This window comes from Gorilla gorilla, chromosome 1, assembly GCF_029281585.2.
Source record: "Gorilla gorilla gorilla isolate KB3781 chromosome 1, NHGRI_mGorGor1-v2.1_pri, whole genome shotgun sequence".
NCBI classification, from domain to species: Eukaryota; Metazoa; Chordata; class Mammalia; order Primates; family Hominidae; genus Gorilla; species Gorilla gorilla.
The window spans coordinates 52186901-52245231 of NC_073224.2; the positions used below are offsets into that span (position 1 = coordinate 52186901).

At 43.6% G+C, this 58331-nt stretch overlaps 1 protein-coding gene, 1 long non-coding RNA gene and 2 pseudogenes across 9 annotated transcripts in view; 2 read left to right on the forward strand and 2 right to left on the reverse strand.

Moving 5' to 3' along the window:
- Positions 1-10834, reverse strand: part of LOC134759093 (uncharacterized) — an 18852-nt gene extending 8018 nt beyond the window's left edge. Inside the window, exons 1-2 of the long non-coding RNA XR_010134982.1 lie at positions 6560-10834; positions 3720-3806 (exon numbers count right to left, since the gene is read on the reverse strand). This is a non-coding gene — a long non-coding RNA (uncharacterized lncRNA). The remainder of the gene's footprint in view (positions 1-3719; positions 3807-6559) is intronic.
- A 1096-nt stretch (positions 10835-11930) lies between these two features.
- LOC115931976 (uncharacterized) lies at positions 11931-12039 on the forward strand (annotated as a pseudogene).
- Positions 12040-22096: 10057 nt separating this feature from the next.
- MDM4 (MDM4 regulator of p53) lies at positions 22097-58050 on the reverse strand. 8 transcript variants are annotated; one of them, XM_055369088.2, is made up of 12 exons: positions 57924-58050; positions 55953-56032; positions 48870-48982; positions 48035-48109; positions 43644-43777; positions 42220-42275; positions 36946-37013; positions 36133-36232; positions 31507-31667; positions 29768-29917; positions 27562-27642; positions 22097-25327 (listed from the first exon to the last, which is right to left on the reverse strand). In XM_055369088.2, exons 3-12 carry the CDS (start codon positions 48945-48947, stop codon positions 24758-24760), a joined length of 1473 nt encoding a protein of 490 aa, XP_055225063.1. In that variant the 5' UTR covers positions 48948-48982; positions 55953-56032; positions 57924-58050; the 3' UTR covers positions 22097-24757. The 8 variants fall into 8 exon arrangements, with proteins under 8 accessions (XP_055225063.1, XP_004028275.1, XP_063565350.1 ...); XM_004028226.5 differs by lacking the exon at positions 55953-56032; XM_063709280.1 differs by lacking the exon at positions 55953-56032 and having other exon boundaries at positions 57814-58050.
- Positions 44204-46052, forward strand: LOC109028263 (peflin-like; annotated as a pseudogene).
- Positions 58051-58331: the final 281 nt, after the last annotated feature.

Here is a 58331-nt window from a genome sequence, read left to right on the forward strand (position 1 = left end):
AGAGCATTCTTTCTCTCCTGCCTGTCCTTTACCTTACAAAGCTTCCCCATACTGAACAAAAACATTTTCAACTGCTCTGCAGTGGAAGGTAGGGAGGCCGGGGTGGAAGTAAAGGGTAATTAAATAATTTCTGCTGCAGCACGAAAAGCTGAACAGCATGAAGTATTATTAATACGATGTGCTCTTCCTAATGAATTAACACAGGCAATCCCTCTCTCCTGTCTGGTGTTCAGTAAATATTTGTTGAATGAATGAATGTTAACAGCTTATGATTCTGTCTTTCCTGCTCTGATGAATTATGAAGTCCATGTAGCCAAATCAGCATCAAACCCATTTTATATGCAGTCTATGTTTTGAGGCCCAGGTCAAAGTGAATAAAATATGTGTGAAAATGAAGTGATAATGTCCATTGGAGACCATTGGCTTCCTGTATTTGTAGGGGATAGGGTCTACCTGGCTTGGTATTGGTGACTTGAGAGTAGCCTTCCAGCTGCTTTTCTCTGGTTCCCAGGTAAACCAGGGTCAGGCTGTCCCTTCTAGGTGGAACTCTGTTGAGACCCCACAGGCAGCTCTGGTGAATGACCAGCATGTGCAAACTCATTGCTCTCCAGCTGACCCCAAAACCATGCAGGAAGAAGGGCAATTCCTGCAGGACTGAGTCTGCCCCCGGCTGAGCCTTGTTTTGCTCATTGCAGATATGTAAGTCTCTCCATAGTGCTGTGACTCACCTGTCTGTCCTTGGTTGGAATTCCACAGGGAAATCACATGCAGAACCTGGTCACTATCTGTACACAAAGCACATGGAGAGATTCTAGGGACAATCATTTCTAAGTAAATTATCTAAGGGCAGAAGAGTCTGCCCGGGAGCTGGCGGAGAATGGAGCAGGGACAGGAGATGGGAATAAGTGACTTGTACATTAATCACAAAGCAATCAGCAGATGACAAGGGGCCTTGGAACCACTGCGTCTCTCTAGCTGGACGAGGTGAAAGGAAAGGTCACCCTTGTCTGGGAACTCCCATCCATCTTCAAGACACACACTTACCTGGCTTGCATGTGCCTGAGCTTCCTGTTTTCCCTGTCCAGCAGAGATGCTGCCCTGGCTTGGTTCATTGTCCATTATCCGCCCTCTGGGCCATCCCAGCATCCACCTGGCCTGCCCCACCTGGCCCAGGCCACAGAGGAGGGCATGGCTTTGGCTAGTTGACCATTAGGAAGTCATTTACTGGGTGTAACCTACCTCAGTTCCTGAGACCTGTAAACTCCTCTTTCTCTGCCCTGAATCTTCCCCAGTTATCAGGGCCCAAGCAGGAGAGTGGGCGTGAACTCTCAGCGCTCTTCCACTAACTTTTTCCCTTGATCCTCCCCAGCTTCTTCCCTCTCCTGGCAACCCACCCCCTGCCCACTGTCCCCTGAACAGAGACTCCTGATGGATGGAGCTGTCTTCTTACCTCCGCTGGCCCTCCCTGGGCTGTACACTAGCCCTTGGATCAAAACCTGTTCCCAAGTTCAGATCAATTTCTTTCTGACATATTTTCACAAAAGTGGGTTTTGTCTCCCAGGTCATTTCAGTTTGAACTGGAGCAATGTCCTTGCCCAGGTGTAACCCTTGGCAGTAGATTTCGGCAGTGGTGATGAGTTTGGAGTAGAAAAAAAGAGTCCTGATTAGAATGGCTACTCCATGGCTCAGATCACAGATAGAGCGTGAGATTTGGATTTAGGCATTGGATTTATTTTATATATTTATTTATTTGTTTATTTGTTTATTTATTGAGACGGAGTTTCATGCTTTCGCCCAGGCTGGAGTGAAGTGGTGCAATCTTGGCTTACTGCAACCTCCACCACCCCTCTCCCGGCCGTCACCAGGTTCAAGTGATTCTCCTGCCTCAGCCTCCCGAGTAGCTGGGATTATTGGCACCTCCCACCACGCCTGGCTAATTTTTGTATTTTTTTCGTAGAGACGGGGGTTTGGCCATGTTGGCTGGGCTGGTCTTGAACTCCTGACCTCAGGTGATCCACCCACCTCAGCCTCCCAAAGTGCTAGGATTACAGGCGTGAGCTACCGGGCCCGGCCCCTGGCATTGGATTTAAATCCTGGCACAACAACTTCCTAGCTGTATAACCTTGGGTGAGTCATTTAACCTGTCCTAGTTTCTCATCAACAACAAGGATAAACATGTTCACCTCACAGATTTAGCTGACGAGCGGATTTAATAAAGTATATATTTTTAAATCCTGGTACAAAGTTGTAACCATTCTCCTTAGCATGGTAAGGCCAGCACTCCCAACATGGGGGAAGGGGTGAAGGTCGGGGAACTGAACTGCCCTCTGCAGCTGAATAGCACCTAGGCAGGTTATTTTAAAGGCCCTTGGCCCCCAATATCTGTGGCACCTGTGTACTCCACCCCTCTGGATTTCCACCATTGCAGGAATTCCTCTGGGTAAGCATTATAGTCTCCCTAGGGTCTCCTTTTGAAAGGTGAAAATTCTCATGAAAGTTACTAATGCTGTAATGTGAAAAGTGTAATTAAAAGATTTTATTTATTTTTGTGAGAATACAAGGTGCCCTAGAGCCCAGAAACCAGGAGGAAGCAAGGATTGCCCCAACTATGAGAGGTGAATTCAGGCCCTGAGCCAGGCACTCTCTTATCCATGATCTCATTCTACCTCATAACAACCTTCAGGGGGAGTTATTGTTAAAGAAATGTTTAAAGGTAAAATCAAGGCCCTTGTATAAATACAACCTCTTACAAACATGAAATTCAGACATGCCAATGATTTAACTCGTCGATTAATAAGGGAACTAGTAAGATGTTATGACCGCTCAAAAAAGAATCCAAAGAGCAGATGCATACAGAAGCCATCGGGAACGCTGACATTAATTTGCTTAATAGATATAAAACTGGTCAATATCCATAGGGCAATAATCAGTTGCATTTCCAATGGATATAATTTGCATTTCTATGGACAAAATCATTTGCATTGTTATCAGTTTTCTACAATTTTCAGAGTCATAAAATAGCTCAAAGACAATGAAAGAAAGGCAGGGGTAACCCATAGGCAAACAGACAGAATGCCCAATAACAACCTTCTTTTGCCATTTCAAAGTCTTGTACAACTTTTTCTAACATTATGACTATCCTCATTTCATCACAAAGCAGAAAGCATGGAGACAGGCACAGAAAGTAGAAATGAAAAGTGGAAATCTAGTCCAGAGGCACCCAAGTGCCAGTCCCATCTGAGGGCCGGGGAGTGTGTAACAAGGATGTCACATGGGGGATGAAATTAGAAAAATAAGAATGAGGTCAGTTTTTTGACAAAGCTAAATGATTTCCTTCAAAAGACTGTCCATTATTGGAGATTATATTCTTCCTACATTTGTGGCATTAAAATGTCTTTTCCATCTGGGCGTGGTGGCTCACGCCTGTAATCCCAGCACTTTGGGAGGCCGAGGTGGGCAGATCACCTGAGGTCAGGAATTTGAGACCGGCCTGGCTAACATGGCAAAACCCTGTCTCTACTAAAAATACAAAAATTAGCGAGGTGTGGTGGCACATGCCTGTAATCCCAGCTACTCGGGAGGTTGAGGCACAAGAATCACTTGAACCCTAGAGGCAGAGGTTGCAGTGAGCCGAGATCGCACCACTGCATTTCAGTCTGGACGACAAAGTGAGACTCCATCTCAAAAAAAAAAAAAAGACAATGCCTGAGCAACATTACCTGGGTCCCCTAGCCCAGCAGGGTTCTCCTTGTCTCAGCCAAAGATGGGAAGCTGACTTGGTTAGGCTGGGCATCCAGACACCGAGGCTGAATAGAAAAGAGATAAGAAAATTACAACTTACAGACTGACCCTGGGGATGCCAGAGGGTGGTCCAGATGGAGTAAACCGCAAAAATGACCTTCTCTGGTGTTAGCCTCCACATGCATTCTGTCTACTGTGTTGCATGGCTTGTGCTATGGTCTGAATACTGGTGTCTCCCCAAAATTCATATGTTGAAACTTAATTCCCAAGGTGATAGTATTAAGAGGTGGGGACTCTGGGAGATGATGAGATCATGAAGGCAGAGCCCTCATGAATGGGACTAGTGCCTTTATAAAAGAGGCTAGAGGAAGGCTGTTTGCCCTTCTGCCATGTGAGGACACATAGAGAGCACGACCCATAAAGAATGGGCTCTCACCAGACACCGAATCTGCCAGCACCTTGATCTTGGACTTCCCAGCCTCTAGAATTGTGAGCAATAAACAACTCATAAAGATATTTATGAGGCCAGGCATGGTGACTCATGCCTGTAATCCCAGCACTTTGGGAGGCCAAGGCGGGTGGATCACTTGAGGTCAGGAGTTTGAGAACAGCCTGGCCAACATGGTGAAACCCCATCTCTACTAAAAATACAAAAATTAGCTGAGTGTGGTGGTGCACACCTGTAATCCCAGTTACTAGGAGGCTGAAGCACGAGAATTGCTTGAGCCCGGGAAGTGGATGTTGCAATGAGTGGAGATTGTGCTACTGTACTCCAGCATGGGCAACAGAGTGAGACCCTGTCTCAAAAAAAGAAAAAAAAAAAAGATGTTTATGAGTTACCCAGTCTAAGATATTTTTTATGGCAGTGCAAGGGGTCTAAGGCACTTGTCAGTAGGCTTTACCTACACTGTCCTCCCTGCCTATAACGAAGAAGATCCGATCCTGAAGCTCAATAAAAACCTGGCCTAAGCTGGCATGCAGACCAAGAAAGACAGGAACAGGGCTTGGCACCATCTCCCTTCCTGAGAGTCTGCTCCAGCACCCAGGGTGCAGGGTTGTAAGCAAAGCCAGAAACGAGAGGGATTACAGACTTCACAAGCCAATGACTAACTAGTATCTGGTGAACTGAAGCAGAGATTTCCTAGCATGTGACAATATTAACATTTGCAGCCTGGGTTTTCAACTCATCCACATCAGGGGTTTGGTTGGCAAAGCCCTGTCACCTCCCCCTCATTTGACTATCTGCTGCTAAAAGTCAGAAATGATCAAAGGCCCTGCTTTTAAAGGCATAATGGGGCTCCACCAGACAGTGAGAAGCCCAGGCAGGCCCCACCCGGAAAGAACAGAGGACGCACACACACTGGAGTTTGGGGTTTCATTCTAAACAAGTGGGGCATCCCGTCATCACTCCACAGGGGAAGGAGGGTCGCGTCCAGTGGAGGATCTGCAGGCACCAGCATGTTAAGCACTGCTACCCTGTAGAACCTACTTTCTGCTGGGTTAACAGGAGAGGAAACAAGCATGGGGGAGGATACAGCTCCTGGTGGTTTTTAAAGAAGAGTGCATTTAAACTCAGTGTGTGCCTGAACAGCTGGGCTGGAAAATCGCTTGTTTAGCTCTGCAGTTTGTGTCAGGGACTCACTGGCTGAGAGAGAATAAAAGCAGCTTGATTTTGTAAACTGTCAGTATCATGAACCAAGGCAAAGACCTCTAGGGAGCAGGGACTCAAGTGACTTCTTTTTCCCATTCCTACACAGCAGAGGGAATGACAGGACCAAGTTCAAGAACAATTGCCCAGGGGTCTGAGCTGTTAGCACTACAGGCATTGATTAGGGTCTACGGTTTTCATGTTCCCGGCTCTGCCTTCAAGGAATCACAGCCCCAGAATTCCTGAATCTCAGATCCAGAAGGGACCGGAGATGGCACAGGAATCCCTGCTTTAGCTCCTGTGACAGGTCCTGGCCTCTGCGGAGCCTGGTGCCCCAGGGAATGCTTACTACTCCTCTGCCCAGCCTGCTCACTGTTTGCCAGCATAGACTGGTGGTAAATTCCATCTTGTGTGAGCTGAAACCTGTCTCCCTTTCATCAACCAGCAGAGTGGGCATGTACCACAGCACCTTAGATGAGAATGGCCCCTCAGAGATCCCATGAGTCGGACTACCCAAATTCACCTGCAAGCATTTTTCTCTGGGTCTACCTAGTGTTTTAAAACTTTTCTTTTGATCCAATATTTACAACAGAGAGATTTCCTAGAAAAATCTAGCCTTGTGGATTTTCTTGGTATATTGGAAAGGCTGGCAACCACGACCCACACTACCATCTGAAAAGACCTGGCCGGAGTTGGGTGTTGGTTATCCCATTGTTATGGGCATGGATCTCCAGTTTACTCTCACCTCCTGCACTCCCTACTCTCCCCATTCCAGTAGCTCTCCTCTGAGATCGCACTGATCTCTATAGCTTATGAGTTTGTGAGACCAGACCTTGCTCATCCTCCAAGTTTTACCAGTGACCATGTGCCAGGATCCTCCTTGGCCTATGGTTCACTCCCTTCCTTTATAATTTAACCTCTTCCCTTCCAGAGCCATACTCACCCCAAGGGATTTCCTTCCTCTTGTCCTGCTCCTATTTCCATCTTGTGGCCTTTATTGATATAAAAATAACCAAACTAACAAAGCAACTTTGTTAACTACTCCTTTCCTTGTGCCCATGCATTTAAATCAGTAGTGTTCAGCTGGGCACAGTGGCTCACACCTGTAATCCCAGCACTCTGGGAGGCTGAGGTAGGTGGATGGCTTGAGCCCAGGAGTTCGAGACCAACCTGAGCAACATAGGGACACGGTGGCGCATAGCTATAGTCCCAGCTAATCGGGAGGCTGAGGTGGGAGGATTGCTTGAACCTGGGAGGTCGAGGCTGCAGTGAGCCTAGATTGTGCCACTGCACTCCAGCCTGGTGACAGAGTGAGACCCTGTTTAAAAAAAAAAAAAGAAAAAAAAATCAGTAGTGCTCAACCAGCAACAGGACCATCTATAGTCTACGTTTAGGGACTTTTGGAAATTTTTTGTATTATGATGACTGGGGCAATTAGTGCTTGGGGTCCAAAAATGCTAAATATCATGCTATGCTAGGAGTAGTCCCATTAAAAAACAAACCAAAACCTTATTCCATTCAAAATGCCGCTAACCCTCATGGGAAAATATTGATTTAAACAGAATGCTAGCTAATTTTGTCCTACATCATTTTTCTCTATGCCTGCGTAAAATGAGAATAATGTATTTCATTCTTATACCAATTCATTTCTTTCATAGAGTTGTTGTGAGGATTGTGTGAGATTTAAAGAACAGATACTTGACACATACTAAGCAAACAACAAATGCTAGCAACGATGGCTGATTCAGAAATGGAATGGTGAGACAGGAACTGGTGTGTCTGCCCATAGACCTGAATTCTAGTTCGAGCTGGAAGAGCTAGTCTGCCATTCACAAACCACATGACCCTGGTCATGTTTCTCCCCTCTAAACAATGAAGGGTCGTACTAGATTTCCGGAGTCCTGGTCATCCCCAATATTCCATGGTTCTGTGTTCCTAATAAGACAAACAGCATACCCTTTTTTTTTGAGACACGGTCTCACTCTGTCACCCAGGCTGGAGTTCAGTGCCGTGATCTTGGCTCACTGCAACCTCTGTCTCCTGGTTTCAAGCGACTCTCCTTCCTCAGCCTCTCAAGTAGCTGGGACTATAGGCACATACCACCACACTTGGCTAGTTTTTTGTATTTTTAGTACAAATCCATGTTGGCCAGTCTGATCTCAGACTCCTGACCTCAGGTGATCCACCTGCCTCAGCCTCCCAAAGTGCTGGAATTATAGGCGTGAGCCACCGTGCCTGGCCAATACCCTTTTTCTAGTCAATATTCTTGTTGGCTTTTCTTGTCTGGGCCTGCACTCCCAGGTGCAATGGTGAAAGCTAGCCCGAGGCTGTATTTCCTTCCCCAGCAAATTAAAGAACAAAGACAAAGAACAAACCCTATGTGTATACAGGACACAGATACACATTGGTTATCATTGCGTCCCTGAAGTCTGTAATGTTTTCAGGGAGGTGGTGGTGGGTAGCCTCAACTTCCAGTCGTTTCCCTTCCTTAGATGGGGAGAGTTTTCTCCTGGAATACAGCCTTTTGTGATAGGTACCTGTTGACCACTAGGCTCTCATCATAGAGGGATTCAGGGAAACAGCTTCTGAGGCTCTACCGAGGCTCAGAAATAGATCCCTCCCCCTACTGCCTGCTGGAAGGAAGGCTTGCCCGATAGGGTAGGAGGCGGGAGGTTGTACATCAAAGGGAAAAAAAACAGCAGTTCAGTTCATTTGAATAAACCAGGAAGAAGGGAACTGCAATAGGTTATTACTGAGAGAATAATTTGTAACTAGGTTACAGATAGTCTCGAGGAGATGGAGACTAAATGGTAAAAATGGACAAAATACAAAATGGAAATAGAACTCTCTTGGTGGCTGGTGGGGAGTTGGAGCACCATTTACCCTACACTTCTACTCCATATTTTCCTTCTGGGTGTGAGAGGTATTTTTCAAATGATTTCTTCAAACACCAGGGGTAAGAATATTTCAATAGACTTAAGGGAGTTATCCTCAAGCAGATTCAACGATGTTAAGGGCAAGAGGGACCGCCTGTCCCCTTAGATTTTTATAGGTTACTGGTGCCCTCTGGTGGGAGATAAAGGTTACGTCTGTGGGGTATAGGCCCAAGATTTGATTGGTCATTCGTGTTCAGACGCTGCAATCCTCCAGCTCGATGTGCCAGCAAGAAGAGGCAGTATCAGGTGATAAGCACCTCACAGGCGTTATCTCACTGGTCCATCAGCCTGTTTCACAGATTAGGAAGCTGAGGCTTAGAAACACGAGGTGAACTACATAAGGTCACCCAGCAGGCAGCTAACTGGCAATCCTGATTCATTGCCAAGAATTCCAGGAATGCTGATGGTCAGTTTTTCAAACATAGACCAACTGTCATGCACACTCACACTCACACAAAAAGAAAAGACAAAGAAGAAAGTAGATGCAATTTTCTCCAAAATGTATGCCCTACGAAGGTAGCGGCTTTACCCAGTTTTGAGCATTGTACTTTGCTGGAGTTTAAGATTTCCCAGTTTAGGGCACTGGAAAGTTCGAGTCTCTTTACCTTGAATCAAAAGCATACCTTATTTCCCACTAGTGATTCTCTTAGAGGTTAACGATGAAAGCGAACAAGCCCTAGACTGAGAGGGGGCAAGAGCTGGTTACTAGACCAAAGGTGTGAATTGGCCATGTGATACTTGATATCACTTCTGTTGTTGTAAAGTAAGGGTGTTCAAGAAAGTGATCCTTAAGGCTATAAAAGATATTTTTTTGCACCCCTTGCCCTAAACTTAAAATAAATGCTCACTCACCTCTCCCTTCTTTTCTCCACTCTTGCAAAGTTTTCCGTGTATGTATGTGTCAGAAATATTGTAGTATCTGCCTAAGCCTAGTAAAACAAAACAAAAATCCATTCTCATCCCCATGATGCTTTCATAATCTTGTCCTTAACCATTTCCCACTGTTCCTCTTCCTCTCCCCAAACCTTCCCCCCTTAGCCTTAGACTTCAGCAGTGGTTCTCAGAATGTGGTTTCTAGGCCGGAAACATCAGCATCACCTGGGAACTTGATAGAAATGCAAATGCTTGGACCGCATGCAGACCTACGTTACTGAAACCTCTGGGTGAGGCCCAACAACCTGTCAAACACCATCAGACCTGTCAAACTGTTTGCTCAAGTTTGAGAGCCACTGTTCCAGATCAGGGTTCTTAATCTAGGGTCCACAGATGGTTCTAGGAAGTCTAAATGTTTTTTGAATTTGCATATAACATTTTGCACAAGTACATGCCCTTTTTCTGGAGACAAGTTCTCAAAGCAGTCAATTCTTGACTCCAACTACACTATCATTCTGTTTCTTTCTTTCTTTTTCTTTTTGAGACAGTTTTGCTCTTGTCACCCAGGCTGGAGTGCAATGTCTTGATTTCCACTCACTGCAACCTCCGCCTCCTGGGTTCAAGCGATTCTCCAGTCTCAGCCTCCTGAGTAGCTGGGATTACAGGTGCCCACCACCACGCCCAGCTAATTTTTGTATTTTTAGTAGAGATGGGTTTCACCATGTTGGCCAGGCTGGTCTCAAACTCCTGACCTCAGGTGATCTGCCCACCTCCGGCCTCCCAAAGTGCTGGGATTACAGGTGTGAGCCACCGCACCCGGCCTATCACTCTGTTTCATAAACAACTTCCTGCCTACATCTGCAAACTCTTCTTTCCTCCTCTTCTTTGCCTTAAAAGATACCTGGCTTTCCCTCCAAAGCATCTTGGTGGTCACTTTCCCATACCTCATGTGCTTTCAGGATAGGGTATGGGGCCTCCCCAGTACTGCACTCAGACCCCTATTCTTCCACACTTCCAAATCTCTGCATACATATATATACACATATATATATATACACACACACATATATATACACAGACATATATATATACACATATATATACCAAATCTCTGCATACACACACACACACACACACACACACACACACACACACACATATATATATTTAGATCTATACTCCCCTTTACTCCTCCTTTACTGCTGTCATCTGCTGACTTTGCTCACACTTTCCCTTGTTCATTACAGACTTTGGGTTCCTACCTCCTACCAGCTTCCTGGATGATAACAACATCACATGAATGACCCATCTAACACCACGGCCTCGTGGGACCTTAACCACTTCACGTCAAAGAATTTCACCTTCACATACTCCAGCCACTCACTCTGTTAGGCCCTGGGGGCTTGCCCTCATCTGGGATGCTCCACCGTATGCCAGTCAGCTTATGCCAAATTACGCTGTGGTAACAAACCCCCAAATCTCAATCGCTTGAATTAACAAAAGCTTGTTCCTTTGTCCATCGCAGGATAGGTACAGCTATGCTCCCTGTTCTCTTCAGTCTTGGAGACAGGCCAAAGGAGCAGCCCCCATTTTGGGACACACTAGCCTCATGTGGAGGAAAAAGAGCACTGACTTACCCACACAATGGTCCCTAAGCCTTTGCTCAGAATAGCACAGTTCATTTCCACTTGCATCCCATTGGCCAGCCCGCTGCCAGTGGTGCAGGAAGTGCAATCTTTTCCAAGGCCTGGTAGAGAAAAGCTGCGCGGGTTTTGACAGTAATACATCTACCACAGCCTTTGAAGTCCTATTAGATCTTTCTTCCTCTCTCTCTCTCTCAACATTATCGACCTGTCTTTTCAGCTCCTGGTCCTCTCCTCCTACTGTACTATTCTTCAGTTTCAATCAGCCCCCTCCTGGAAAACACAATAGATAACATTTACTGAACACTTAGTAGGTTCTATCTTGACATCTATTATCTCGTGAGTCATTGAGAGCTTAGAGAAGTTAGCCTGTCTTCACCTCATTCTGTCTTCTAGGTTAGAACCATTACTTCGCCTATGAGGAAAACAGAAAAACCAGATAGAATTGAGAGGCCAGGTCAGGGCCATAAATGTGTGACACCAATCTGCAGGTTGTGTGATGTTTCTCCTGTAGCACGCATTGGCTGGCCTCAGTGGTCCTCAACCAGAGGCCATTCTCCCACTTAAGTAATATTTACCAATGTCTGCGGACATTTTTTATTGTCATAATTAGGGGAGTGCTACTGGCATCTAGGGAGCAGAGGCCAAGAATGCTGCTAAACATCTTACAACACACAGGACAGCCCCCATCGCAGAATTCTTCAATCCACAATGTCAACGGTCCTGAGGCTGAAAAACCCTGGTCTACAAATTGGACAGTCTCAGGCAATTGCCTTGTGGAAATTTTCCTACTCTGTTCTCTCCCCTATTCTCCAGAATACCTGTTCCAGACCTGCTCCACTCTCTTCAAAGTCTTATCCCAACCACCATCTCTGCTGTATGGCTGGAGGCTCTCGGAGGCCGGCGGAAGGCGCAGCAGGGCAGACCGGCGGTGCTTGGGCATAGAAGGGGAGAGCAGTCCGACCGCGGGCGAGCGGCTCAGGGGTCCCCAGTCCGAGCCCTGCGACCCCGGGGTGGCAGTGACGCCTCGAGTCGGGCGGGCGTGGCTGGGCCGGGCTCTTGAAGAGGCAGCCAGGCACCACCATTAGTGTCTACGGCCATACCACCCTGAACACGCCAGATCTCGGAAACTAAGCAGGGTCGGGCCTGGTTAGTACTTGGATGGGAGACCGCCTGGGAATACCCGGTACTGTAGGCTTTTTGGCTCCCTCCCTCCTTTCGTCTCCGAGCTTCCCAACCGCCCCCTGACTCTGCTCCCCCTTCTCCGCCCGCCTGTGTACCCCGCGGTAGCCCGGGACCTCCTCGTGGAGGTCTGCCGCTGCAGCACCGCCAGGCAGCAGCATCCCACCTCTTCCGCCTCACTGCAGGCCCACCAGGAGCTGGCTTCAGCCCTGGCGGGGCAGACCTGGACATGACCGAAAGCGCAGGCGCGGGTTCCCTGCCATCAGGGTGTCTTCCCGTTCCCAGGATGCCCAAGCAATTCAATTCATTCATCTCTCTCTGTCCATGCTTTCAGCGACACTAAACTTTCTAGTTCTTCCCAGATGCCACTGTTTTCTCACCTTAAGACCTTGGCATGTTTCCTCCTAACTACGGCACTTTTCCCTTCCTCTCCTAACTCCTAACCTTCCTTTAATCTCAGCTCATCTCTTCCCGGAGGTTGTTCAGAAGCTCTTGGCTACATTAGGTCCCCCTTCTGTATTTCTCATAGCAGCATGTAGTCTCACAACAAAACATTCACTATGCTAATATTTACATGCTTAACCAGTTTCCCTAGACAGCAGAACAGGAACCATGTTCATCTTCATCACGGTATCCCCCAGTGCCTAGACAACACGAAATACATGATACGTACTTAATATTTACAGCTCAGGTGTCTCCTAAGCTCCACTTCCATTTGGATGTTCTCATATGCACAAACTCAACACAACCAAAACTAAACTCATCATTTTTGCCTATCTCACCACCATCATCAAAAACCTACTCTTCTATTGTCTTTTTTTTTTCCCCTTGGTCTGTCACCCAGGCTGGAGTGCAGTGGTATGATCTCGGCTCACTGCAACCTCCGCCTCCCTGAGTTCAAGCGAGTCTCCTGCCTCAGTCTCCCAAGTAGCTGGAACTACAGGCTCGCACCACCACACCCGGCTAATTTTTGTATTTTTAGTAGAGACGGGGTTTCACCATGTTGGCCAGACTGGTCTCGAACTCCTGACCTCAGGTGATCTGCCCACCTCAGCCTCCCAAAGTGCTGAGATTACAGGTGTGAGCCACCACACCCGGTCCTATATTCTTTATCTCAATGAATGGCACCACCATCCACCAGTTACCCAGTCATCCTTGACTCTCTGCTTCCCTCAAACCACATTTATTCATCTTTTTTTTTTCTAAAAACGATGGTCACTTTAAACATACATTGTTTAAAGTGCACGCATTGTCATGAAGTCTGTCTCTTCTACCTTGATTTCTCTCAAATCCTTGCACTTCTTTTGGGCTTTTGTCTCAAACATACTGGGTTTAACCACTGACTATCTGCAATTCTGAATTGCCTTTGACAGGCTATTTAACATCTCTGAGACTTAAATGCCTCATGGAATAACAGATGTCAAGTCAGCACCTACTAAGTGTTCTATTACAATAATGCATCTATTACTATTCTTGCCCAGCCCACTGCCATGACTTTAGGAGTATCAATGCAGCCCAGATTACTGCCATGGCCTCACTGTTATCCCTGCTCTAAACAGCACTCCAGTCTACTCTCACCAATGCAGCCAGAAGGATCTTTCAAAAATGCCAATGAGATGATGTCACTCTCCTGCTTAAGACCTTTGTAGCTCTCCACTACCTTCAGGATAACATTCAAACCTACTAGGTTAGCATATCACACTTTCAACACCCAGGCCCCTTCCCACTCCAGCACCATCTCTCATCACTTTTCCAAGCACATCATTTGCTCCAGGCACATCAAACACTTAAGAGTTCCCCCCAAAAGCCATTCTCTCTCCTTTAGTTCTTTCAGCTACTGTTTCCTTGGCTCATGTGGAAACCGTCTTAAGTATCTAACTCCATTGTCAGGCCATAGGCAACTTGAGAGCAGCTTCCTTACTGTTGTATTCTCAGTATCAACCAGTCTCTGGCTCATATTAACATTTAATAAGTATTTATTTGTTAAAGCAAACCAAATATGGCCTGAGAAGGACTCCGTACTTACATATTTGAGTCCCTGTGGATGAACTGTAACCTAGCTTAATAGGCAGACAAGATTGAAAACCTAACTTACGAGTATGTGCCTGTAACAACAGCTGAGTCTTGGCCAATCCCAGCAGCCATACTTCAACCACTCATACACTGCTGAGTGTTCAAACTGTGTTCAAATAAGGCAAACGCCCACCTGTAACCAATCCAGCCAGCTGTTTCTGTACTTCACTGCCTATTTCTTTACGTCACTTCCCTCTTTTTGTCTATAAACTTGTTCTGACCATGAGGCATCCCTGGAGTCTCTCTGAATCTGCTGTGATTCTGGAGACTGCCCAATTCGTGAATCGTTCATTGCTCTATTAAACTCCTCTAAATTTAATTCGGCTGAAGTTTTTAACAAATTGATTGAATGTAATCCTTTATTTTAAAGAGGATTAATCAAATAAATTCAGGGCTGGGGATGTACATCACAAGGTTAACCCTGTATGCCCAAACCTATAATGACTTGAATTTTTCCTAATAGCAATAACTCTTTTCATATCTTTATATGATGGACTTGTGTAACTCCAGCAAAAACAAACAAAAAACCCCCAAACCCTCAAAACAAACACTGATGTGAAATTTACCTACTAACAATTGTGCCAGGCAAAAGCAACATTTTGGGAGGCTGAGCTAGGAGGATCGCTTGAGCCCAGGAGTTCTAGACAAACATGAGCAACACAGTAAGACCACACCTCCTCACAAAAAAAAGTATTTTAAATTAGCCAGGTGTAGTGGCATGAGCTTGTGGTCCCAACTACTCAGGAGGCTGAGGAGGACGATCACTTGAGCCTAAAAGGCTGAGGCTGCGGTAAGTTGTGATTGCATCACTGCACTCCAGCCTGGGGGACAAAGCGAGACCCTATTTCCAAAAAAAACTGCAATACTCTGTAAGCTTAGTTACCAGTTTCAGCTTGCCTTCTTCCTCTAGTATCAAGAATACATTCAACAAAAATGATACATCTACAGCACCAGGAACTCAAGGTGAGCAGGATGGAAAACCCCAGGAAACACGTTTTGCCGTTGAAATTGCATTAGAGTACCTTATACGGGTCACATACAAAATGTGAAAAGGCTTAAGTAGACAAAGAAGCTGGCCCCATTTTTGTTTCTAATGCTCCTTGTTTTGTTTTCATTTAAAAAGTGTTACCCTGGAGGCCCAGTATGGTGGCTCCTGCCTGTAAACCCAGCACTCTGGGAGGCTGAGGTGGGTGATTACTTGGGCCCAGGAGTTCAAGACCAGCCTGGGCAACATGGCAAAACGCCATCTCTTCAAAAACACAAAAAATTCAGCCAGACGTGGTGTACATGCCTGTGGTCTCAGCTACTCGGGGGGCTGAGATGGCTGGATCGCTTCAGCCAGGAGGTCAAGGCTGCCGTGAACCTCTCGCCACTGCACTTCAGCCTGGGTGACAGAACAAGACCCTGTATCAAAAAAAAAAGTTACGATGGTATGTCCAGTATCACCCCACCCCATCCCCAAGGCCTCCTCAGATATATATTATACATCTCTAAAGGATATCATTTATATGGCAGCCTATGAACAGTGCCCCAAGAATTATACAGTTCACAGCAATCTGCACCAATTATATGGTAATCCTGCCCCCACCCAAGCTCAGGACAACTAGCCGGATGTTTCAGTCACCTTAATGGCTTTAGCTGTAAGTGAATGACCTTTTGAAAAGCGTATGTGCTACCAGGCTCTTTGTGGGCCATTCACTCTTCTTTGGCATCCTGCCAAAGAACAGAACCTGAGGGTCATGGATCAGTGGCTTCAATGAAGCCCTGAAATTGATGTTTAATATTGTGCTACTTATAAGAAGAGGTTTCATGAGGTTCATTAGCTTTTCAAGGAGGACTATAATCCCCAAAGTTTAAGAACCGCCATTAGAGACCCTAGCAGATGCTAGGCATACCAACTGATTAATGCATATGGTGTGACAAACCCTCAGTACCTCTCGTACTAGCCACAATTCAAAATCACAACGAGCTCAATGTTAGAAAATACTCTGTAAAATTTGATGGATTTCTTCAGGATTGGGACCCTGAAAATAAAATATAGCAATTGCTCTAAAAGGTAACTGGGGGAAAATATCCAATGCTGCTGATTTTAAGTCCATTAACTTCCCCAAAGAAGTAACAGAAGTAATTTTCTGTTGTATCTTTGGTCTATCAGACCAAAAGATCTAATAGCAATGAGATTTAACTGTATACACACAAAATTACCTATTTCAAAAATAATGACAACACACAATGGCAAAAGGAAAAACATTTAATACACAAAAAAAGCACAATTAAAAAGTATTAAAAGCATTACATAGTGCAAACACCAAAAAGACAGAGCTATTAACTTAGTGGTGCTTATAAGGAAAACTAGGCAAGAATGCAGAAAATGCCTTCCTCTTTCCTCATCTAGTGAGCTGGCCACATTCGATAAGTAGTTATTATTATTATTATTAGCGAAAGACTGAAGTTTTATTATTACTCAATTCAGTCTCCCAAAAAGTTATTTTAAATTGCTGCTTTCTTCCCACTTGATGAAACCACATTTGCTGCTCTTGTGATTCTCTGATCGGAAATATTTGGAAAATTTCATGTTTTCTATATATTGACAGTGCATTTTATGCCACCTACTCAAGTGTATGTAGAAAGAGACGTTTTGGGCCAGGAGCAGTTGCTCACGCCTGTAATCCCAGTACTTTGGGAGGCCAAGGCGGGCAGATCGCCTGAGGTCAGGAGTTCAAGACCAGCCTGGCCAACATGGTGAAACCCTGTCTCTACTAAAAATACAAAAATTAGCCAGGTGTGGTGGTGCACGCCTGTAGTCCCAGCTACTTGAGAGGTTGAGGCAGGAGGATCGCTTGAACCCAGGAGGCGGGGGTTGCAGTGAACCAAGATTGCGCCACTGCATTCCAGCCTGGGCGACAGAGTAAGACTCTGTCTCAAAAAAAAATTTTTTTTTGTACATCAAGACCACAGCAAGGTGGTTTTATCAGGATAGAATGTACTATCCAAATTTATAAACTTCTCTCAGAACACCTACAGAAAGAACTCTTTTCTGGTCAAGAGCCTCATATCAAAGAAAGAATACCTAAACTAGAAGCATGGGTAAAAGGGCTTGCAGTAATCACACAGGCTCTGCCAGGCAGGCAGTAAAGGGGAGCTAGTGCTCAGCTTCCAGAACATGAGGTATTCTGAATATATACCCCAGAGCTTGGTACACCAAGAGCATAATAGGTTCTTAGATCTCTTCAAGGAAATTTATAGTCTTCAGAATTGCTCTCCCGGATTTAATCCCTACAACAAACGATGAGGTAGAAAAGGGTAGGTATGTATACTGCTTTTTATATATGAGAAAAACTGAGGCACACGGACGTCAAGACTGGCACTCAATACTTAACTCTACCTCTACCCAAGAGGCACTTAATAGTGCATAGCTAGAGACTAAAGAAAGTCATATTCAAAGGTTGCTATGAGGTCTACCTTGCCAAGTGCTGAGGAAGCCAAGAAGCATTTCATCCATCCTTTGAAACATTTCCTGTTGATTTTAAAAGGGGGGGAAAAAACCCAAAAGAAACACTTTGATTCTCATTGAAAAGAAAGTGAAAAAATGAGGCAAACTACAGAGAAAAAAATAATTCTGTAAGAAGGAAGCCTGACCTCAATTTCTTTGAGACAGGGTCTCTGTCACCCACCTTGGATTGCAGTGGTGCCATCTCAGCTCACTGCAACCTCCACCTCCCAGGCTCAAGCGATCCTCCCACCTCAGCCTCCTCAGTAGCTGGGACAACAAGCATGCACCCACCATGCCCAGCGTTTTTTTTGTATTTTTGGTAGAGACAGGGTTTCACTATGTTGCCCAGGCTGGTCTCGAGCTCCTGAGCGCAAGCAATCTGCCCACTTTGGCCACCCCAGTGCTGGAATAACAGGAGTGAACCACCGCGCCTGGCCTGACCTCAATTTCTTAGTGCTAACTCCCTATCCCCCATCACACACAGAAAGGAAGCCTCAACGACGAGTCGTTACTTTATTAGATAGTAGCTCTGCCATCACAGCTTCCCATCTACCACCTAACTCCGCAACAGAAACATTTCCCAGGACTGACTGGAAAGAGGAATCTTATCTAAAGATACTGTAGTTACAAGGGCTGATAAGGGTCTTTGGTATAAAAGCAATATCCAGAAATAAGATAATAACTTTGGAACTAAGGGGATATAAATGACGCAGTAAAGGTGGAAGGGTTTTTTTTTTTAAGGGAGACCAGAGTTTTATTATTACTCAAATCAGTCTCCCAAAAAGTTATTTTAAAATGCTGTTTTCTTCCCACTTTATGAAACCACATTTGCTACTGTTGACAGGGGACTATCTGATCAGAAATATTTGTCTGTTGACATCAGTGCTTAACTGTTTAAAAAAAAACAGTGCCTTCAGATAAGAAATTAGGGGCTCTAATAAGATGTTACAATGATAAATGTCCTTTTTTTTTGAGACAGAGTCTCTGTCACCCAGGTGGGAGCGCAGTGGTGCAGTCTCGGCTCACTGCAACCTCCGCCTCCCAGGTTCAAGTGATTCTCCTGTCTCAACCTGCCGAGTAGCTGGGACTACAGGTGCACGCCACCACGACCGGCTAATTTTTGTATTTTTAGTAGAGACAGGGTTTCACCATACTGGTCAGACTGGTCTCGAACTCCTGAGCTCAGGCAATCCACCCACCTTGGCCTCCCAAAGTGCTGGGATTACAGGCGTAAGCCACCGCCCCTAGCCTAATATCAATCTTCGATAAAGCATTTGCCAAATTACAGCAACTGCTCTGAAAGAGGAATTGCTCTTCTAGCATTATTTGACCCTTTTTAGGTATCCTTGACCCTCTTTACCTTAAGAAATGGAGAGTTCCGGCCGGGCGCGGTGGCTCACGCCTGTAATCCCAGTACTTTGGGAGGCTGAGGTGGGTAGATCACGAGGTCAGGAGATCAAGACCATCTTGGCTAAGACGGTGAAACCCCGTCTCCACTAAAAATACAAAAATTAGCCAGGCGTGGTGGCGGGCGCCTGTAGTCCCAGCTACTAGGGAGGCTGAGGCAGGAGAATGGGGTGAACCCGGGAGGCGGAGGTTGCAGTGAGCCGAGATCGCGCCACTGCACTCCAGCCTGGGTGACAGAGAGAGACTCTGTCTAAAAAAAAAAAAAAAAAGAAATGGAGAGTTCTACTAACTGTCCTGTGCTCCCAGAGGCGATTCAATGAGGATCGTAAGAAGGAAAACAACCTGCAGGGGAAGCAGCATCTTGGATTTCAGATAAAGTACCAAAAAATATTAGCTATCTCTTTCTGCAGACATGCCCCTTTCTCTGTTAACACTTTCAGTCATTCAAAAGGCTATTGGTAGAGGTGCAGTAAATCCAAGTGTAGATTTACTGTAACAGTTTATTTAATTATGCTGTATTCACCAATAACGGCATTACCAATAATGGCATTAGTGCACATCAAAAGATCTGAAAATGCTAATGGGACATTTCCCACAAAAGGAAAGAAATCCAATGGCTCCTATAAAGGGAGAATATAGCAATGGCAAGCAAAATGAAAATTTCTGTCAAAAGAAAGTACTTCTCAAAGCAATCAGGAAAAATTGTTCCCAAATTAGGCCTGGGGAGCCACATTAGCCACTATCTCAGATACTGATTATTTTGTTTAGCCTTAGGGGCCTCAATAATCCCCCTCATCTGCTAAACTTCAACTTGTTTACTCACAAGTCTGATAAATTCCAGCCAAGTAACCTTAACATTCCCTATGGCAGTGCAAAATTCCAGACATTTGTAAACACTGTAAATTTCACGTTTGGTACATGAGACAGCTTACCGGTTCATCTTTGATTCTAAAAACATAGCTAGTTCCTAATCTATGGCCATTTTTAGCAAAGGTAGCATCAGGATCAAAACATGCTTGCACACATGCACACTCATGACTGGGAGAACCATCAGAACTAACTGCTCGTTAGGATATAGTTCTGAACAATTTAAGCAGATAACTGACTAAATGGAAAACAGATTCACAGTATCTAAAGCCATATATCAGAAATTCACATAATTCTGAGGGGAAAAAACTCAAATATCTAGTTAACAATTGTCTTCCTTTCAAAAGCGAGTCAAGAGGTAACATTACATAGCTTTGTATTATAGATCAGAAGAATATTCACCAATATATCAAAGACTTCAAAAGGCAGCCAACATTGCATTGAATTGACACACACAAAATGTTACAAATGACCTTGACCCTTAAAAATAAATTCTTACAAACCAAATAATACCACACAATGCACTACATACATCTAACTATACATAAATTATAATTAAAACACAACTGCATATTTCAAATGCTTGGCAGTGACTCAATCTTACATTACAGAAGTTAGTGGCAGTGTGGAGGCTGGCATGGCTCAACTCCAATCCATTGTACAAGCCTAGGATTAGAAACCCATACTATTCCATTGGTAGACTGGGGAAATGGCATACCATATTAAAGATCTGGTCTAAGATTTTTATAAAGTTTGATTTAAGCATTAAATAAAAAAGCATACCAATTACTGTGAAGTACACTGCAAGGAGAGTGAGTTAATATTCAGACAGAAGAACTTTTTAGCCGTAATACTGAAATTCATCGTTGTTCTAATGATTTGTCATCTCTGCTCTGAACTTTTCGCCCAAGATAACAATCATAAATATTAATTTAAATGACAACTAAAACAAGAAATCTGATGGTAATGTGGTGTGATTTCATTATTCATAGTCTACAGCACGTTGCAGCAGAAACAACAAGCTCCAATGACACAGATCCTTCCTCACAATCAAGATTTCAACTCGAACAAGGCTTACCTATAACTAGGTGACCATATAATTTAACATCCAAATGAAGATGTTTGAAAGTGAAAGGGGACAGGCAGAAAGAAACCAGGTGGGATGCAGAAAAATGGGAGCAATTTGGCAGTCTCCAGAAAACCAGAGCACATGGTCCCAATAACTACAGCTAAAAGGTGAATGTCAGTATTTGGAAGTTTCCTTATAGCAGTAAACTCTGAACACTTCACATATAAACTATGCCTTGCTTTAGTTTAGTGGCAGTGAGTAAAAAAAATCTGTACCGCAGTGGCAAGGAAAAAAGAAAATCAAAAACAGACCAAGAAAATAGTTTAAGCTGGGCGCTGTGGCTCATGCCTGTAATCTCAGCACTTTGCGAGGCCGAGGTGGGTGGATGACCTGAGGTCAGGAGTTCGAGACCAGCCTGACCAACATGGTGAAACCATCTCTACTAAAAATACAAAACTAGCCAGACATGGTGGTGCACACCTGTAATCCCAGCTACTTGGGAGGCTGAGGCAGGAGAATCATTTGAACCTGGGAGGCAGAGGTTGCAGTGAGCCAAGATCACTCCACTGCACTCCAGCCTGGGCGACAAGAGCAAAACTCCATCTCAAATAAAAAAAAAAGAAAGAAAAGAAAAGAAAAGAAATAGTTTAAAGTTTCCTACAAGTAAAGATGAAATTCGGCTCAAGCACATATCTTAGGATCGTCTAAGTACTTAGTGCTAACAGAAGCAGTGAAAAACCCCGGTGGGCAAGCAGGAAGAGGAGTGAAGCTGAGCAGCGTAAGACGATTCTTTCATGAGCAACGATGTGTCAAATTTAGCATCAAATATCTATAAACATAAGTAAAATGTTTACTTCTTAAGTTTTATTAAAAATTACAACTTGGCTGGGTGCGGTAGCTCACGCCTGTAATCCCAGGACTTTGGGAGGCCAAGGTGTGTGGATCATGAGGTCAGGAGTTCGAGACCAGCCTGGCCAACATAGTGAAACCCCCATCTCTACTAAAAATACAAAAATTAGCCGGGCATGGTGGTATGTGCCTGTAGTCCCAGCTACTTGGGAGGCTGGGGCAGGAGAATCACCTGAACCCGGGAGGCAGAGGTTGCGGTGAGCAGAGATCATGCCATTGCACTCCAGCCTGGGCAACGGAGTGAGACTCTGCCTCAAAAAAAAAAAAAAAACCAACAACAACATTATGAGATTTTTCTTTTTGCGATTTTTTTTTCTTTTTTCTGAGACAGTTTCACTATTGTTGCCCAGGCTGGGGTGCAATGGCGCAATCTCAGCTCACCGCAATCTCCCCCTCTCAGGTTCAAGCGATTCTCCTGCCTCAGCCTCCCGAGTAGCTGGGACTACAGGCAAGCACCACCATGCCCAGCTAATTTTTTGTATTTTTAGTAAAGATCGGGTTTCTCCATGTTGGTCAGGCTGGTCTCAAACTCCCGACCTCAGGTGATCTGCCCGCCTCGGCCTCCCAAAGTGTTGGGATTACAGGCGTGAGCCACTACGCCCGGTCCACGATTTTTTTTTTTTAGCTCATCAGCTATTGTTAGTGTTAGTGTATTTTGTTGGTCCAAGACAATTCTTCTTCCATTGTGGACCAGGGAAGCCAAAAGATTGGCCACCCCTGTCTAGGGCAAGGATTCCAAAAGTATGTTCTGTATAAAACTTGCATAGAGATTCCAGGAACACTTGTTCAAATGCAAATTCCTGGTCCAGATCTCAAAGATCAGTCTCTGCACGTTTGGGCATTTTTAACAAGCAACCCTCATGATTTTTATGATCCTTAAGTTTGACAATTCTAGGGCCTTGGTCTTCAAAATGACACATGCATACTCTTGAGAACACACCAACATTTTCCCATGGGGGTAAGGATACATGCATAGCTCTATGGAAACCAACTTAAAGATGTCCAATTTCCATATGTGTTGTCCTAAAATATGTGCTCTGATGAGGCCTCTTCAGATCTACCATTTCTCTTTACCTCCCTTTTCACAACAGCCATACTCCCTATCCTCAACAAAAAAAAAAAAAAGAGGCTGCCTCTCAACCATCCAGTATATCAAGGCGTATTGCCTTGGTGTAAGCAGCTCCAGAGGCACTGAACAAAAGGATCAAAAAAAAAACTAAATGACTCCTAAGACGCAAAGAGGGTAGGGGGCAGTAGCTCAGGACTGCAATCCTAGCACTTTGAGAGGCTGAGGCAGGAGGGTTGCTTGAGGCTAGAAGTTTGGGACCAGCCTGGGCAACATGGCAAAATGCTGTCTGTACAAAAAATACAAAATTCAGCTGGGCATGGTGGTGGCACGCGCCTATAGACCCAGCTACTTGGGAGGCTTAGGTGGGAGGATTGCTTAGATCTGGGAGGTCGAGGCTGCAGTGAACTGTGATTGTGCCAGTGCACTCCAGCCTGGGCGACAGAGCAAGACCCTGTCTCAAAAAAAAAAACAAAAACAAAAACAAACAAACAAAAAAAACTGATGCTTCTGAAGGCTGTGCCAGAGAAGTATGTTTGTGTGTTTATCTGAATTAAAACCAAGACATGTTCTGACGGAATTCTGATTTGGCTAATTAAATTAAGAACAGGCTTTGCCAGTTTATATGACAGGACTTTTTCTATAAATTTAATCAGCTAAATCTATAGTCCCAGGGCTTTCATAAAAATATCTTTGAGCCAAGCATAGTGGCTCACGGCAGTAAGCCCAACACTTTGGGAGGCTGAGGCGGGGAAATCACTTAAACCCAGGAGTTCGAGACCAGCCTGGGCAACATAATGAGACACCGTCTACAAATTATTTTAATTAGCTGGGAGTGATAGTGAATGCCTGTGAGGGAAGCTGAGGCTGGAGGATCACTTGAGCCCAGGAGGTGGGCCGTGTTTGCACCACTGCACTCCAGCTTGGATGACAAAGTGAGACCCTGTCTCTCAAAAAAAAAAAAAAAATCTTTAAAGCACATATATAATATGCAATATGTTGGATAGTATATCCTTTGTAAGTACTTAAATTTTAAAAATTTAGATTTCAGATTAAAGTCTTGCAAAAGGGCCAGACTAGGTGCCTCATGACTATAATCCCAGCAATTTGGAAGGCTGAGGCAGGAGGATTGTTTGAGCTCAGGAGTTCGAGACCAGCCTGGGCAACATAGTGAGACTTCATCTCCACAAAAAATTAGCCAATGTGGTTATGCTAGTCTATAGTCTCAGCTACTCAGGAGGCTGAAGTGGGAAGACCACTTATGCCCAGGAGACCAAGGCGGCAGTGAGCCATGATCATACCACTGCACTGCACTTCAGCCTGGGAGACAGAACAAGACAGACCCTGTCGCCCCACACCTCCCCTATACCCCCGGAAAAAAAAAGTGCAAAAAAAAAAAAACTAAGGTGAGAGCCATGAAATAGCTGAAGGACTGTCTGAAGAGGGGCAGAAGGGAGTGTTTTGGGGTGACAGAAACATTCTATTGCTTTTTTTGGGTGGTTACTCAGATTTCTACAACTCGTTAGAAGGAAACACTTTATCATGTTAATTATACCTCAATACTGTAAATGTGCATGGAAGAAATCTCTTGTTTTCAAGAGTTTTTCTTTTGGGTTCACCTAACTATGTACCTGACTGCTGCATAAAGTAATCCATGGCACTTCATAATTTGACTAATCAGATTACTTCTGTTCTTCATTGTTAGCTCCAGTATTTTTCTTACAGCTACCTTGGATTTTGATGCCTAAGAACATTCTCTGACAGGTTGGAAATAAAATTAAATAAAGGACTGATTTTCAAATAATGTGGTAAGTGAACTGAATAAATGCATTTTTATGTTCGTACTACCATTATGCTATAAAAACCTTAATAACCAGCTGAATCTCTTTCTTGCAAATAGGGCATGAAGCCCCAGCCTTCTTTAGTCTTCTGGCACAGTGAAAACAAGTGACAAGATGGCCTGTCCTTCCATGAATAATGTTCCCGTCTCGTGGTCTTTTCTCACATAAGCTACATGGCTTCAAGAGATTCTGGCAATCCTCCATGTTTTCTGTATCTGTTCTCTGTTCAGAAAGGTTATCTAACTGTTCTCCCATGCTTGAGATGGTCTCTTGGCTTTCAGAACTGTGAGCCAAATCCAAGAATTCCACTGAGTTGCAGGCATCAAAAAGTTTGGAGTTTTCTTTCTTTATATACACATCTTTAGGTCTAACGACAGGAGCCGAAATGGTTCTTCGACAATCAGGGACATCATTTCCTTCATTTTCCTTTTCAGGTATGGCAGTGATATCAGACGTGGAGAGAGAATGGGTTAACTTTGAACAATCTGAATACCAATCCTTCCTCAAGGCCCAACAACGAAAACAGTACCTCTTGCTTGGAGAGTTAAATTTCTTGCATTCAGTACACTGCCACTCATCCTACAAAGACAAGTGAGGCCAATTAATACTCAGGGGGTTAATATGATGCTGAGAAAAAGGAAAGGAGGTCAAATTCATTCACATCCTCTCACTAAGCTATTCCACACCAGTGATCTAGCCTAGGATTTGAGCAAATTCTACAGCCACATGAACGAAAGTCTTTGGAAGGTTTACACTGATAGTGCCACAACTGCTATTTTCAAGCCAAAATCTGATATAGTTATCTTTAAGAAAGTGGCTTTAAGAAAGGTGGCTTTCTACCTCATCTCGGTGAAATTTACGTTGTTTGCTGTACCTTATGGGCTTCTTTGGGGTTATTTTTCTTTGCACAACTTACTTCTTTATCGGGCAAGAGGCTGAAGAATGAAGAGAATACTCTGTCATTTTTTTCTACACTAATAGCAAATGTTATAAAGTTTGGCAAAAAAGAAAGCTAAAACAAATGAGATTTGAAAACTACTAAATTTACTCATGCACTCTCATTGCACCCAGAATTATAGGTATAACTGTATGCCTAAATCATGCCCTCTGAAAAATAAATGTTATTGTCCTTGAATGCCAAGTAACTTTTCCCTACTTCTCCATATTCAAATTAGGAGACACTAGATCTCAACGAATTTTAAATGCTTTGCTTAATTCAAAAATAGCTACAGGGAACAAGAAAGAATATTTAATGCAGTTAACTGGCTTTGACAGGATTTGATTTGACATAAGCTGAACTTGATTACTTTTAGGTCAAAGGCCAAGCACTTCAAGTCTAGAAGTCATAACTCAATTGTCCAGACTGAGGCAAGGGCACAACCATGTGTTAAACTGGGATTCCAGATGGCCTCAAAACACTCTTGCCAGTCTAAGATCTTCCAATCTCATTTAAAATGCTATACAAATAATCAAAGGAACTTCATAAAGATTTGGAATTCATGAGTGATGGTGTGCCACAGTTTAACTGGCATCACTTTTTCTTAGTAGGACATAAAATAATAGGGCTTATTAAATTCAATGGCATCTTTGATATGATGAAATACAGTCCATTTGCTTAATAGGTTTTCTGCACCCAAGTAGCCACAGAAGTCTGATTAAGATGGAAACATGGCCGGGAGTGGTGGCTCACGCCTGTAATCCCAGCACTGTGGGAGGCTGAGGCGGGCGGATCACCTGAGATCAGAAGTTCAAGACCAGCCTGACCAACATGGAGATCCTCGTCTCTACTAAAAACACAAAATTAGCTGGGCATGGTGGCACATGTCTGTAATCTCAGCTACTTGGGAGGCTGAGGCAGGAGAATCGCTCGAACCTGGGAGGCGGAAGTTGCAGTGAGCCGAGATTATGCCATTGCATTCCAACCTTGGCAACAAGAGTGAAACTCCATCTCAAAAAAAAAGATGGAAACATTTATCTCTGTTATTTGTATTATGGTCAAGAACACTTACTGGACCAATATATTTTACTTTATTACTAAGCTACACACAGATCATTGGCAATGAACTACCATAATGCTCAACAGTGGTGTGGTGGGAATGGGGGAAGGATCAACACCAGAAACAACCTAAAAATGTTTCTCTTTCCAAGCAGCAAAATGTAAAATCCCCTTCTTATCCTTTCTCCACCAACCTTTTTCCCATAGTGTGTTACCTGTGGCAAGACTAAAAGAAACATGGGGAAATAGCAAGAAAAAAGCAAGGCATACATTTGGGTCTAGACTTGAGTTGTCAACTAGTGACAAATCCATCCCTATTAACCTAAGAGTGGAATATCAAGTCTTCTTTAATAGTCCTCCATTAATACTAATCTGTGTGGAAATTAAGCTGTTTTCCATTTGCTTCTTTTTAAGAAAACAATGACAATATTATTTTTATATTCAACAAATAATTTTAGATAGCCTATGGGTCTGTCTTTGGGATTGCAGAGAGGTGTTGAGTCAGGGAAAGCAGTGCAAAACTATTTTGAATAACTTTGTGTCTCCAAAGAGATTTGATGGCAGGGAGAAAGGCACACAGAGGCATTTATCTCATCCTTTTCAAGGTAGGGAGAGGATAAGATCAAATTATCCCCTTCCCTTCTTAAGTTCCAATAAAAATCTCTTAAAAAATGTAAAGAAACCAACATCACTTAGCAACTAGGCAAGGGAAACAGAAATGAGGGGTAAACAGCACTCTTCAACACAAATGAACTGCTGGGATTACATCATCTGAAGATGGGGCTGGTGCAAAATAGCTTTTGCTAAAGATTCATACCTCAGAGGTAACTTCTACATCGGTATCATCACTTAAGGACTTAGAGTCCTCCAGGTCATCATTTTTTCCCACTTCAATCACCTGTGAAGGCAAAAACATCTCATTAGTAATGTTTACTTGTTTCAGATGAGGCTAATTAACTAAAAGCAAAAAAGACAACTGCTTCAATTTAAAACTCACATTCTTCTCCCATCTCTAGCACTTAAGGAGACAGCTTAAATGCAAGACCAAACACATGATTCTGTACATCTAGTTGGCATTTCAGTAGTAGCACAAATGACAGAAAAGCACCCAGAAGAGTTACCAAATAAATTCTGCATTCAGAAGAGAGAAGATGCCCATATTTATGACTTTAAAGAAAATAGCTGGGCATGGTGCCTATTTTACAGCCAGGTGCCTATAATTTCAGCACTTTGGGAGGCCAAGGCAGGAGGACAGCTTGAGCCCAGGAGTTTGAAACTAGCCTAGGCAACAGAGCAAGACCCTGTCTCTGCAAAAAATAAAAAAAAATTAGCCAGGTGTGGTGGTGCACGCCTGCAGTCCCAGTTACTTGGGGGCTGAGACAAGAGAATCGCTTGAGCCCAAGAGTTCCGGCTTGCAGTAAGCTATGATCTCACCACTGCACTCCAGCCTGGGTGACAGAATAAGAGCTTGTCTCTAAAACAATTTAAAAATAAATAAATAAATAAATAATTTCAGAGTAGAAAAGCTCCAAATTGTTAAACGTGAAATTTTTTATCTAAGCAGACAGGAAGAATGAAACAAAGTATCTTAAAAATTTACTTTTCACTTTCAAAAGTAAAACTAGTTATGCGATACTCTGGCTGTCCTATAAAAACATGCCCATAGAAACAGAAACAAACAAAAAAAGTCCATTTCAAAAGTAAGGAGTGTTCTAAATTTTAAAATTTAGAATTTAAAAATTTAAAGCCCTAGTTTTGTGGTCCAATAAAAAGAATAAAACCAATTATGAAACAATTATGAACCTCTGTACAGCAACCTTCTCACAAATGGCCAAGTATTTTAAGTCTCATCTCTCTCTATAGAAGTTTCCTAGGCCAGGTATGGCTGCACATGCCTGTGACCCCAGCTACTTGGGAGGCTGAAGTGGAAGGACCACTTGAGCTAAGAAGTTTAAGACCAGGTTGGGCAAAACAGTGAGATCCCATCTCAAAAATAAATAAATAGAAGTTTCCAAATGTCACTTTTGTCTTAATTCAAGCCACCTGCATTCCTTCTAATGCTACCCATATAACTAGTCTCAGAGAACCCAGGTACCATTTGACTACAACGAATATACTAGGGTATCCTTCAGGAACTCAAAATTCTTACGAAAATCCCTTAAATAACTAAAAAGGGTGACCCAATTTTTTCTTTGCTGTATTTATCCGATGGATGTTTACCAACACTCTTCTACATGCTGGCATGCTGGCCACTGGATCTCCTCCCCAATTTCTTCTGAGTCTTGAGCAAGTTGCCTGTATGACTCTTCATCTGTACATGAGTACATACCATACACATGAGTACTTCATGAGTACATACCATATGTATGTACTCAGAGTTCAATCTCCCCTCTTTTCTACTATTTTAACACTAAAATAGCTACAAAGAAATAATCTTATCTTTCCATTTAGGTATAACATGGTTATGGAAGCTATCAAGATTTCCAAGAAATAAGTTTTCTCCTGCAGACTGCTGTTCATTTAGAACAGGGGTGTCCAACCTTTTGGCTTCCCTGGGTCACACTGGAAGAATTGTCTTGGGCCACACATAAAATACACTAACACTAATGATAACTGATGAGCTAAAAGGAGAAAAAAAATCGCAAGAAAACTCATAATGTTTTTAAAAAGTTTATGAATTTGTGTTGATTCAAAGTTGTTCTGGGCTGCATGTGGTCCACAGGCTGTGGGTTGGACAAGCTTGATTAGCACCTTACCTTGTTAGCAAAGGGAGAGAAAAGGTAGCTCGTTGCTATAAGCAGGGGAAAAAAGAGTAGCTTACTGCTTTTGACTAAGTAGGGGCTTTTAAGGCAGCCCTGGTTAACATTACTTCATGTGAATCTTAAAATTGGATTGAAAAATTAATTAAAGTTAAAAAGGGGATTATGTGAGCAATCTGTTGTAAAAACAGATACAAAGAAATCTGAACAGATGATACTATGAGCACACAAACAGAATCAACATGGAATTTTTCCACAACATACCTTTTTGTCACTTACTTTCCCTACTTCTTCACTTGTTTGTTCAGTATCAGCAGCTTCAACTTTTATTCCAACACCTAACTGCTCTGATACTGACTCATTCAAAAACCACAAGTCATCTGTAGTATCTGAAACAATGGCAGTACCCACATCCTAACAGAAAAAAAACAAACATGAGTTTCTGTATTCAGAGGTTTATCAGAGATGTTGAAACAACACAAATGAACCCAAAACTCAATGTCGTCACACTACATCGCCAAAGAACATCTTGCCTTTATTCAGTGGACATGTATTCATTCAACATATATCTACTTGACACCTACTGTGGATAAACTAATGGATGGATATAATGGAGTCAGGCATGGACTTTTCTCTTTTAACACTAAATCAGGTATAACACCTAAGAAACAGTACTGAAGAGTTTAAAAGGTAAGGACTTGTAGTTGCTCAAGTAAATAGAATCTATTCCCTAAATTCCCTTCTACAGGTGACACTCTAAGAAGCTAGAAAACATTCCATTAGTTCTGACATATTCTTTCCCTTAAAATGGTCAAGGATGCTTATTAAGGAAATATGAGAAATACTGATGGTCACCCAAACCTTTTGTCCTGACACTTTCTGAACTCCATATAGAACTAACCTTCTGCATTCATCTATGAATATTTCATGACATGCTTTTCTACAACATTCATGAGAGACAATTTATTATTTTGCACACTGTTAAATACTCATTCATTTATTAAACAAATACTCACTGAATACCTATTATGTGCCACATACTGTCCCAGGTACCAGGTAATGGAAAAAGTAGTGAATAATACAAAAGCCCCGGCCTTACATTTCAGTGGTAAACGACAACTCATACATAAAATATAGCAATATTTTTACAAAGTGAGAAGTACTATGGAGAATAAAATAGGATAAAAGAGAAGAGTGGCTAGAGAGGAGGCTATTTTAACTAGGGATGGGTTTTGCAGGGCCACCACCTATAACTACACAGCTCCAAAACAAAAAGCGAATGGATCCTACTGGAACTGTGTAACATAATAGCCTTTGCGGCCAGGGATGACCTCTTTGAAGAAATTACATTTGAGGTGAGTCCTAAATCATGAGAAGGCAAAGAAAGAATGTGGGGCAACAGTGTTCCAGAAAGAGTAAAGAACAAACTTAAGGTGCCTGAGGAAGGCAGCAATTTTGGGCTACAGTGTCAGAAAGGAGCCTAGTATATCCAAAATGCATGTAGTGAACAAAGAAGAATGACAGGAAGTGAGGAAGGAGGGGGCTGAATCAGTTATTACTATAGTAAAACAGGCGCACGCCACCACGCCTGGCTAATTTTTAATTTTTTGTAAAAATGGCGTCTATGTTGCCTAGGCTGGTCTCAAACTCCTGGGCTCAAGCAATCCTCCTGTCTCGGCCTCCCAGTGTTATAGGCTGAGACTCCCAGAGATTACAGGCATGAGCCACTACGCACAGCCAAAGGCTCCATTTTGAAATTGTTCAATGTCAAATCCTCTAAGTAGAGTTGTTAGTTAAATAGGCATCTGGAAACTGAAGTTGGGCATTTAGGGAAGAGGTAAGGACTAGAGATACAGATTTGGGTATCACATGCATACAGATGGTATTTAACGCCACAGGAGTAAATAAGAATTCTTAGAGAATATAATGTGTGGTCAAGAGTAACCAAGAATGTTACCCTTTCAAAAGAAAAAAAACCACTCCCCTTCAAATGTGAAATTTACCTGATTTGTCTGTAAATCAGTTGAGCCATTACTTCTAGGTGTATAGTTGCTTCTCAAGTTTCCTAAAAACCACCAAGGCAGGCCAGCTACATCCCACTCCTCAAATCCAAGGTCCAGCCTAGATGTTTCATCTTGGGCTAAATTTTCAATTAAGTCCTCATCTATAGAAGTCAAATGAAAAGAATGATAACTATGCACAATACGTAATAACCAAGACTATCTTTAGAATACTTAAAACTTCTTTATAAAATAGGTAAAAAGAAATTCCTGTTCTAAGAAAGAAAGAACAAGAAATCAAGTATCTGTCTTAGTGGCAGAGCTCAAATCTCCTCCCTTGTTTAGACTTCATTAGCAAGTAATGACACTACAAATAGATCATCGTTTATCAAGTTTAAACTCTAAAAGCATTGTCTTCTATGAGAAGACAGGAAAAAAAAAAAGACTCTAAAAGCATCTGAACAATGACCTTGTTCTAAAAGAATTTCTAAATGGGCATTTACTGGCATTTTAAACACTCCTACCATGTATAAACTATAGAATTACTTGCTCTAGTACATAGTGCCTGATAATAGTTTGATTAACAGCATTGCAAATGATGGTAACATAGTGGTCTAACCCTTAAGATCAAAGCAAGGCAATACAAACCATAACAGGTGATCACAAGGTTGTCCAGGCAATCTCACTGGTACCACATATTCTGGGTCATTTCTCAATAATTCGTATGTTTTAGTAGGTAACAACCACTATAAAACACTAAACTCTAGGTTGTCCAAATACATACATATGCCCTCGCTGGATCAATGGGCTCTTAGAGTTAAGTATCTAGACATACCACAAATACTAAGACCCCACATTATTTCAAGTAAAAGATCTCACATTGTACATCTGAATGACACTGAGGGCAGCTAATAACATAAGTCTGTTGTTATCACATGATACTCAAATACTCCAGTCTTTTGTTGGGCTCTACTGCTCTTTTCTTACTTTCTCATTCTCTTCTACCTCCTCCCAATACATTAGGCCTGCCCATAGCAACCATGGGCGTTAACATGTGCTGAAGTACATATGGTGAAAGAATTTCTGCAATACATGGGTCCTTGCCAGAACATAAGGTTACCCTATTTACTTATAAATTATGTCAATATTGCTGACTAAAAGGCTTATCTGTGGCCAGGGAAACTTCAATTATGTTTCCACTTATTCATTATTGAAACTATCAGAAGCCAAATTCTTGAAATGGTGCCATATTAAAGTTATTCTTCCCTACTCGAGCTCTACAACTTATGAAGGAAATGAAAATAGGTCATTCTTTCCACAAATAAAAATTCTGTCCCTTCTACCTATAGGTCTTCCTGAAAATACTATTATTTATTCCCAAATTTTCATCACAAACTACATATCCCCCCTTGAGTTGGCTATTCTTAAATACCTGCCCTTGCCCCCAACTTTTTTTTTGAGACAGGGCACCACTTTGTTGCCCAGGCTGGAGTGCAGTGACATGATATTGATTCACTGCAACCTCCGCTCACTGCAATCTCCACCTCTTGGGCTCAAGTGATCCTTCCATCTCAGCCTCCTGAGTAGCTGGGACCACTGGTGCGCACCATCATGCCCAGCTAATTTTTCACTGGGCTGATTTTTTGTAGAGACGAGGTCTCGCTATGTTACCCAAGCTGGTCTCGAACTCTTGAGCTCAAGTAATCCCCCTGCCTCAGCCTCCCAAAGTGCTGGGATTACAGGCACGAGCTACCATGCCCAGCCTTGATTTTCTAACAGTGCCCAGCCATGTTCTTATATATCTTAAAATTGCCTTTTGAGTACAAAATAAGCAAGGATTTGCATTAAGGAATAAAATTACACATTTAATATCATATAGACTGGAATAGTTACAAAGTAACTAGGTAGACCAAAATTCAGTTTATGCTCAAATGCAATGTAAAGAAAACAATCCAGCATGATAAACTTACTCAAATTTAAGCTTTTAAAATAACTTCAGCAGCCAAAGTTTCTCAGACATAACTAGAGGCTTAACCTGCCATTGGTCCACATGCCTAGACTAGAAGCCATCATGCCATAAAATGACTTTGGGGAATTTATGATTTTACACATCTTCGCCAACACAAAAACAGAAACAAAAAACTAATTTTAGAAAGTGTTTTTTTTGTTTGTTTTTTGAGACAAAGTCTTGCTCTTGTCCCCCAGGCTGGAAGGCAATGGCGCGATCTTGGCTCACTGCAACCTCTGCCTCCTGGGTTCAAGCAATTATCTTGCCTCAGCCTCCTGAGTAGCTGGGATTACAGGCGCCTGCCACCACGTCCGGCTAATTTTTGTATTTTTAATATAGACAGTGTTTCACCATGTTGGCCAGGCTGGTCTCAAACTCCTGACCTCAGGTGATCCGCCTGCCTCAGCCTCCCAAAGTGCTAGGATTACAAGCATGAGCCACCATGCCCAGCCTAGAAAGTGTTTTTTAAAGTAGAGTTTTGGGGAAAATATGGATGAACTCATTAGCCTGACCACAACATATCTAATGGAATGGCAAAGATCTGGTGACTACCATCCAAGGGCAAAAACAATTTTTCTGGATTTGGAATATTTGCATATACATAATGAGATATCCTGGGGATGGGACCCAAGTTTCCCTTTTGTTTTTTTTTTTGAGACGGAGTCTCGCTCTGTCGCCCAGGCTGGAGTGCAGTGGCGCGATCTCGGCTCACTGCTAGCTCCACCTCCTGGGTTCACGCAATTCTCCCGCCTCAGCCTCCCGGGTAGCTGGGACTACGGGCGCCCGCCACCACACCCGGCTAATTTTTTGTATTTTTTTTAAGTAGAGACGGGGTTTCACCGTGTTGGCCAGGATGGTCTCAATCTCCTGACCTCGTGATCCGCCCGCCTCAGCCTCCCAAAGTGCTGGGATTACAGGCGTGAGCCACCACGCCTGGCCAATGGGACCCAAGTTTTCACGTACACCTTGTACACATAGCCTGAAGACAGTTTTTTATAATATTTTAAATAATTCCGTGCATGAAACTAAGTTTTCACTGCAACCTGTCATATGAGGTCAGGTGTTAAATTTTCTACTTGTGGTGTCATGTGAAAAAGTTTTCAGAGGCTGGGTGTGGTGGCTCATGCCTATAATCCCAGCACTTTGGGAGGCCAAGGCGGGTGGATCACGAGGTCATGACATCAACCCATCCTGGTCAACATGGTAAAACCCCGTCTCTACTAAGAATACAAAAATTAGCTGGGCGTACTGGTGCACGCCTGTAATCCCAGCTACTTAGGAGGCTGAGGCAGGAGAATCGCTTGAACACGGGAGGCGGAGGTTGCAGTGAGCTGAGACTGTGCCACTGCACTCCAGCCTGGTGACAGAGCAAGACCCTGTCTCAAAAACAAAAAACAAAACAAAACAAAAAACAAGTTTTCAGATTTTGGATGCTCAACTTATTCTAAGATCCTTTGAAAGGGTCTTGCACCATCCTAGTACTCATGAGTTGCTAAAAGAGCATAACCATCTTTCAAATTGAGAATGCTCAACATTTCAAATTTAGAGTGCTCAACTTATACCAGGCTTCTTATATCTCATTCTTGGGTTTGTGATTAAGTATATTATGTCATCTTTGCAAACTTCAAAATGTGTAAAAATTGGGCCAGGTGCAGTGGCTCATGCCTGTAATCCCAGCACTTCAGGAGGCTGAGGCGGGTAGACCATTTGAGGCCAGGAGTTCGAGACCAGCCTGGCCAACATGGCAAAACCCCAAAATCAGCCAGGCGTAGTAGCATGCACCTGTAATCCCAGCACTTTGGGAGGCCAAGGCAGGCAGATCACCTGAGGTCGGGAGTTGGAGACCAGCCTGACCAACGTAGGGAAACCCCATCTCTACTAAAAATACAAAATCAGCCGGGCGTGGTGGCACACGCCTATAATCCCAGCTACTCCAGAGGCTGAGGCAGGAGAATGGCTTGAACCTGGGAGGCGGAGGCTGTGGTGAGCTGAGATCACGCCATTGCACTCAGCCCAGGTAACAAGAATGAGACTCCGTCTCAAAAAAAAAAAAAAAAAAAAAAGCCAGGCGTGGTAGCACACACCTGTAATCTCAGCTACTCAGGAGGCTGAGGCACAAGAATCACTTGAACCAAGGAGGTGGAGGTCGCAGTGAGCTGAGATCGCACTGCTGCACTCCAACCTGGGTGACCCAGGGAGACTCTGACTCAAAAAAAAAAAAAAGTATGAAAATTGGCCTTTGCCTCAAGTAGATAAATCAAAATAAAAATTCTAACCAAATCATATACATACAAGAATACTAAGATTGAAAAGTCTAAGGCAGCTGAATTCATGTATGTAGAAAATTCACCTGGTGGCAAATCAATAAATGTGTAGCTATTTTCTAGTAGCATGCTAGCTCATGGAAGGGTCTTGCACCATCCTAGTACTCACGGGTTGCTAAAATAGCACTACCTCTTCAAAGCTAACAATGGTAGTAACTAGGTTGATAAAAAGGTTTTCAGAAAAGGATGAGAAATTGTGACATATCTCTCTCCTGCTTCACATACGGAGAGATTAAAAATAAAAAGGTTGGAAGAGGAAGAGAACAAAAGTCTATATAGCCTTAATCCAAAACATACCTTCTCTAGAATGTATGCATTTATGCTCTGAGGTAGGCAGTGTGGGGATATCGTCTTCTGTAGTTCTTTTTCTGGAAGTGGAACTTTCCTCTGCACTTTGCTGAAAGAAGGGAAAGGTGTCCATCAGTGCAGTAGAAATAACTGAGACCAGGGGATGTAGCAGTTCCATTCTGGCTCACCAGTTAGTGTGCAACACAATGGGTTACAACACAAGAAAGAGAACTCAAGTTCACAACAGTCATCAAATAAAGGCAACACCTCTCCTCAACCCACTGTGAGCAAAGCTAGAAGAATCCCAAACCTGGGGGGAAAAAAAAACCTCTGCACAAAGGCCAAAATCTACTGTTAAAAACAGGCTATCTGTATAAACCCTCCAGTCTACTACAAAATTAGGCATAATTCAGAAAACATATGAAACCCTCGCCATGTACCAAGATGACTATAAAGTTTCCCCAGGTTTGGGGAAGCTTTAGGAAATGGCCTGACATGAACTTAACTGCAACACGCCTATTAAAATCTAATAAAGCAATATCCTCAAACACACACACACAGGTACACACAAACCCAAAGAAAAATGCAACTGGAAGAACTGAAGATCAGAAGTGCTACATCCCAAAGAAAGGTTCAGAGACTGGAACTCTGTTATGGGCAGAACAGAGAAGGTTCACTCTGTCCCTGGTCTGTGAACTCCCAAGAACCTTTCTTATTAAATTCTTACCACATTCAGGGAAAGGTCTTGGGAGTCCAAGATCCACAGGTACAGAGAAGGGGCCACTCTGTACAACAAAAGAAGTCACCGTGTGGTGATTTTACCTTCAGTTGGTCTTGACTTGGAATATCCATACTGTGATCCTGTGCGAGAGCGAGAGTCTGAGCAGCATCTGGATAGCAAGTAAAACAAAAGGAAAACCTTCCCTGGTAATAACCATTCTTTCCACACAAAAAGGACCTCAGCAAACAACCCGGGAGCCAGGTTTAGTCCCTAGAAATGTACTTCTCCATGTTGGCTGGACAAAGCTCTCATTTGCAAGGGAAAAATCAAAATTGATAAAAATGACAAAGACCAAGACAGGCCATATCCAAAACATATTACCAAAATATAATCGGGAAAAAAAACAGTGAAAAATAGCTAAAAATGTTCTTCCATATCAAGCTTTTAAATTTTTATACGAAAACTGGTTCCAAGCAGGACATAATGGAGTCTATTTTTGTCATCTCTTCCTATGTATTACCAAATTCGCCTAACTCACAAACAATAGGAAAAGAGTGTGTGGCTTTTTACATTTAATTTCGACTTTCAAGTGTTAAGTCATACAGGGTTATGGGATCTTAAAATCTGGATTTTTCCCCGTTTGCTTCATAAAACAATAGCATCTTCATCTAAAGCGACATTCTAAGTGTCAAGGATAATTTTATGGTTTAAATTCCCATCACCATCACCTGTATATAAATTAATTTTTTTCATTGTCTTATTTTTCCCAGTTACTATAAACATTTCCTAAGAAGCGCCAGCAAATAAAGTTTTTCTCAAGGCCAATAAAAAGAACCAAGGAAAACAACCCAGTACAGAGAAATTCTTAGATATTACATTAATTTAAAAGAGAAATGCATTCCAAGGACTTACAAAGAAATTTTTCAAGTAGAACAAACAAAAACTTGGCTACACGAAAAGATCAAGCTGCAAACAATTTAATAATCTGGACTATTCATTATTTGAGGCTATGTAAATGAGATACACCCAAAATAAGTCTACTGTGGGTCAGGTTCACCAACCACTACCAGGTTCAGAGATAAAATATGGAAAATATCATCACCATCTGATAAAGGCTGCTAGAGGAAGGATACAGATCCTACAACTGATCTGTCAATGCGGTTCTATTGAAAAAAGCAAACATTTTCAAAATTCTAATTATAAAAAACATTTATTTCCAGAAACATTTTTGTGGACAAACGGAGACAACAAAAAGTTTGAGAGACAGCATTTTCTGACCACAGTGGTCTTCAAAGCAAAGTTGGACTAACATATAATGCAGATGGAGCAATTTTTTTGTTTGTTTGTTTGAGACGGAGTCTTGCTCTGTCACCCTGGCTGGAGAGCAGTGGCGCAATCTCGGCTCACTAAAACCTCCACCTCCCTGGCTCAAGTGATTCTCCTGCCTCAGCCTCCCAAGTAGCTAGGATTATAGGCGCGCGCCTGACTAATTTTTGTATTTTTAGTAAAGACAGGGTTTTATCATCTTGGCCAGGCTGGTCTCAAACTCCTGACTTTGTGATCCACCCGCCTCGGCCTCCCAAAGTGCTGGGATTACAGGCATGAGCCACCGCGCAGGCCAGGAGCAATTCTTTAATAAAGCAATCCTATTACTGTCATTTATATTTCTAAAGCCTTACTACCTTACTTAGGTTAAAACAGTTACAAGCAAAAATAAAGTATCTGGTGAAACCACAATGTAAAAAAGAAGTTTTAAAATTGGCCGGGTGTGGTGGCTCACGCCTGTAATCCCAGAACTTTGGGAGGTCGAGGTGTGTGGATCACTTGAGTCCAGGAGTTTGAGATCAGCCTGGGCAACCCACCAGCCTGGTGAAACCTCATCTCTACTAAAATCACAAAAATTAGCCGGGCTTGGTGGTGCGCACCTGTAATCCCAGCTACTCGGGAGGCTGAGGCAGGAGATCACCTGAACCCAGGAGGCAGAGGTTGCAGTGAGCTGAGATCGCACCACTGCACTCCAGCCTAGTCGACAAAGCGAGACTCAGTCTCAAAAATTAATAAACATACACAAAGTTAGTCATATTTATTTCATTTGTATACATGGGAAAATTTGGAGAGATAATTTAGAAAGAACTACCATTTTAGGCTGGGCGTGGTGGCTCACGCCTGTAATCCCAGTACTTTAGGAGGCCAAGGTGGGCGGATCACGAGGTCAGGCGATCGAGACCATCCTGGCTAACACGGTGAAACCCTGTCTCTACTAAAAATATAAAAAATTAGCCAGGCATGATGGCGGGCGCCTGTAGTCCCAGCTACTCAGGAGGCTGAGGCAGGAGAACTGCGTGAACCCGGGAGGTGGAGGCTGCAGTGAGCCAAAATCATGCCACTGCACTCCAGCCTAGGCGACAGAGCGAGACTCCGTCTCAAAAAAAAAAAAAAAGAACTACCATTTTAAATAATGGCATCTTCTTGATCAAAATGAAAAGTTTAACCCATTTGCAAAGGTATAAAATTATATGAAAAGCACTTCTCTCATTTGTCCTTTCAAATAAAACACAAGCAACCCAAATCACAAAAATCAACAGAGATGGCCATCCACAAGCACCAATGCAATTGCAAGTCAGAACAGATAACCAATCAGAATTACTTGGGGCAATTTTCTGGTTTTGATCATCATACTATTATTATGTAAGATGTTACCATTTGGGGACTCTGCATAAAGGGTATAGAGAAACTCTATGCAATACTTTTGCAACTTTATTAAGTCTGAAATTTTTTCAAAATGACAAGTTAAAAAATAAAAATGGGCCAGGCATGGTGGCTCACGCCTGTCATCCCAACACTTTGGGAGGCCGAAGAAGGGGGATCGCTTGAGTCCTGGAGTTCAAGACCAGCCTAAGCAACAAGCGGAAAACCTGTACCTACAAAAAAATATACAAAAAACTAGCCAGGTGTGGTGATATACTCCTGTAGTCCCAGCTACTGAGGAGGCTGAGGTGGGAGGATTGCTTGCGCCACGGAGGCGGAGGTTGCAGTGAGCCGAGATCTTGCCACTGCACTCTAGCCTGAGCAACAGAGAGATCCTGTCTCAAATAAAACAAAACAAAACCAACAAAATATTCTTTATATGGCATGTTAAATTCTGCAGAGAAAGTACAAGAAAGAAAATGAGAGAAAAAAGGAGAATTATAGATATTCAGAAAACAGATCAATCCAAAAACAAATTTTACTGAAAAAGTAGATCAGCAATTATAAAATCCTCCATGTGTCTCAAACCTTTAGTGACTATCGCAGGAAAGCCATGCTATTTTACAAGTGATTGAATTTCAATAAAGCTGCCATATCATTTGCAGGATCTTCACTCTCAAATTTACAGCTATGTGAAGTGGGCATATGACTCAATGAGACTAACAGGCTTCAAAATTCAGTAAGTTCAAAATCATGTTTCGGTATGACAGCAATGTCTCTTTCTCTGCCTTTAAAGAATAAATCTTTATTAGGAATTGATTTAGGTCTGGGGGCGGTGGCTCATGCCTGTAATCCCAACACCTCGGGAGGCTGAAGTGGAAGAATCACTTGAGGCCAGGAGTTCAAGACCAACCTGAGCAACATAGCAAGACCCCATTTCTACAAAAAAACAAAATTAGCCAGGTGCAGTGCAGTGCCGTGCACCTATAGTCCTAGCTATTTGGGAGGCTGAGACAGGAAGATGACGACTTAAGCCCAGGAGGTAAAGGCTGCAGTGAACTATGACTGCACCACTGCATTCCAGCCTGAGTGACAGAGCAAGACGCTCTACATTTAAAAAAAAAAAGAAAAGAAAAAGAAAAGAAAGAAAGAAAAAGATAAAAAAGAATGGATTCTTCTCAACCTACTTATTTCAGTAAACTACCAAAAGACAGTGCAAAAGACAGTTCAGTAAACTATCAAAAGACAGTGGCAGTGGCCAAGTGCAGTGGTTCACACGCATAATCCCAGGACTCTGGGAGGCCAAAGTGGGTGGACTGCTTGAGTCCAGGAGCTCAAGATCAGCCTGAGCAACACAGCAAAACCCTGTTTCTACTAAAAATACAAAAAATTAGCCAGGTATGGTGGCATGTGCCTATAATCCCAGCTACTCAGGAGGCTGAGGTGGGAGAATCACCTGAGCCCAAGAGGTCCAGGCTGCAGTGAGCTGAGATAGTGCCACTGCACTCCAGCCTGGGCAACCTGAGACCCTGTTTCAGAAGAAAAAAAGATGGTCAATCTAAAAAGATTACTAACTTGGGCTTTCTTCAAAGGGCAATGTTAATATGAAGCTCAAAAAAGGGCTTTATGTAGTAGTGCAGAGGGAAAAAGTTTCATTATTTGGAAATGGCTATGTTCAGTCTGTCCAGTTTATTTACCTATCTCTTACAGACCACCATTTTGGAGACTCCAGACTCCAGTACAGCCAGTTTCCTATACATACCTAATAGTTAAACTCAAAGAGCAGTATTTAGAAGGTCTAGAATCAAGCAAAGGGTTAGACAAATTGGCATTCAGATAAGAGATGGCTAAAGCCATTAGGTAAAAGGTTCTTGAGTGACCTGTGTAACAGATGGATCAGACTGATACCACCTGAGCCCACAGATTGTTAACATGACTGACTAAAATAGAGACAGGCAGACCTTACATGACTCTGATGTGATTAAACAGAAGTACAAAGCACCACCTATAAAGCTTTCTTGGCAAAAAATTTAAACTTGAATTTATTCAAGCACTACCAGTTTACCAAAAATAGAGAGGGTAAAGAAACACATTAAACAAAATCACAAGGATACAATCTGCCAACTCTAGAGCGTGGGAAATTCTACAGAACAAATGACCCATTTCTTCAACAAGTAAATGACATGAAAACAAAAGGAAAGTTAAGTTTTATAGATTAAAGACACTTATGAGACATATCAACCAAAGGCAATGTGTGGACTTTGGATCTTAATTCAAGTAAGACAAAAATACAAGGTATTTTTGAGATAACTGGGGGAAATGATACATAAACTGGCTATGAAACAGGATTATGGAATTACATGTTAAATTTGTTATGTGTAATAATGATATTGAATGTTTGGAGAAAAAAGTCCTTATCTGCTAGAGATTTTTAAAAGTGTGTCTAGATGAAGCAATATGACAAAACGTTAACAGTACGTCTAGAAAGTGGAAATCCTTCTACTCTATGTTTGATTTTTCAGTAAAAGGTTAATAACATAACATTCTGTGTGACAGGTAGTATGTATTTCTCCCAGTCATGCCAAAGATAGCATTCCATTTCCACCTTCATCTTCTTTGTTTTCCCATCATTTGCCCCCTTGAACTCAAAGCTGTGATACAGACTGAAGAAATATGATGTGACATACCTGTAGTAGCAGTGGCTAAAGTGACAAGATTCTTTCTTAGCATATCATAGAGAGGGCTGTTAAAGAGAGAAGATAAAAAATTAACAACCCCAAATGCCACTATGAAGATATCAGTGGTTTGCCGTTAAATATTAAATGTATTTCTGATGTTATCTCCCAAGTCTCTCTGTAAGGCATACAGAGGCAGAATCTTTTTCCCAGAACAGTTTTTAATTATTTAAATATTAAGATGTTAATGCCCAGGCCCCTGTGTTACTCTGCCCCCATTAAAAAACTGATTAATTTACATTTTATTTCATTAGCGAACAGTAATCCAAGTGGGGAAATCTCTTTTGGAAACTATTCCTTCCTTCCAGGACTGAAGTTTCACATTGTAATTGGAGAGTGGGGGTGGAGGGGAGTCTTTTTTTTTTTTTGGAGATGGAGTTTTGCTCTTACTGCCCAGGCTGGAGTGCCATGGCACAATCTCAGCTCACTGCAATCTCTGCCTCCCGGACTCAGGCAATTCTCCTGCCTCAGCCTCCCTACTAGCTAGGATTATAGGCGCCCGCCACCACGCCCAGCTAATTTTTTGTATTTTTAGTAGAGACGGTGTTTCACTTATGTTGGCCAGGCTGGTCTTGAACTCCTGACGTCAGGTGATCCACCCACCTCAGCCTCCCAAAGTGCTGGAATTACAGGCTTGAGCCACCACACCCAGCTAAGGGAAGTCTTAGTGTAAGACAGAATGAGCTCAGAAGCAGCAGTCATCAAAGCTATAGAGAAAGAGAGCTTCTAAATTACTAATTAGCTTTTGACTATATAAGCTAATAACTTACACTCCATGCAGCTGGAGAAAAGTAACAAGTCAGGTTAGCCCTACTGTGATTCTTACCAGGCTCATCATCAACCTCTAACTGCCCAGCAATTCTACATTTCTCTCATCTGCTCACTCTTCCTCCCTCTCCAACAATTATTTCACAAAATTCTAACCTAGTCACATCAAGCTTCCTCCTACCCAGGCCTTTACACATGGTGTTCAATCAACCTCAAACTCTCTGATCGACTACTTAATTATCTATCTTTCAGCTTTTGGCTGAAATTTCACTTCCTCAAAAGAACATTTTCTTGACCTCTAACACTCGAAATCCCACCCACTCCCTGCTTCATGTATCTTTTCTGTAGCACTTACCATAGTGTAGGTTCACCATGAATTAGTGTGATTATTTGACTAAGATGGGCAAGAGCATCTACTGACTCACTACTCTGTATACTCCATAAAATCAGACTGTGTGTCGCTCATTACCATATTCTCAGTGCCTCATAGGCTACCTATGTAGGCCCTTACAATTTGTTGAGTGAAGTAATAAATATTAATAACCCATAGAAATTAAGTGGCTAGGTATAAGCACCCAAAAAGATACGCAAGCCCTCACTGTTTTTACCTTGGGTCTTTCACGGAGAAGCTCTGACGTCCCAGTAGTTCTCCCAAAAGATCTCCACCACAATATACCATATGCTGCTCCTGCTGATCATAAAGTTGCTTCACCATTATGTACTGACCTAAATAGTGCATGACCTGTGTGGAATAAAATACCATGTTGTGATCTGTCCAGCTGCTACCAAAAACACAAATTCATTAGAGGAGGTAAGGTAAGTTAGTTTGCCAAAGAAAGAAATAACATATTTACAAGACTGTCAAAGTCTGTGTAAGGGGTCCTACAACAGGAAAGCCGCTCCCAACTACTAGGTCCATCTACTCATTGTCTTTCTGACAATTAACAGACCCAGACTTTTCAGCACAGAAATGAACTGATCTGACAATGAGAAAAAGCAGTGAATTTACCTAGTATCCTCTTAAAAATTTTCTCAGACGTCCAAATAAAGAAGTCTATTCTATTACTAGAAGTAATTTGCCTGGATTATAAAAATATTTTCCCAGTCCAGGGCACATAAACGACTTAAGGCTTTTGATATGTGTTCACATAATAATTCTTTTTGGCAAATGAAGTACAATGTTTAATAAGAGCCATCAGCATTGTAAGTGGACAAAACATAAAATCCAAGTGTTTATCAAATAAAAATTTAGTCGGCTGAAGTGGTTCATACCTGTAATCCCAGCACTTTGGGAGGCCAAGGTGGGCAAATTGCTTGAACCCAGGAGTTTGATACCAGCCTGGGCAACATGGCAAAACCTGTCTCTACGTAACATACAAAACTTAGCCAGGTGTGGTGAGGCATGCTTGTAGTCCCAGCTACTAGGAAGGATGAGGCGGGAGGATCACTTGAACGTGGGAAGCAGAGGTTGCAGTGAGCTGAGATACCACCACTGCACTCCAGCATGGGTGACAGAGTAAGACCCTGGCTCTAAATAAATAAATAATAAAAATCAGGAAATTCCCTTTATGCAATAGATAGAGTCAAGGTTCATAACAGAAAGCTCATCGTGTAAACTCAGGCAAACTCTGCCATGCTAAATGAAGGAGATGGCATAATTCATCATAACCACTGTAATGATATAAAAATCCAGACTTTACCCCTTGCCTGCGTGTGACGTCAGAATTGCCACAGCCAGCTATCTGTATGGGCAGGGCTGCCCTGGAGATGCAGGGCAAGCGCCAGGAACCCCTCCGGGTAGCTACTACCTTGGACCCCCCCAATAGTGGAGGGCAGTATGGCAGCGTGCTACCCCCTGGTGGTGGCTATGGGGGTCCTGCCCCTGGAGGGCCTTATGGACCACCAGCTGGTAGAGGGCCCTATGGACACCTCAATCCTGGGATGTTCCCCTCTGGAACTCCAGGAGGACCAAATGATGGTACAGCTCCAGGGGGCCCCTATGGTCAGCCACCTCCAAATTCCTACGGTGCCCAGCAGCCCAGGCCTCATGGACAGGGTGGCTCCCCTCCCAATATGGATGAGGCCTACTCCTGGTTCCAGTCGGTGACTCCGATCACAGTGGCTTTATCTCCATGAAGGAGGTGAAGCAGGCTCTGGTCAACTGCAACTGGTCCTTGTTCAATGAGACCTGCCTCATGATGATAAACATGTTTGACAAGACCTAATCAGGCCACATCAATGTCTACGGCTTCTCAGCCCTGTGGAAATTCATCCAGCAGTGGAAGCAGCTCTTCCAGCAGTTATGACTGGGACAACTCAGGCTCCATTAGCTACACAGAGCTGCAGCAAGCTCTATCCCAAAAGGGCTACAACCTGAGCCCCCAGTTCACCCAGCTACTGGTCTCCAGCTACTGCCCACGACTGTCAATCCTGCCAGACAGCTTGATTGCTTCACCCAGGTGTGCACCCAGCTGCAGATGCCGACAGAGGCCTTCCGGGAGAAGGACACAGCTGTACAAGGCAACATTCGGCTCAGCTTCAAGGACGTCGTCACCATGACAGCTCGGATGCTATGACCCAGCCCATCTGTGGAGAGTGGAGTGCACCAGGGACCTTTCCTGGCTTCCTAGAGTGAGAGAAGTACGTGGACCTCTCTCTTCTTTTCCTGTCCCTCTAGAAGAACATTCTCCCTTGCTTGATGCAACACTGTTCCAAAAGAGGGTTGAGAGTCCTGCAACACAGCCACCAAATAGTGAGGACCAGGGCTGAGGCCACACAGGTAGGGGCCTGATGAAGGAGAGGATGAAAGCTGAATGTCCCGCTGGCCATGAGCAGTTGAGTGGCACAGCCTGGCACCAGACGCAGGAGATTCTGGTCCTTGTAATGGAGTTAGTCTCCAGTCAGCTGAGCTCCACCCTGATGCCAGTGGTGAGTGTTCATTGGCCTGTTACCATTGGCACCTGTGTTCCCTCACCAGGCCATCCTGTCACATGAGCCCATTTTCTCCAAAGTGGAATCTGACCAAGCATGAGAGAGATTTGCCCCTGGGACCAGTGGCTTGGATTCCATCACACCCATAAATCCTTGGGTATTAACTTCTAGCTGCCTGGGGCTGGCCCTGCTCAGACAAATCTGCTCCCTGGGCATCTTTGGCCAGGCTACTGCCCCCGCAGCTGGGATCCCTCACTTGCCTGCCACGCTCTGCTCGGCTTCGATCTCCAGGGGACAGTGGTCACCTCTCCTTGCCAATACTTTTTTTAATTTGCATTTTTTTCATTTGGGGCCAAAAGTTCAGTGAAATTGTAAGCTTCAATAAAAGGATAAAACTAAAAAAAAAAAAAAAAAAAAAATTCCAGACTTTAATAAGTTTGGGGAAAAAAAGGTCTTACGTGTCAAATTTTATACTCCAAAACGATGTGCTTAATTCAAAATCGTAAAAGTAATATAGGTATTCTAAAAAATCAGAAATGCCTCCAGATTTGTCTCCTTGAGAAGTGTAATAGTTCTGGAGTGTGGCAGTGTTGATAGGTGTGAAGGTTTTAAGTTCAAAAAAAAAAAAAAAGCCTGATAATTTTGTTTCTTCTCTTTAGGAAGGGTTAGATATCTACCCCAGCAAATGAAAGCAGTTCCCAACATTAACATTTTAATACTGAGTCTTTTCCACTTAAAGAATACAAATTGTTTTTTAAAAAACTTCAGAAGCTAAATAAGTTATTTAAATGCATAAGTGTTTAAAATAACTCACAGTGCTCAGAAGAGTGTCTGACGCTTTTTTTTTTTTTTTTTTGAGATGGAGTTTCGCTCTTGTTGCCCAGGATGGAGTTCAATGGCGCGATCTTGGCTCACCGCAACCTCCGCCTCCCAGGTTCAAGAAATTCTCCTGCCTCAGCCTCCCAAGTAGCTGGGATTACAACCATGCCCAGCTAGTTTTGTATTTTTAGTAGAGATGGGGTTTCTCCATGTTGGTCAGGCTGGTGTCGAACTCCTGACCTCAGGTGATCTGCCCACCTCAGCCTCGCAAAGTGCTGGGATTACAGGCGTGAGCCACCATATCTGACACATTTATAATAAAAACTACTGCATTTAATTCCTGCCTCGAAATACAGCCTGTAAATCAGACAGTGTCTTTTTTTTCTGAGACAGGGTCTCTCATTCTATCAACCAAGCTGGAGTGCACCTCATTGCAACCTTCACCTTCTGGGTTCAAGCGATCCTCCCACCTCAGCCTCCCATGTAGCTGCTGGGACTAAACGAGCAGACCACCACGCCCGCCCAATTTTTGTATTTTTTTTTTTTTTTTTAGAGACAGGGTTTCATCATGTTGCCCAGGCTGGTCTCAAAATCCTGGGTTCATGCAATCCATCCACCTCAGCCTCCCAAAATACTGGGATTGCAGGCGTGAGCTATGGTGCCAGGCCCAGTGTCTTTTTAATCTTTACTTGCTCTGCATTTTAACTCTACGACCAATGAATTCATGGTTCATCTTATGTTTATCTTATAACACACTTCAAAAGAAAGGAAATATGATGTTCAACCTAACAGTCTTTAAAACAGAGTAAAAGTTGCCCCTCTGATACCTCAGGAGTAGAACTTCCTTTCTTAGGCCTGATTTCAAAACTACACATTCACTGGCTTCTACTTCTCAACTGTTCTTAAAACTGAGAATTTGGCCGGGCGCGGTGGCTCATGCTTGTAATCCCAGCACTTTGGGAGGCCAAGGTGGATGGATCACGAGGTCAGGAGACCGAGACCATCCTGGCTAACACGGTGAAACCCCATCTCTACTAAAAATACAAAAAATTAGCCGGGCGTGGCAGCAGGCACCTGTAATCCCAGCTACTCGGGAGGCTGAGGCAGGAGAATGGCGTGAACCCAGGAGGCGGAGCTTGCAGTGATCTGAGATCGCACCACTGCACTCCAGCCTGGGCAAAAGAGGGAGACTCCATCTCAAAAAAAAAAAAAAAAACAAAAAAAATGAGAATTTTATTTGATGGCTTACCTCTTTAACAGTGAACATTTCACCTTGCGCACCTGCTGCATGCAAAATCTTCAAAAGCGGCAGTTTTGGTCGTACCTGATATAAACATAAAATAAACGTGCTATTTACATTTCAAGTAGGTTTCTGAAACTATGGAACAAGAGAACCTCTTTAAACAGCTCCCCCCGCTTTTGTTTTTTGAGGCAAGGTCTTGCTCTGTCGCCTTGGCTGGAGTGCAGTGGTGTGATCACAGGTCACTGCAGCCTCAACCTCCCAGACTCAACTGATCCTCCCACTTCAGCCTCCAGAGTAGCTGGGACTACAGGTGCATGCCACCATATCCAGGTAATTTTTGTATTTTTTTGTAGAGAGGGGGTTTCACCATGTTTCCCTGGCTGTTCTCAAACGCCTGGGCTCAAGAGACCTGCGTACCTCCGCCTCCCAAAGTGCTGGGATTATAGGCATGACCCACCTCGCCCAGCACAACCCCCACCTCCCCTACTTTTTTTTAAAAAAGAGACAAGGTCTCTCTCTTGACCAGCCTGGGGTGCACTGGTTGTGATCATAATTCACTGCAGCTTTGAACTCCTGGGCTCATGTGATCATCCCGCCTCAGGCTCCCAAGTAGCTAGAACTAAAGGCACACCCCACTGCACCTAGCTAATTTTTTCTTTTAGAAATGTTTTGTAGAGATACAGGTCTCACTATGTTGCCAAGGCTGGTCTCAAACACCTGGCTTCAAGTAAGCTTCCTGCCTTGACTTCTCAAAGTGCTGGGATTACAGTCATGAGACAGCTAAACTTTTTAAAAATTAAAAAAAAAAACCGAAAAACTAGAAATACCCAAAATGATTTACCTGATTGATTTGTCCAGGAGAGATCCTGCAAGCACTGTCAGATGTTGAACACTGGGCAGAGGTGGAAAATGATGTCATTTTGGTAGTGAAGAAACTGCAGTCTGTTGGTAAAACTAAATAGAAAAAAAAATTTATAACATCTATTCTAATGCAGAAAATTCCCTATTTAGCATTCACACAAAGGCAACCAGCAGAAGTAAAAGACACATATGACACATATAATGGAGCACCGTACACAAATGCTGTATACCCTTGCTGAGGTTCTGCATATCTTCTGACTACTTTCTAGTTCTGATTTAATTAAGAGTAAGAATCGTCCAAGCTTCTCTCAGGTGAAGGCTGAAACAGAAACAGTTTCAGGCACGCTCCAACCTCCAACTGATGTTAACCAGTAAACTGTTTTAGCTGAAAGTCAAATCATTATCTCCCCAATGGTTATCAGGTAGAGCACTCTCTAGATGCAAGACTAGGGATTTACCAAAGTAAGTCACAGGTTTTAAGATTCCAACAGGACTTCTAGGAAAACCTCTACAACATGTTGGAACATGTCTTGACAAAGGACCACAGAAAACTAAGAGTCAACATTTTAAGTACCAGTTAAAACAGCTTGTAAATGTACCAACCCCAGAAAAAAACATAGCAATTACAAACCTACAAAATGGGTTAAACCGAGATGGACACATATCATCAAAGAAAAGATGTAGCATGAAGTGAAATACAGAGTAAAGTTCAATGAAAATCTTTCACCTACCTTTTATCCTTAAAAAAACAAAAGCTACAGAGAAGGAAGATAGATTATTTATTTATTTATTTATTTATTTTGAGACACAGTCTCACTGTCCCCCAGGCTGAAGCGCAATGGCGCGATCTCGGCTCACTGCAACCTCTGCTTCCTGGGTTCAAGCGATTCTCCTGCCTCAGCCTCCTGAGTAGCTGGGATTACAGGCACATGCCACCACGCCCAGCTCATTATTGTATTTTTAGTAGAGACGGGGTTTCACCCTGTTGGTCAGGCTGGTCTCAAACTCCTGACCTCGTGATCCGCCCACCTCAGCCTCCCAAAGTGCTGGGATTACAGGCGTGAGCCACCATGCCCAGCCAGAAAATAGATTTTTAAATAAGTTAACCTTCATTTATGCCTTTTTCTAACAAAAGGCAACAGTCAATTATTAAAACTGATGACTAACAAGCCACATCAGGGAAAGGGTAAATGGCGCCTAGAAGAGGCCAGGTGCAGTGGCTCACGCCTGTAATCCTAACAGTTTGGGAGACTAAGACGGGCAGATCACCTGAGGTCAGGAGTTTGAGATGTAGGATTTAATAAACTCCTCTTCAAAGGTTTTAGCCTGTAAATTGTTAAGTACAATGAGTTCTGAGATGCTCTCCAAAAAACCAATGTATCTGTATGTTCAGCTCCCCTGTTCTTTGTTCTTCATTTAAAACTTTAAAAGTTTAACTTCCTCATTCTCTTCATCTCCTTGCCCCTAGTTTCAGTAAACAACCCCCTCCTAGCTTCTATCACCTGCTCCGTCCTGAGTCACTCCTGGTTACCTCCCTTGACCTGAGTCATCCTGAGTCACCTGTTCTGTAACTGTTCTTCCCGCCATACTACTCGCCCAGCCACTCCAGCTCATACCCCTGCTCTCTTTAAAATAGCCCATCAGTATTAGCTTAGACTGTGCGGTCCAACCCTAGCCAATACGGGAACAACACAGAAGTAGGGGCTACCTGCGTCAGGGATAAGAACCCCTTCCCCTCCCCTGTTCAGGTGTGCTCTCACCATTGCTCCATCCGTGAGATGCACCCTTCCATAGAAGTAAAATTGCCTTGCTGAGAAAATTAAATTTATGTTTGAGTGATATTCATTTGCAGCTTCAAAAACTTATTTCTAACAGAGGCCAGACTGGGCAACAGGGCAAAACCCTGTCTCTACTAAAAATACAACAACTAGCTGGGCATGGCACGAGCCTGCAGTCCCAACTACTAAGGAAGCTGAGGCATGAGAATCACCTGAACCGGCAAGGTGGAGGTTGCAGTGAGCCAAGACTGTGCCACTGTACTCCAGCCTGGGTGACAAAGCGATACCCTGTCTCAAAAAAAAAAAAAAAAATTTTTTTTAGATGGAGTCTAGCTCTGTCGCCCAGGCTGGAGTGCAGCGGCATGATCTCGGCTCACTGCAAGCTCCGCCTCCTGGGTTCACACCATTCTCCTGCCTCAGCCTCCCGAGTAGCTGGGACTACAGGCACCCGCCACCACGCCCAGCTAATTTTGTGTATTTAGTAGAGACGGGGTTTCACCATGTTAGCCAGGATGGTCTTGATCTCCTGACCTCGTGATCCGCCCACCTCAGCCTCCCAAAGTGCTGGGATTACAGGCATGAGCCACCACGCCTGGACAAAAAAAAATTTTTTTAAGACTATCAGCCAGGCACGCTGGCCCATGCCTGTAATCCCAGCACTTTGGGAGGCTGAGGAAGGTGGATCACCTGAGGTCAGGAGTTCAACACCAGCCTGGCCAACATGGTGAAACCCCGTCTCTATTAAAGCTACAAAAATTAGCCGGGCGTGGTGGCACATGCCTGTAATCCCAGCTACTCAGGAGGCTGAGGCAGGAGAATCACTTGAACCTGGGAGGCAGAGGTTGCAGTGAGCTGAGATCGCGCCATTGCACTCCAGCCTGGGTTACAAGAGTGAAACTCCATCTCAAAAAAAAAAAAAAAGACAATCAGTAAATACACTGGCTGAAGATAACAAGATCCCTCATGCTTCTGAAAAGGCTTATAGCTGTAATCAAGTATAAATTCCTCCCTCTCCCATTACCTTACTTTGCTATAAAATAAGTCAAATAGGAAACAAGCACAATTTAAAATTCAGAAGTGGGCCAGGCATGGTGGCTCACGCCTATAATCCCAGCACTTTGGGATTGTACTCCCCAGATGAGGCAGGCGGATCATGAGGTCAAGAGATCAAGACTATCCTGGCCAAAATGGTGAAACCGTCTCTACTAAAAATACAAAAATTAGCCAGGTGTGGTGGCACACGCCTGTAGTCCCAACTACTCGGGAGGCTGAGACAGGAGAATTGCCTGAACTTGGGAGGCGGAGGTTGCAGTGAGCCGAGATCGTGCCACTGCACTACAGCCTGGTGACAGAGCAAGATTCTGTTTCAAAAAAAAAAAAAAAAAATTTAAAACCTGGCTTTTAATGGGTGGCTATTGATCTCATCACCTACTTCCTCATTTGCTTTTTGTGTGTGTGTGTGATGGAGTCTCACTCTGTCACTCAGGCTGGAGTGCCGTGGCACAATCACAGCTCACTGCAGCCTTTCAACCTCCTGGGCTCAAGCAGTCCTCCCACCTCAGCCTCCCAAGTAGTTGGGACTACAGGTGCATGCCACCATGCCCAGCTAATTTATTTTTTGTAGAGATGGGGTCTTGCTATGTTGCCCAGGCTGGTCTCAAACTCCTGGGCTCAAGTGATCCTCCTGCTTCAGCCTCCCAAAGTGCTGTAATCCCTGGGATTACAGGCATGGGCCACCACTCCTAGCCTGCCCTCTAATTCTTATCCTTCTTTTTGTCTATGCTCAAATGACAGTTTGTCAACAAGGCCTCATATGAACACCCATTTTTAAAACTAAAACTCCCAACCGCTTGTATTCCCTATCTCCTTCCCTGCTTTATTTTTCCCTACCAACCTTTTTACCAACCAAAACACTACATATTTTAATTATTTATTATGTAAAATATAAGCTACAAGTGGACAGGAATTTGTAACTGTTTGTTTATACATTTCCAGTGTCTAAATCTGACAACTACATACATGGTAGAGCAACATGGTAGATAGAAACATTAATTATAATGTGCAGACCGTTTCCAAAAATGGCTCCCAATGAACCACGCTCCCTAACTGGCCCTATGACTTAATAAATAGAAGGCAGCAAGTGATAATGTGACAATTCCAGGCCTGGCAGGCTCATGGTTTGTACTTTTGGAGGTGCTTGAAATCTGGCTACTCTACTGGAGACTACACAAAAAGGCTACAAGGAGAGGGAGGTGCAGTTGCCCAGCTGAGCCCAGACTCTTAGCCATACCCTCCAAAGCACCACACATCTTCCAGCCCCAGTTGCCACCTGACTACAACAAAGCACTTACTCAACGGTCTCGAGGTGTCCTTAAAAAAAAGAAAGAAAACAAAACAAAGCATCACACACGTTCCAGCCTCAGCTGCACCTGACTTAACAGCTGCATGACAAACCACAAAACCACGAGAACTATCCAACTCAGCCTATCATCCCACTGAATGAAAAATAAATAAAATGACTGTTTCAACTTACTAAGTTTTGGGGTGGTTTATTCCATAGCATTAGATAATTGAAACAAATGGTAAGGACTCATCAAGCCTATTATGTACCAGGTATACATATAAACCCATTTAATACCAAAACAGCCCTATTATGTAGCTATTATCCTTATCTTACAGATCAGGAAAGAGAAACAGAAGTTATTTGTCCAAGATCACCCAATGAGTAAGTTGTTGGAGTCAAGATTTCAAACTCAGACAAGCACTAACATCCCCATTTAGCAGCATTTTTTCCCATTAGACCTCAAGTACACAGAATTAATCATAATTCTTTTATTCAAGACATACGCTGATTATTCATCCACACATGGCCCATTTTACTTATTTTTACCTTTTTATTTTCATAATTTTTTTGAGACAGGGTATTGTTCTGTCACCCAGGCTGGAGTACAGTGGCACAAACATAGCTCACTGCCACCTCGACCTCCTGGGCTCAAGTAATCCTCCCACCTCAGTCTCCTCATTATCTGGGACTACAGGCATGCGCCACCATTCCTGGCTAATTTTTTTATTTTTTGTAGAGACAGGATTTTGCTATGTTGCCCAGGCTAGTCTCAAACTCTTGGCCTCAAGTGATTCTCTCAACGAAAGTGTTGGGATTACAGGCATGAGCCACCACACCTGGCCTGGATTATTTTTAACGCAATAATCTTCCACAAACTAAGACTCTGATCATAACCTATATTTAACGATAATATCCCCCATCCCATTTTGCTGCCTTCCTGCAATAATAATCATCCTGAACCCTATTGTTTTCATTTCCCTTGCTTTCCTTTTTATACATTTTACTGCATCAAAATGGATTCCTAAAAAGTATTTTTAGTTTAGTTGCTCTTATTAAAAAAAAAAAAAAAAAAAAGCAGGGATGTTGCATGTAATTTGGGAAATTTTGTTCCACTAACATAGATTAATTCCTACTGTCATATCAAAATTCATTTTTTTTTTTTTTTTGAGATGGAGTCTCGCTCTGTCGCACAGGCTGGAGTGCAGTGGCGAGATCTCCGCTCACTGCAGGCTCCGCCCCCCGGGGTTCATGCCATTCTTTTGCCTCAGCCTCCCGCGTAGCTGGGACTACAGGCGCCTGCCACCTCGCCTGGCTAATTTTTTGTATTTTTAGTAGAGACGGGGTTTCACCATGTTAGCCAAGATGGTCTCGATCTCCTTACCTCGTGATCCGCCCGCCTCGGCCTCCCAAAGTGCTGGGATTACAGGCGTGAGCCACCGCGCCCAGCCTAAAATGGTAGTTCTTTCTTATCTCTTAGTTTTTCGTTTATATTTTTCTCTTTCTTTGTTCTAGATTTTCTCCTTCTAGAATTCTAATTCATTCCTCAGTTGTATCCATTCTGTTATTTATTCCATCTGTGATTCCATAACATTACAGATGGAATAAATAACAGAATGGATACAGATGTTTTGAGACAAGGTCTCACTCTGTCACCCAGGCTGGACTGCAGTGCCGTGATCATGGCTTACTGCAACGTCAACCTCCCCAGCTCAAGCAAGCCTCCCACCTTAGCCTCTGGAGTAGCTGGGACTACAGGCGTGTACCACCTAATCCAGCTAGTTTTTTAATGTTCCCCAGGCTAGTCTCAAATTCTGAGCTAAAGCAATCCTTCTCAGCCTCCCAAAGTGCTGGGATTACAGGCACGAGCCACCATGCCAGGCCAATGTTCTTTAATTCAACCACTGTATTTTTCTTTTTTATATACATATATTTTTTGAAACGGAGTTTCACTCTTGTTGCCCAGGTTGGAGTGCAATGGCGCGATCCTGGTCCACCGCAAACTCCACCTCCTGGGTTCAAACGATTCTCCTGCCTCAGCCTCCCGAGTAGCTAGGATTACAGGCATGCGCCATCACGCCCAGCTAACTTCATATTTTTAGTAGAGACACGGTTTCTTTTTGTTGGTCAGGCTGGTCTCGAACTCCCAACCAGGTGATCCCCCCACCTTGGCCCAGCCTGCCAAAAGCATTTTAAAAAGTAAAAAAATCCTATAGTGTCAGGCCCTGCTCAACAGCTTGCTATTGCTGTAAAGATAAACACGTGGTCTATCCCCTCAGCACATTTTCAGTCTTATCTTGCACTGTTTAGTCATATCTTGAGCCTCAGCCACCCTGATCTTTTAGTTTCTCAAACAGGGCCTTTGCACAAATTGTCCCTTCATTTGGAGCACTGTGAGTTTTGTACAAAACTGATTCATCCTAAACCTTCAAGTCTCAGGTTAAATGTGACCTCTTCAACAGTCATCAAGAGATTCCAGGCCAGGAGCAGTGGCTCACACCTGTAATCCCAACACTTTGGGAGGCCAAGGCAGGCAGATTGAGGCCAGGAGTTCAAGACCAGCCTGGCCAACATAATGAAAACCACTCTCTACTGAAAATACAAAAATTAGCTGGGCGTGGTGGCACAACGCCTGTAATCCAGCTACTTGCGTGGCTGAGGCAGAAGAATAGCTTGAACCCAGTATGCAGAGGTTGCAGTGAGCCAAGATCATACCACTTCACTCCAGTGGCAGGGGTAGGCGATGCTAAAGCCATCTGAGTGAAAGGTTGGGGTGGAAAGAAAACACGTGGAGTAGGCTGACCATTCCACCACCCCCAACCTTATCACTAAAAGAGGGTCATTCACACACCATATACTACTTGATTATGAAGCAACAAGAAACTAGCACACCACCTATTAAGTATTCCTGACCAAAAGATAAATAATCCAAATCTAGACCTACCTACTAACTGCAAGTTACTAGGGAAAATGGAGAGCAAGCAGTTAATCAGTCAAATCCAGAACGTAGGTGTTCTACAGGACCTGGGACGGCAGGGAAGATTAAAGTGGGAAGATTAAATCTTTAATTAAAGATTAACGATTGTTATAGAATCTTAAAAAACCAACTGCAGCCGGTGGCCTGTGCCTGTAGTCCCAGCTATTCCGGAGGGCTGAGGCAGGAGGATCCCTAGAGTCCAGGAGTTTCAGGCTGTAGTGTGCAATGATCACACCTGTGAATAGCCGCTGCACTGCAGCCTGAGCACACAGTGAGACCTCATCTCTTTTTTTGAGACAGGCTCTCGCGCTGTCGCCTAAGCTAGAGTGCAGTAGCTCCATCCCGGCTTGCTGCAGCCTTTACCTCCTGGGATCAAGCAATCCTCCCACCTCAGTCTCTTGGGTAGGTGGGACTGGAAGCTCGCTCTATGACACTGATTTTTTTATTTTTTGCAGAGATGGGGCTCAGTTTGTTGCCTAGGCTGGTGTCGAACTCCGAGACTCAAGCAAACCTGCCCCCTTAGCCTCCCAAAGTGCTGGGATTAAAGGTGTGAGCCACTGGGCCTGGCCGAAATCCCATCTATTAAAAAAAAAAAATGTATGAGGAGAGAGAAAACTAAATCTAAACTGAGATACAGTAATACTTAACACCAAGAGGTTCCAAGTATCTTTGACAGATACTAGTTCCATGTGCCAACAGCACAGAGCTGCAGCATTTTCTCCGGGTGTCGCTTTTAAACTGTGGTTTTCGGCAGGGCACGGTGGCTCACGCCTGTAATCCCAACACTTTCGGAGGCCGAGGTGGGCGGATCACCTGAGGTCTGGAGTTCGAGAACAGCCTGGCCAACCTGGTGAAACCTCATCTCTAATAAAACACAAAATTAGCCAGGCATGGTGGCGCACACCTGTAATCCCAGCGACCCGGGAGGCTGAGGCAGAAGAATCACTTGAACCCGTGAGGCAGAAGTTGCAGTGAGCCAAGATCGCGCCACTGCACGCCAGCCTGGGCAAAAAGAGCGAAACTCCACTCAAAAAAAACAAAAACAAAACAAAAACACAACCAAAAAAACCTGTGGTTTTCAAGCTTTAAGGTATACAAAAATCACTGGGAGGTGTGCTCATTAAAATATATTTCTCTGAGCCCCATCTCGATACTGTCTGTAGGTTTCAGTGTGGCCCCAAAACGAACATTTTTTCTTTTTTTTTTGAGACGGAATCTCCCTCTGTAGCCCAAGCTGGAGTGCAGTGGCGCGATCTCGACTCATTGCAACCCCCGCCCACGGATTCAAGTGATTCTCCTGCCTCAGCCTCCCGAGTAGCTGGGATTACAGGCATGCGCCACCACACACATCTAATATTTTTGTATTTTTAGTAGAGACGGGGTTTCACCAGGTTGGCCAGGTTGGTCTCGAACTCCTGTCCTCAGGTAGATCCACCCACCTCGGCCTCCCGAAGTGCTGGGATTACAGGCGTGAGCCACCGCGCCAAGCCAAAACAAGCATTTTCAAACAAGCACTCAAGTGCCTCTAAGGTAGACTGTCCGCAGACCTAAAAACTAACTTAAAAACTTAAGACACGTCAATGTCATTCTCCCCGCTTCCCTCTCTCCCACCTCCTTTCTCCAAATTGCCTCAACAGTCCTCAAATGTTGTATCCACTTAAACTCAATCCAACTACGTCGACTTTAGGTTTGTCACCTGTTGGCCAAAGTTACATCACGTCACCCCACCTCCACTTTTATCTTCCGCGAGCCCTCATCCCACAACTCTTCCCCTCCCCCCGAGCCCTTCTTCCGCCTGGCGCGGCCTTCCCCACGCCGCCCGACCCACCTCTCAAGCTCCTCCCGCCCGCTACCCGCACAACTGGCGGTACGGCCGCCTGCTCCTCACTCTCCAGCTCCCGCTCCCGGCACCCCGCCGACGAAGGCCAAGAGCCACACCTTACGGCAGCTCCATGAGTCGCTCCCCCGCCGAGCCCGGGTGGGGGGAGGGGTGGCAGTCACAGGTCCTAGGGCCTCGGCAGCATTTTGAAATGGCGAGTAATGAAGCCGCAACTTCCGGCCTCCCACACGGCCTCACACGAGGGCTTCCGGTGAGGCCTCCGGAAACCATAGATGGAGCAATGGGAGGACTAGAGAGCTAGAAAGGCTGAGCTCACTACCATAGAGTAGATCCTAGTCCGGGGAGAGAGTCGCGGGGCCCGGACGGTTGAAAGTCGTCAGATTTCAAGAGATAGTAAGTGAGGGACTTGCAGGGTCTTGTGATATTTACAGACGTGTATTAGGAGATCAGAAAACAGAGAAGGGGAAGAGCTAAGGTCATAATCACAGGCTGCCTTCAGCTCTTCG

Bases quoted from the DNA above. Each gene is read 5' to 3' on its own strand.
- MDM4 (XM_055369078.2), bottom strand. The intron at 37,014-42,219 runs GTATGTCACATC...CTTGCTATCCAG, and splicing joins TTTAGCCACTGCTACTACAG to ATGCTGCTCAGACTCTCGCT. The intron at 27,643-29,767 runs GTATGTTGTGGA...TTGCCTTCACAG, and splicing joins GGAAAGTAAGTGACAAAAAG to GTGATTGAAGTGGGAAAAAA.